Below are 72,089 nucleotides of genomic sequence, written 5' to 3' on the forward strand. Positions count from 1 at the left end.
GTTTACATCAGTTTACATAGGCCCACATTAGTTCTATATTGCATCTGCATTAGTTCAACTTTAGATCCACATTGGTTCTATATTATATCTTCATTAGTTCTATATTGTATCTACATTAGTTCTATATTATGTCCATATTTGTTATGCATTAATACTACATTAGTTTTGTATTAGCTCCACATTAGTTCAACATTAGGTTTAGTTTTATATTAGTTCCTCATTAGTTCAAGATTAGGTCCACACTGGCTCTATATTATATCTTCATTAGTTCTATATTGTATCTACATTAGTTCTATATTAGTTCCACATTAGTTCTACATTAGGTCCACATTAAGTCTACAGCCTTCCTGTGCTATGCCTTTGTCTCCAGAGCTGTACACTGCTGTTTCACCCACACACCCCGAATCTGTCTGGGTCCGTCAGTACGACCGTTCACACACCGCTCATCGGTCAGAGACAGATGCCTCTTCCTCCCTGGTCCTGCACACACAGGTATCGAAACACTGATGATCTATCTGATGAACGTTAAATCAAAACATTAACACTCGCTTCATGTTTTCAAACCGTAAACTCTTTGATGAAACGTTCATTGTTTTGAGAGCTCTACCGTTTTATCACAGCATGCCGTAACCGGCTTCAAACCGGAATTTAAGAAAAACTTTGTACGACATTGTGGTCTTTTCTGTCCTTTCTCTCTCTCTCTCCTTTCTGTATTAGGATGTTGATTGAACTGACTGTCAGGGTAACATGGTTGGGTTTTTTTTTTTATAATGAGAGATGTGAAGCTGAGCTCTGGGAAGCCATCACCGTCTCTGATTTACTGCACCGATCCATCACAGGGACGTCTCCGGTCAAAGGCCTCACACATACTCTTTTCTTTCTGTTCCGTTCCTTTCTTTCTTTCTTAGTCTGTCTCCCTCTCTCTCTCGCTCTCTCTCTCTCCCCTCTCTCTCTCTCTCTCCCTCTCCCCCCTCTCTCTCTCTCTCCCCTCTCTCTCGCTCTCTCTCTCTCTCCCTCTCCCCTCTCTCTCTCTCTCTCTCTCTCCACTCATAAGGATTAACTCCAACACTCCGATTGAGGTTAATGCTGTGACCAACATGCGCTGATGTAAGAACAAGGTCAGGACGGCTCGGTTTGTTTGTTTGAGCTTTGATATTTATCTCTTCCTTCACAAAGTCAGGAAGCATTTCACCCTCACAATTCATATTTAAATTGGCATATTACTGCTTTGTTTGTTTGTTTGTTTGTTTGGGGTTTTTTTTTTTTTCATCCCAACATTCATCCATTTACTGAGGCAATAAAGGATTCGACACAAGTTCTAATGAAAACATAAAGGAAGAAAGAAAGAAAGAAAGAAAGAATACTTCCAGAGAGAGTTTTCCGGAGAGGGTTTCTCTATTCAAAAGGGAAGGCAACATTAGCAAGCTGGAGAGGTAGAAAATATTAGCTTGGGAAGGCACATATCCAGAGAGCCCTGATGAGAGTGAGTGATGTCAGAAGACGCTGGCTCTTTCAGAACAAGTTACACGCCTTTATTCGGGGGTGGTTGTAGTATTAGCCAATTAGCGTGGCTTAAGAGGGACTACAATAGATATGCCACACAGTTCTCCAACCCAATTTCTCTCTCTCTCTCTCTCTCTCTCTCTGTCTCTCTCTCTCTGTGTGTGTGTGTGAATGTGTGTCCTTTAGCTCTTGTCAACAGCAAAATCTCAGCATTTCTCAGCCACTGTTGTTTGCGTCTGATTTGAAGTGTCTGTAATGTGACACAATTATAACACTCGTTTGAATCATCAGTCACAGACAGTAGTCACTCAGTGTGTGTGTGTGTGTGTTTGTGTGTTAATTCATCAGATTAGATTAATAACCAACTGCTTCGGGAGCCTTAAGAACATTGACGGGTGGGACGCGACAAAGAAGCAGAATCAAACTAGCGTCAAAAGTCACGCTTAATCTTGTCACGTTGGTTCATTCCGGGTCGCGTCCGAGCCTCTCGCTAAATTCGAACGCGGACAACGCACCAGAATTCAGCGAATATCTACAAAGGTTGTAAAACTGTAGCAGCGTGAATCTGCTGCAGTAGCCTAGTTCCACTGCTCTTGTGCTACTTCAGAGTGGAGGAATTGAAATGATGTGTTAGCGGTCATGTGCTAGCAGTCACTGCTTGGGCTTTCCAGAGACCGCTCTCACGCGGGAAGCCTTCCCAACGCAAGGCACGCGGCCAGAAACAAGTGATCAAAGTCTAGCACAGAACATGTGTGATGCCTGCAACAACAGCAGAGGAGTTCCAGCACACACACACACACACACGCACGCACAGGTTCAGAGGATCCACACTATATACAAACTTTCACTTGCAAGTATATAGAAACAAACATACACGCACGTGCACACACACACACGCACACACACACACACACACACACACTGGTACATAGACAAACACATAAAGAGACTTCAAAGATCCATATTATACAAAGACTTGTAGACACACACAAACACGCACACACAGACAAACATAGACAAACACATGCAGAAACTTCAAAGATCTGTACTATATACTTATACACACACACACACACACACACACACCCCGTCTCTGGGTTGTAAGCGAGTTGTGTGACACAGGGAAGCCAGTGAAGCAGTTTGCTTTGAGGATGAGAGAAGTACAGTATAGCAGTACCTTCTCTCATTCTCCAGCCCAGTGGCAAAGCACTGAGCATCAAAAGATCACAAAGCTCCTCAAAGAAATGTTCAAACAGCCAGGATTACATTCCTCTCCTTCCTTAAACCTGGGAGTGAATCTGCATCCCTCTTTCCAAAACCTAAAAATCATCAGAATCAACCTCAGGACTTCAATACAGTCCAGAAACCATTTTAGCTCTAAACATGTCTACGGTTGGGAGGGGTTGCTTATCTGTTTATCTCAGTTAGCAGAAAGAAATAGAAAAAGAAAATAGAATTATCAGGCATTCATTTCATTTTCTTTTTTTTTTTTTTTTATTGCTCCTCTGTGACAAACGATCTGTCACCATCATGTTCCTTCTAAACGTCTCTTTACAAAAAAGACGCAACAGCAGCGAGAATGAAATTGCTTTTGGCTGCAATTACTATTAAGAGAAAAATGAAGTGAGTTTAAGCCAGTTACTTTGTATGCACGGGTGTGTGTGTGTGTGTGTGTGTGTGTGTGTGTCTGTGTGTGTGGATATGATAGCAATAGTGCCCAGTTCTAGCCTTGGCAACAGAGAGTGGTCTGAATCTTTGATTACATGGGCTAAGGTGAGCCTTAGATGTTTGTGTGTGTGTGTGTGTGGGCTAAGGTGTCCCTTAGATGCGCTTCGTCCAAAATGAAAGACACGGTGACATTTTCCAAAAAGTGTCACGCAGCTCCTTTCACAGATGAAAAAACTTCAACTCAGTGTGAGCCAGGCCAAACAGGACAGTTTGGGTCACACTTAAAAGACACAATGTATGAAATATGCTACAATATAAAATCATTACATAATGTAAGTCTTCTTTCAACATCAGAATACTGACCTCTAAATAAAGCAATATTCTTTTCAGGTTTTTTTTTTTTTTAAATGTACTGTCATGACAGCAACATTAAAGAAAAAAAAATCTGTTTAAAACTGGTCAAATCAGACCAGTCTAAACATCTGTGAGTTTGTGTCCAAAGACAAACAGGCAACAATGGAGCTGGTTCATGTTTCTTTACCCCGTGGTGATGGATGATGGATCCATCTGTCCTAGCATCTCGTGGTAAAATGATCGTCGACCTATGAAACCCTGTACCCTTAACGCAGCTGAGTAAACGAATAAAAGAGAAAAAGGGGAGGAAACAGAGGAGAAGAAACACAGAAGCTAGACAGTGAAACTAAAACATTTATAGGATAAATTTACGAAAAAAAGAAAAGAAAAAAAACTGTCAGCCAGCGACAGGCGTGCGACGCTGTTTATGTATGTGTGCAGTCAAAAGGAAAAAAAAAAAAAAAAAGCCATGCTTTTACATCTTGCATGAGTCCATGTATATATGTATGTGCCTTTATGCATAGCAAAACATATATATATATATTTTTTTTTAAAAAAATGCTTGCGATGTGGAACCTCCTCAGGCTTCTGAGCGTATAAGCGTAAGTGAAAGAACCGGAGAGAGAGGGTGGACGGATAACAAAAACAAGGTGTGTTTGAACAATGCCAGAGTTAATGTGTAAGGACAGACCAGCAAGGCACTGCGGGGGTGGAGTGGGCCACACTGGTCCCAGCTGTACAAGGCTGCGCAGAGACACAGAGGCACAGAGAGAGACAGAGAGAGAGAGAGAGAGAGAGAGAGAGAGAGAGAGTGCAAAGCTGTCATTTGAACAATAGAGGAGGGTGAGGGGCGGACGCTGGTCTCCCACAAGCCCTCAAGTCAAATTTTGTTCTCAGACCGGCCTCGGCAGAAAAGGAGGAGGAATTGTAAAGAACAACAGGGGCATCCAAAGACTGAGCAGGAATAAAAGAGGAGGAGAGCAGACGGACGTGCGCGGTACCGCGCGTTCCCAGAGCCGTGGCGCGTCCCCTCAGACGGCGCTGAATGTACTGGAAAGATTTAACAAAGTTTGAGAGAGTTATATTGCTGCTAGCTAAAGCTTTCATGAGAAAAAAACAAAAAACGATCGCTCTTTCAGAAAGGGGGTTCGGTAGAAGTTCAGACATCAATCATCTTTCCGGTGGGATGCTCTGGCCTTTTTTTATTAGTCCGCATTCAAAGTTTCGGACTGAAGTTGCGCTTTGTCGTCCCAGCAACACATAGAAAATTGTACCTTGGTAAAGAAACTCACTCTAATCGAATGACTTTCAACATGGCCGAAATTCTCGACGTGTGGTCGACACTTTGAGAACACACCGGCCAGTATAACACATCACCGACGCAGGGGGTGTACAGCAACACGTGTAAACAAAAACACACTCTGGGAATCATTCTACACATGTCCATACCTCCACTAAGATCTGAAAAAGAATCGCCATCTGTAAGACGGGCGCCGTGTATCGGGCCTCGAAAATACATCAGGCAGCAAGTAACCCTAAACGGAGATTCTCAACTCCAGCCTTGTGGACTCTCAAGTCGGCGCGTTTTTCTGCCCTAGCCGTGCGCAATCACAACTAATTGAACGGATCTGCTAATTATTGAGCTCTTGGCTTTTGGAACTGGATGTACTGGGGTGTCTGGGATGTCCACTGGGCGACTGGGTGAATCAGCAGGACTGAAGTCGAGAAATACCGACCTTAAGGTTCGTGAAGGCGACTTTAGATTTAAGAGTGTGGTTTTAACACCTCTGGCCCTTTGATCTGAGAGATTCTGCATAACGAGCGAACGCGCCCGAGTCCGTTTTTTTCTCGTAAGCGCTACGTTGTAACTACCTCTGCGGGACTTCAAACAGAAAGACGGGATCCGGGGCGTCGGACCAGCTGCCGGTGAGAGTTAGCTGGCGATATCGGTCCAGTTGGGATCACCTTTAAAATAACCGTGGCCACCGAGCGAAACCCAGAGACGGCGTTGGGGACGGCGACGCCTGTCTGTGAGGGGAACCGTTGCAATGGTGACATTCATATTTCAGATTAGGACTACAGGCCGGCAACTTCAGGGAGGGGGTGGGAACGCGTCGTGAGAGAGGAGGAAGTTCTTTTGTTCTTCTCCCGTGTTGTATCTTTAAGTGCCATCAAAGAGAAAACTAAGCTGGTGAGAAAGGAGGACACATCTGTGCGGAATGAAAGAATAAGGCTAAGAAAAAAAAAAAAAAAAAGACTCCAAATCAAAACTTAATCAATTTTCAGACAGCCAAGACAGATTGTCCGTTTCCATAACGCAAATTAATGCACTCTGAGTGCTTTCAAATGAGCGCTTTACTGCTCTACAGGGGGGGAGTAAAGGCCAAAGGCAGCCAAAATGGTGAGTGTTCCTGGAAAGATAGACCAACAGCTATAACAGACCAGAAGCATAGAGAGCTAAAGTCATTCCCCGACACAGCTAAAACTAGAGTTCAAATAGGACTGACTAAGGGGTAGATCACAAGTGTTTTGCTTTAAGCTAACGAGCGGGCAGGAGATACGCCCACGTAAAAAGAGGGCAGGTGGAGATTTAAGGGGCGTGGTACTATAGCACGAGGCCGTCGCGAATCCGTCCACAGTCACTTCAACTGTGATCGAGGACACGGCAAACAAAAAGAAGCCATGAACCGCTCCATCTCACCGGGATCAATAATAACTATGCAACGTTAGCCGCTAGCACGAGGCGAGCTGAATAGGAATTGTTGAAATTGCTTCATAGGAGATGGCAGATGGGTGTTTTTTTTACATGCCCTGCAGCTACTTGGTGGGGGGGGGGGGGGGGGGGGGGGGGGTGCAGGGTCTGCAGGAACGGGAACAAAAAGCTTTACTTTAGCCCTGTGGGAGCCCTGTGCTGTGTGCATTTCACATTTGTTCTCAGCAAGGCTGCAAAACTTTTAATGCAGCTGATAAGGGATTTATCAAAGACAGTTTAGCCTCTTAATTAAACGCCATGACAACCACTTCAGTGTCAACAACAACAACAACAACAACAACAAAAAGTGCAGTGTTGAGTTGCTTTGCTGATTAAACAAGTGGATAGTTATGACATTGACACAAAAGTAAGACAACAAGTAATGCATACCATTCAACTGTATTTACACACACACACACACACACACACAAAAAAACTCCTAGATAAAACTCAGTCTACAAAGCACATTGAGCAAGTTGCAGTATTCCAAATCTCTCGCCTATCTCTATTTCTGGATGTGTTAATTAGGAGCCAGGTCCAGGGCAGAGTCTCATGTAATTGGCTTGTCACTTTGATTGACAGGTTTAAGGAAGTTGCTGAATGACACAGCCTTGCCCTTCAGTGGTCTGTGTTCAGTGTTTAAGATTAAAAAATATACGTACATTGGACTAGACATAAAGTATTGCAGGGTTTGTTTCACGGATTTTTACTGACTCTTCCAATCAAGACACTTCGTGTATCACCAGAAACAATAGGATTTATGGTTCATAAACCTGCCCACGTGATCCATAATACTGCATTACACAGTGGAAATGGGTAAAATCGATACAGCTGAAGCTGAGGTAAATTATTGATCCATAAATATTGCACACTACATGCAGAAAAAGAAAAAAAAAAGTTTCTCCTATTCAAAGCTGCAAATGCACCTTCGCAGATTAACCTACTGCCTCCCTTCCACAAAAGGGTTACCAGTTCACCAACCAAGTCTTTCCCCTGAAGCTAAGAGACTCCATGGCGACCGAGAAGCCAAACAGTCTTTTCAGGCTCCAAACAGTCTTCCCATGCACTGTTTGGACCAATGAGGAAGGAGTTTAATCTCCATGGACACATGGGCACAAACTCAAAGGTTATACAGGACTAAGAGCAACGCCGGACAAATATTTATCTCCAGTGTACACCTGCGACATTCTCAATAAGTGTTCTGCATAACTTTGAATTGATTGTTATCAATAACTTAATAAATGCAGAACAAACAAAGTGTCTCAGGGCTGCATTAGTAAAAAGCTTTTGTGATATATGAACATAGATATATTTATGTATATATACATTCAGATTTACTGATTATTGCACTGTTTATCGGGTCTATTCAACCTTATGACCAACATCAAAAATCTCTGTGCTCTGTAATGACTCTTTCACCTGCTGCAAACTGTACCACACATGCTGTAAACACTCCCATTGTCAAGGCACAGCTTAATATTTACTCCGTGTGTGTGTGTGTGTGTGTGTGTGTGTGTGTGTTTCTGGCTTACTTCCATGCCAATCAGGGCTCCAAATTCTAAATACAGCTTGAATTGTGTCCCTTGACCCCCTTTCAGATTCCAATCCTAGCTCCAGTTACCAAAATAGCATGCTGTAAAACTACACACTCAGTCCCTCCCGTAGATGTTATGGTGCCGTCTTCACACTGAGGGACACTAGTCACTTTTAGATTTCAGAGGGTGGGGATGGTGCTAAGAGAATCTCTTACACGCACGTATACACACCCGAACCGCACATTCCCTTACTGACAAATAGGCTAAATCCCGTTCTATTTTAACACATAACGGTTATGAAACGTAGTGTGCAGTTCGCTCGGACGTTCATACTTCTATTGTCTCTACTTTAAAATCTAATGTCCATGAGTGTAACGAGGTGCAATGGAAATTAAAACCAAGCATTTAGGAGTAATGTTATCTACCGTTATTTACTATACAGCCTACTTTCCTTACGGCAGAAATTGACTCGTTATTTTGTTTCGGCAAATAGACGGACAATAAATTGACATATATTTACGTTTCTAGGAATACAAACAGTGTGTCTACCCTGCAAATGCCATTCGAGTGGACAACTGTTAACTGTCCACGATTTACATACGATTATTCAGCAAAAGCGCTGCGAGCATGCAAAGACGAATGAAGTCACAGTACAGATATACAAACAACCTTAAACACAACCACGCAAACATTCATTTATCAAACTACATGGGAATATTTTACACGCTTAAGAAGTGTGCCGTATGTTTTCCATGCGCGCTTGAAATATGGGCTGTTATCCGGTGCATCGCCTTGTTATTTATTTAAATGGACTCAAAACAGAAAAAAACGCGTATCGGTAACTCCACAACTGTGAACTACGATGACACTTTTTCGAAATAGCGCTTCTTGTGTATTCACACACCAGTCTGAAGTAGCTAGAAGTAGCGGTAAACTGGTTATATTTGAGACAAGCATTTAATACTTGTTCTAAAAATTAGATATTTAAACTTATTTGGAGAAAGCGTCACACATTTTTATTGTTAAAAGAAACAAAGCGATGGCACTAAAATAACAGATAACAGTCTATCACAGCCGGCTCGTCAGTCGAGAGTAATAATTACGACGGACAAAGAATAACGGAACACGGGAGATTATATGACGGTAGGCGCGCCGACAATGGAAGGTGGTCGCTATCTCTAGACAGGATGACGCTGAGATTACAATTTGGATAACCTATAGTCTTAATTCAGGCGCAATTTCTAAGATTTCGTCATTCAGCAGCGGGAGTAAGAGAACACCATAATGTGATAGTAACGCAAAGACTGCTTTTCACTCTGAACCGATATTTCCATTCTACCCAAAACCGGTGTTTCACACACACTGGCTAGTTAGCTCGCAAGCTAAATCTATTCAAACCAATGTGAATGAGAGGCAGTGACTGCTGTGCTTGGCTGTATTCACTGGGATTGAATAACGGTTTGTATGCATGTATGGAGGAAGATACTTATCCATACAAAACAACGCGTGAATTTAGCGCGCTAAACAACACCAACTATTTATTTTGCTTATGTTTTTCCGACGAAGTGCGTTAATTTCCAGGCTCTAATGTGGACACGCGTACGGATCCACGAACCTCGCCTTCCTGACAGTCCCTATAGCAGTATTGGTTAGCACGCCAAGTGCCTCCTCCCTTACCTTCTCTGATAACAGTCCTGTAATTCCAAAAAAGAAAGACTTCTGTGATGTAATTTTTCACTGTTTATTTCCACAAGCGATGTTTCCCTGGCAATGCCCAATCCGCCTGCTTTCCCTTTTCTCAGTGATGAACCAGGATGATTCCACGCGTTGCTGTGGGTATCTAGGAAATGCTGGTCTCTCCAATGCCGCTCCCTGCCAAATAGTGACCCCTCCCACTGAATTTCTAGCCACAGAGCAGACAGGTGCTGAGTATGCGCGCACACTACGCAGCTATACGCGGTGAACGGGAGTTTCTTTGCAATATACTGAGCCGTGTGGTACCGAACTGTCAAATCGAAGGAGTCCGTTGAACTTCGCATGCGCAGTGCGCTCCAAGAGGGTGAAACCTAGTATAACACAGACGAGCATTTTTACAGCATCTCTTTTGCCAAATAGTGATTCCAGACCTTTAGAAATGGGACAAGGATGGTGCGCTTGCTCAGCGTTTAATCTAAGCAGCGGGAGGACGTCTGGTGATGACTGCGTGTTTGCCCCTTAAAGAATAACGTCGAAGAAAACCCGGTTGTCACTTGTGGTTTGGGAAGCGCGTGACAAAATAAGACCAAAACAACACACATCGGTACCAGGACTTGAATTTTGCGTGTTTTAACGCGGGCCTGACAGATCTGTTTTGTAAATTAGGACGATTTTTATTTGTATAGTTGTTTAAAACGCAAATTCCCGTGCCTTTTATTTTCTTGCTATGTAGACTGCGAGGATGACCAAACATTCAACAGCTTGGCATTGATTCGCATTGTGCCTGCGATTGGTTTGCTCTAGCTCAACAAAACTTTTAGATGGGATAGAAAATGAGATAAATAGTGCACCGGCACCGCGACAGGAAAATGGCTTGAAACACCCTGGGACACGATTTGCCTGCCACTGCACTGCTACGCGTCGCGTTTGTAGCATATTGTAGCATGGTACTTTTTTCTATGGAGTTCTCATTTACCTGTCGTACGGACGTTTAGGGCGTCTTTTAAGACAAATATCTTAATAAAATGAGGTAATTTCTCTGCCTAACTGGCACAGCCTTAGGTTAATTTGGGGGGGGAAATAACCTCTCATTCAGCGTATTGTACTTATTTTTATGCCGGTTTGCTTGTAGCTATAAATTATCTTGTTTGACACGGCATAATCTGTCAAATTTTGTGCTAAATATTTAATTATGTGACTAATTTGACAGAGCAACGAATGTTTCCATGGAAATACTCATTGCTTTTTGGCATTTACATTAGCGTTCAGAAGTTTGGAATCACTCAGAGATGTTCATTTTTCATCAGAAATTAGTACTTTTATTCACCGAGGTGGCATTAAAGTGACTTAAATAGCCTATATAGCCAAGACATAATGTTGCCAATGGCTATTGCTGCTGGAAATGACTGATTTATAAATAATTATTCAAATAAATCTGTAAAGCCCCAGTTTTGCCAGCCATAATTTCAGTGTCCTAATGATAAACTCTGTTAGTTCATCCGTAATCATGTATTCATCATGTTTAAATGCTAACTGGTTATTAGAGATGCCTTTGTTATTGTGTCAGCACACCTGAGACCCACTATTCTGTTCAATAAAGCAGGTAAGTAAATTGTCTTTCTTTAGGTTGCAAGGTACTAGTATACCTAAGGTTCTATTCTTGTTTAAGAATGGCGAAAACAAAACAGTTTTCTCAAGAATCGTGCGCATTGCTCCTAGTGCGTGTGTGTGTGTGTGTGTGTGTGTGTGTGCGTGGCAGAGGCGGACCTTCACGTGGGCTGGGGTGTGCCCAGGCCCACCCAAATTGACAGTTGGCCCACCTTTTCAAATTCATGAAAATTATTGGGGTTTTTTTTTATATAATACATTTTTTAAAGTTTAATTTTCACTAATTTCCATGAATGTGAATTATTTTGTCTTTGGAATCATTAGAATCATGTATTAATAATAATAATAATGATAATAATAATAATAATAATAATAATAATATTCAGAACTTCCTCTCTTACGTTTGTTGACTGACGTTAGGTTACATTACATTATGTTAACCTGAACTCATGCCAATAGTTCTGTCTGAGTTTCACGTAGTAGCTGCTTGGCAATTGTTAAGTGCAACTATGGCTAAACAGGCATCGTTGACCCGTTTTCTTAAAAAAAAAAAAAACATCTGGAGGAAGATAAGGCCAATACAGTTTCCTTTTTTTAGTTGGTAGTCTGCTCCTCAGGTAGGATACCGCAACAACGACAATAGTTGTTGTATTATTGTTGTGGTCACCACATTGTAAATATCTAAATCTGTTGAAGAAGTTGTGTGGTGATGGGATTTATTTGGGCCCACCTAGACTTTTCCAGGCCTACCCATCAGCCACTCTCTCTATCCGCTACTGGTGTGTGTGGGATGGGTTAAATGCAGGGGTTGAATTTCACTGCTCACTTTTCCTAGTGGTTGTGTGTGTGTGTGTGTGTGTGTGTGTGTGTGACAAATAAAGAACTTAACTTGAGAGTGCTTGACGCCTTCTGTCCAGCATGGTGGAGGAAATGTAATGGTATGGGACTTCTTCTGTGTTGGGTACAGTGGGAGATCCATACAGAGTGCAAGGAATAACGAACCAGAAAGGTTACCGCTCTGTTTTACAGCATGATGCCGTCCCCCGAGGTCAGTGCTTGACTGACGCAAATTTCGTCCTGCGCCGGGACAACGATCCAAAGCACGCCTGTCTATGCCCGTGCAAAAAACATATTTAGCGAAGAAACCAGAAGGCGGGGTAGTGCCTCCGACGGACTGGCCTTCACGGGCGCCGAATGCGAACCCTTTTGAGCTCTTGTTGGAGGAGCTTCACCGTGTGGTCGGAGAAGAATGCCCTACAAGCCAGCCGCATCTCTGAGGAGAGCTACAGAAGGAGTGGGTCGAAATCCCCCCCCCCAATTATCTTCAGAAACTGACAGCTAGAGTGCCAAAGGTCTACAAAGCTGTAATTGCTGCAAATGGAGGATTCTTTGATGAATGTACATTTTGATGAATAGGACAGTCATATGAAATAAAAAGAATGTTACTGCACTATCAATCTATTAACTATCATTTCTGATCAGTTTAATGCTATCGTGCTGAACAAAAGTATCAGTTTCGATTAAAAAAAACCTGAACGTTTCTAGGTGATTTCAAACTTTTGAAAGCTAATGTGTGTATACATATATGGTTCTGAAAACACATAAATATTCCAGTCATGTACTGTTCAAAAAGAATGCTTTTCAATTTGAAAAATGGTTCCCCAGCTGCAAGGTAGAGATATCAAAAAGCATAATGCAAAATATCAATTAGATATTTAACAAAATGTTTAATTTTTAGTCTTAAAACTGCAGCCTGTTCTGTGTTTTATCCAGTCACACCTCACAAGCCTTGTTATTTTTATTTCTCTCAGTACACACATCAAGGGAGGGGGGGGGGGGGGGGTATAGATGTATTTTGTGCAAAACTAATTTCCTTCTGTATGTCACTGCATGGTCTTTCTTCCCAAAAGTTAAGTTGTTTGTGTTTACACAAGGTTTATGTTCTAAAATGAATTCAATCTGAGGTCTCCACATATCTTTGTGTCAAGCCTTCCATGTTCCCACGGTCTCCTAGCAACCAAAGTCAGATGCACACAGCAACTTGTTTGGAACTGTCACTGGACAGGTGCATGCATCCCTGAAAATGTCACATTCTTAACTAGACACACAAATCAGCGTTACCAGCTTCCTAATATAGCAACACCAAAGTAACACGCACACTCTCACACACACACACACACACACACTCCCTACCTCCCTATTCCCCTAGATTCACAGTTTATGTGGGCCATTGTTTTCAGCCTGCTGTTTGCCATTCAGTGCCATGCAGCTGTCGGTGCTACATAAAAAGCAATAGTGTTTTTTTTTTTCTTTTTGTCCTTCCCACAGAAGCTAATTGTCACATCAATACCACATTGTAGGATATGTCCCATTACCCATCCAAACTGATGGATGATTGTGAGATAAAAACACTGGATGATGTTGTCATTAGATAAAGTTGTCTTTGTAAACACAATAAAAGCATATTCTACACATATATACACATATATATATATATATTTGGGATTAACGACCAGGTCAGCAGACACATCTAACACATGTAAGATGTATGATGATATACAATTTTTTGATCACGTTGTTGCCAGGGGAGACATATGGCAGCTTACCTCATTTTTTATGAGTTTTATAATGAAATTTTTTATAGTCTCATGATGAAAACCCATGAAATTAACCATCTCTGCTCTATTTCTTTCCCTTTTTTTTCTCTCGTTCCTCACCTTTGCCAAAAGATTGGCAAGATATTATTGACATTATGAGTGATGTTTTTAGTGTTTGCAAAAATGAACAGATCCGTTTTTATGGGTTGTGTGTGTGTGTGTCTGTCTGTCTGTCTGTCTGTGTATCAGTACTCTCAAACAATGTCTGTTCCTCTGTTATTTTGGCAGTAGAATTTGAATTTTTGGATTTTAACTTACCATTAAAGCACACACACACACACACACACACTTACTACTTCTTATCATTCTCTGATGTTGGTTACCCCTAGTGCGCTAGGAATCAATACCAAGAGGCATTTGAAAACGAAATCTGTTTAACAGAAATATACACACACATCGGTGCTCTAATACATTGTCATGAATTCTCACCAAATCCAGATATGGTTCTTTTACCAACGGTTACCACACCCCTACGTCCGCTAAATTTCTACAGGCAAGGTTCCCCGAGTTTACCAGACTGCATCAATTATGATAAGACCCCGTAGCATTAAAACATAAGGGGGAACTTGTAAGTCACTCTGAGAGCACTGTTTGTTTGTTTGTTTGTTTGTTTTTAATTTGCCCAGTTCTTCATTGATTAATATCCATCACAGTAAATCTATTCATTTAAAGTCTACCTGAAATGTAATGAAAGTTTATGTCAGAGCTCTTCTCCTGATAACATCCATCATATAACAAAAGTGTGGCCTCTTAGGGGCGTGCGTTTACTGAACTGATGCCAAATTCGGCTGAAAGTTCTTAAGTCGGAGAGGACTAGAACAAGTAAGCATTTACTAAAAGCTTGCGTTGTGCTTTGCATGGAAATTCAATCTCGGGTATGTCTGAGACTACAGGTTACGACTGAAAGTCGTCGCGTTTCGCCGAGAGGCACCGGTGTTGTCAGTGTAAACCTCGCCATCAGAACACGGGATAAATCAATTAAGTTTGAATTTCCGTAATCTTACGTAAACGAAAATCACGCAGTAATCCATAGCGCCGCACACGATGTTTATTTGTCCTTTTAACCCTCCCCTTGTGTAATTTTATCACTTTGTTCAAATTTGCAATCTTTCCTTCCTTGTAAATCTGTATTAATCAAAGTTCTGTCCGAACTTTGATGCTGTGATGGGAGATTTACAAATTTTAAAATTAAAAAGTGGATAAGGTTGAAGTGTGCTTCAAGAAACAAAATAATGAAACAGCATAAACTATACGTTTCTGCCATTGAATTCTAATGCTTTTTTTTTTTTTTTTTTTTTGCGCATGCAAATCGGGGTTTTAATGAGTTTTGACGCTCGGTTTCAAACTGCTCCAGTAACAGATGCATTACTTCATGAATCCCACTCTTAGAATCTCTAATATCGGGAACTTGGAAGTATCGTCACGTTCTTAAATAGATTTTTTTAAAAAAACAAACAGCGAGGGTCATGCGCGCACTACAAATGATTTAATTAAAACGAGGATGAAAAATTAGGAGTAATCCACTTTCTGTCATCCTCTGTCTCTCTCTCTCTCTCTCTCTCTCTCTCTCTGATATGAGGCAAATTGTGGTTACACACAGCTGTCTGAGACCCGGGGCATGATAGTCGTTCAGCTCAAGCTGTTTGTTAAGGGTTTTCTCATTTGTCTGTGGAAGGCAGAGCTCTCTGGGATTAAGATTCTCCGAATGAGTCCCGGTCCCACCCTGCCCCTCTCAGCCTGGCCATCTGCTACTCCCGCTCATTTCATCTGGAACAAATCAGCTACTGAGAATAAATCTATCTGGGACTGTGTGTGTGTGTGTGTGTGTGTGTGGGTGTGTGCGCGTGCGTGCGCTTTACCCAATGCTTATTAAAATTTTAATCAAACAAGCGTTCCATATTGTCACAAAAAAAAATGACTGATCTATCCAAGAACATTATTATTTTTGGGGAATTTGTTGGTCTGCCGGCGTCCGTACATCCATTTATGTATTCAAAACACCCTACAAAATACAGTGCAAACATTCAAAAACAGAAGCATAAGTATTCATGTATTATGCAGCCATATTGTGTGCCAAAAAAAAAAAAAAAAAGTAAAAAAAACATCTTGAAGCCACGTAAGAGATATTTTGTACTAACCCATTAAAAATCCAGTTGTGTTAGCTACAGCAGCCCTGATAGTTGTAAATATGGATATATATATATATATATATTTTTGTGGACCCAAACAACAACAACAACAAAAACAAAAAGGTTTGCCTGGACCGAGCTTGAAACTCCAGACCTATTACAATACAGAAAAGCAGTGCTGGCCCCATTTTGACTGGCTCTCTTTAAAGCTCCATCTGTCTGTAGCACACGATCGGCACGCAGCGTGAGGCCCAGCTGGACTTTCAGCCCATACTGCGAGCAGTGAGATCATCAGGGCGGAGTCACGTGATGGGAAAACCGTAAAAAAAAACATCCGTACAATCCCACAACACCCCTTGTCTGGCTATCGCTGATACACATCATCAACATCAGTAATGTATAACAGAGACTGTGGAAAAATTTGGGGATGGGGTGTGGAGATGAAGGCGAGGTGGGGGGGGGGGGGGGGGGGGGGGGGGGGGGGGGGGCAATGCAACGCGTCGAGCGCCGCTACACGTGTCCTCTGGTCTCAGTTTCAAATGAAACACAAAAGAGAAAAAAAAAAGCCAGTAAATGGACTGTGAGGGTCTTCATAACCTTCATCATTTATCCTGAATGGAGGCATCACCATTATGCTTTTAACTCTATTGCTCTCTCTCTTTCTCTCTCTCTCTCACTCTCTCGCTCTCTCTCTCTCTCTCTTCCCCTCATCAGCACTGCTGTACCTTTGAGTCACTGTTGTTCTCCATCAGTGACAAGATAATTCACCGGTTTCAGTCAAGTAGGAAAATATTGCAAGTAGTGAATATGGTATCTCATTCCATTTATTTATTTATTTTCACTGTTTCTCGCTGTATATATATATATATATGAGATGGTTAGAGAAATCTGGATGCGCTTTGGCACGAGGGCGTCGGTTCGGTGTCCGCGGGGAGACGCGTTCGTGCTTTGGGGAAGGCTCCAGTTTCATATTAGGTCTGGTCTATTTCAGGCGCTAAGGAGGGAGAGGAGTTGGATTAGTGGTGCTTAATTTGATTTTGGCCCCCTTTTTTTTTCTTTTCTTTTTTTTCCTTCTCTAACCGGCAATGTTCAATAATACCCAGCTGTTCAACGTAAGCTCTGAAAAACGTATCTTTCTCATCTCCCCCCCCCCCCCCCCCCAGTTCTCTTGCTAAGTGTGTGTGCATATGTGTGTGAGTGTATTTTGTGCACATTACTGGCCAAAGAAAGACAACATGAGTTCTTTGAGTGATTGTTTTGAAAATGTGCGGTGCTGAGTCAGTTATAATGAGCCTTAATGGATCTGTTAGCCATATGTCTCATCTGTATTACTATGTTGTACTTTTGCCCTCTACAAACTTAATGCTCTCCACAATCATTACAGGCACAATATTCAAAATAGGGAGAGATGAAAAATCAATAAACATATTTTTCTTTGTTGTTTTTTTTGTCCCCCTTTCAGTTTCCGTTTCTGTCACCTCTAAACAACCAAATGACGATTCATTTGATTGTTTTGATGCTAAAAGATCCTATCTTGACAAATACAGTGCAATCGGTTCAACTCAAAAAAAAAGGAGATTCTTATATCACAGGTTCTATGTAAATTGGACCGTCACGGTGAAAACAAACAAACAAACAAACAAAAACACCTCTTCTTTCGATATAAGATAATGAGCTAACTGAAGAGGTAGTAGATTCACTAGCTTGGTTCAGCATTTTAATGTGCATGTGTGTGTGTGTGGGTATGTGTGTGTGTGCGTGTGCTTGTGTGTATGTGTGTGTGTGTGTGTGCTTCAGTGCATATATCAGAGGTAAGCAAGAGCTACATGATGCAATGCAATATTTATGTTGCTGAACACAGGGAAGATGCGATTGCAGTCCGCTGGGGTTTCACTCAGTAACAGGATTTTTTAATGTGTGTGAAAACATGTTTGCTAACTTCTTACATTCATTCTCAGCCTCTGATCCCGAAAGTCCATCTCACAGTCTTTGATGTTACGCTTTCAGCACCTGAAGGTCTAAAAGCTAGAAGATGAGTTGTCTCTACTTTCCAACTCAAATCAGCAAAATCAATCATATCCAATTTTTTTCAAACATGTACTGATTAAACACATATGTACAGGAATGGAATATCCATTATACATTTTGAGTGAAAGATTACTTTAATCTGTACTGGTATGGGCTGCAGAATACCAGTGGACTGGAGGTTTGTTTGTCCTCTGACCTGTATTCCCAGTAACTAGATTCCCAGTAACAGCAGGGGAGTTCGTAATCAGCCTTAATGTCTGGAAGAACAACACAGCTAATCCCAACCAATTAATCATGGGTACATTTTGGATATAAACTCCACTAATCAAATAAGTCCATCCAGTCTTCCAAATAGGGCATAATTACAGAGCAGTACAAGACAGAGGATGGGCAAAATTGTCGAAAGGCTAAATAGTATCAATATCTGCTAAGCACTGGGCTGCTATTTACATTTAGAATAACTTAAGGAATTTTTAGAATCCAATTATACAAGTCCTAAACTCTACCCAATAGGATATGAAACCGTTTTTTGAGAAGGAAAGTCCAATGTTGAAGAAGGTGGAAAAACACTCCAGATCCCCTCATCTCCAGAGCCTCCTAGAACTACTCAGTGACGGTTGAGGGAGGTCATGGATTACATTTGACTTCATTGTGTCCGCCCTCGAATTCATTTTAACGGCGTAGGGCGCATGGGTGGGGGGGTGGGGTGGGGGTAGGCATTATCATCTTGGTGTATGGGAACATCTTGAGGAAACGGTATGTAAACCATACACGATAACTCCCACGAGACGGCTGCCTATGTCCTGACGCGTCCGTTGCTGTCTTTTTTTTTTTTGTTTAACAGTTTGTAAACAGGAAATGTGGGTTTAAGGTATCTTTTAGCTTTCCCAAAGTATAATCACACCTGGTTGAAGTAAAAACACAAACAAACCTAAAACGATGACTAGTCAGGTCATACGGCTCCACCTCCACCGCTCTTTATTATGCGTGTATTCGGATTTGTGGAAATTTTTTCTGGAAGACTTTTTTTTATGGTTTTTTATGGTTGTCATCAACCATCGAGTTAAGTGTCTGTCTGTGTGTGTCATGATGAGCCTGGTCTTGTTAGTATTGTTCCTATCTTCTCATGTACTTCTTTACTTTACTTTAAATTCTACTGGCTCATTGCTTGATACCCTTCATCCTGCAGCAAACAACATGTAGCAGCAGCCTTTGAGACAGACACATCTGAAACTCTGCTACTGTGTATTTTACCTCTTGTAGAAATGTCGGGTTGTGTGAGAAAATTCATTGTATTACATTTAGGATTAAGAGATCTCTTCGTGGCTAAAACGTATTGATAACTAGTATTCAGTTGAATGTGACACACGTATAGCTGTTTTTGGCTTTTTTTGGTAATTGTAATTCAGTTGTTGCAAGGTGTGTGTCCGCTTACCACCCCTTGCAAAATCCACCCCTAATTTTTTTCCACAACCATGTGGAACTTCCTTGGGGGGAAAAAAAAAAAACTTATAACGATGAAAAAAAATGTAGCCAAGTTCCTTTATATCAAAAACTAATCATATTGGTTTTGGACAGCTGTGTGTAGCTGTGTGGTAGAACCCTTCAGCAGGGGAAAGATTTTAGCCGTCATTAGCGCAGGCTCCATCACACTGTGCTCCGTGACAAGCTAATTGTTCTGCCTCAGTATTCTTCACTTTCGTACGTCCCTCCCATCAACATCTAAACGCTCTCCGACTACCGACGTCCCTCTATTGCGAGCGAGCGCTAACTCCAAGTCCGTGATTATAAAAATCACTCTAGCGGTCTCTTATTATACTCCTGCTTTACAAGCCCATCGTCTGACACAACAGGGTGATAATCAAGGCACTAATGACTCACCATTTCACATTCTCACAGGAGCTTCAGTTATTTGAGGAACTTTCTAGAAAAACAAAAAAAAATTTGCATATAAAAATGGTTTGTGGAGCCCCCCTTCCCCCTCCCCCCTCCACTTCTGTGCGCTTCGGAATAGAATATGAAAGTGTATGAAAGCCTGGAGACGTGTCTGTCTAGATTGATGGTGTGGTGTATTTTATTATATAGCTTATAAAACTTTATTCTCGTAGATAGATTTCTTCAGGCTGATGGCATTCAGGCAACTAAGTGCAAAACATAATTAATCAGAAGTTCGCAACGTGGAAAAAGTCTCCTGATCAAGAAGTCCTCCGGCTCTGTATACGTACATGAGTGTGTGTGTGTGTGCGTTTGTGTGTGTGTGTGTGTGTGTGTGTGTCTGTGTCCGTACAATGCTTTGGAAGATCCCTGAAGATAAAAACAACCCCCGCTTTGGAAGTCTGGTCACAAGCCTTTGCATCTGAATCATAAATTAAATAACATTCATGATTTAATAGATAAGGAATGAATCATTTAGATCAGTGTCACTTTGAAATATGGCAAAGCATAGCCAAGGCTGTTTTTTTTACGCCGACATCTTCAGAATAAAGCAAAAGGACTTTGGACCTCCTGCGTCCCAGCCCAAAACCAAATTAATGTACTCCCTTCTCCCGCTCGCTTTCCCAGAAGGAGTCCAGATGATTAGGGTAGCTCAAAAATGAGGCTCTGGCATAGCTGGTGCTAATATTTGGTTAATTTACAAACTCTCAGGGTGATTGTCTCCTCTTGAATTTAAATGTAACCTTATTTTAACTCGGCAAAGCCCGAAAGGGGCCGTGCTCTGCTCGGAACCGACACCGATCAAACGCTGGGCTCGCTATTAGATGAGTCGATGTACTACACACACCACCCTTACTGAGCGAAGGCCAACCCCACAGAAGCCCCCACCCCCCCAAATAGATTCGGTCGTATATTGTGCATGTAAGACTGACAAAGCGGTATGGGGGGGGGGCGGGAGACATACTCCTGATACCTATGAATAGTTCTTGTACTACCTTGTTTCATTGACTCTGATGCTTTAGAGGTAAATTCCCAACGATTACATGCTCCAAAGCACTCACAAGTTAGCGAGCCAGCTTTTTGTCTTTCTTTCTCCACTTTCAAAAATTCAATGTTTGCTTGTCTCTCCAACTGTGGAGTGTACTTATTACAGATTAAAACTGAGGCAGGAGATGTCACTGTGTGTCCTACAAGGACCAAGAGAGAGAGAGAGAGAGAGAGAGAGAGAAAACAGAGGAGAGAATGGCATCTTTCATTTCAAGTACTCTCCCGTAACCCTCACAAGAGGAGGAATGAGTTATGCTGTCTGTCATGCGACATTTTATTGGACTGGCCAGTGCTTTATGATGTTGTTGTGAGATGACTGTTGATCAGAGGGCAGATAGGCAATGCAAGATGACTTTGGGAATAAGCAATAACACAGGAGTATACCCCACGAGTTCACAAACCTGTGAAGCCCTACGGTTATTTTATATGATTTCATTCATTTCTCTTTTAAAATCAACCGACGTGTGTCTCTGAGCGTGTGAGGAGTGTGCATACCTGTTTTCCCATGTGAAACAGCACAAATGTAATCCTGTGTTCGAAGAGAGAGCAAAAGCACTTTATCTTTATTCATTTTACGAGTGTATACGGTCCATTTGTATTCCTTCAGTACCCACTGACATTCTCAATCGGTGCAGTAATCGATTGCGTTATTTTTATATACGTTCTACATCCAAGTTTTTTGCTTCTGGATGGCTGTTTTTACCTTTTCTCGATGAATGTCACAGTGGTAAGGATCTTCTCAGTTTCTCATTTTAAAGATGACTGTAACCGCACAAGCAATAACACTCCGGCCCTAAGGATCCGAATGTCCCAAAAGCATCTATCTCAAAGAGAAGGGAATGAAAAGAAAAAAAAAAGGCGGCATTAAACTTTGCCCATCTCGCTTTATTTCCATGCGTCTTCATCTAAAACAGCTTGAGCCTATTTGTGGTGTCGTCCTATATCTTCCGTACAAAAAAAAAAAAGCCCAAGAGAATTTCATACTGAGGTTTGCCCATCCATTTTGCTTTTAGCACCTTGCTCTCGCTCTCTCTCTCTCTCTCTCTCTCTCGCTCTCGCCACCACTTTATTGGAGGTACAAGTCGATGAGAAATTTCCCATACCCCCTGTATTATGGGAGATGTGCAGTCTAGAGATCATAGCGAATGAACGTTAAGACATGTAGGTTAAATTTCGCTAAAGTAGGGTAAAATTAAAATGAACTGAATGTGACATCTTAAATTTGTCACGCAAACATTTCAAATGAGAACATGTGTAGAAGGAAAACCCAAGGAAAAGCCAGAGCCCCAGAGCAAACAGGTTCTTACATAAAACAGCTTGAAACCACGTGAAAAAACGTATTAAAATCTGGATTAAATCCCATGCATCTGACAAACACAAAAATCAGCTAAACCTTTTTCGAAATTGACCGCGGGATTTGATGGCTAATTCCGCATTGTGCTATCGCTATGGCTGCCTTGTTGGGCTGCTGCCTGAGAAAGGGTTTTGCGCTAAGGTCCGTGCTGAGGTCATTTGTCGGAGCTGGAGCTGAAGTCAAGGGCAACCTTCGCCCCAGGATGAGACAGTCACTCTCCAGTCACTCCGATTTAATCACGTTACCTCACTTCACAAAAAGCCGGCACATACTCACACACGCACATGCTTTCACACTCACTCACTCACACTCTCTCTCTCTCTCTCTCTCTCTCCTGTCACCACAAAACTCCATGTGCCAGAAATTGTATCATAAATGAGTCATAGCGTGTCACCGTCCATGAGCACTTGAAATCTACGTGCTGAAAACTCTGACATGTGCTGTAGAGTCAGACTCAAGCCTAAGAAAAATCTGGAACTCGTCAAATATGAGGTAAACAGGCAGAATAACAAGCATCACCACTGGTGTATCGGGGGTTACACGTCCGCTGTAACCGCAGCGAATAAAGGAGTGCATTGGAGAAAGCTTGCGGGTTATTTTTTATCTTTTCTTGGTAAATTTTAATTGATTATGTTGGAGCCTTCAGATCTGTGCGGTGCCCAGATGGGTCCAACTGTGAATGAGAGTTTCTTTCTTGCTTTAAGTCTGAGGTGAGTTTCAGTGGGGAAAAGGGAGCTTGATAGAGTCCGTGGTCCAAGGTCGAGTTTTTCAACACTTAAAAAATGAACCTCTCTGAAACCGAGGATGTTATTTCTTTTTATATATATACTTTTTTGTGTGTGGTTTAGTCACCTTGGACTATTCACCAAAACCAGACCTGGGTCAAATAAGTTGAATGTGAATGTCTTGGCTCCAGTGGTCCTACCTGGTTCCTGTACTTGTACTTTTTCCTCTAAAGTTACTAGAGTTCTAACAAGACTGAGTGAGTTAAAGGAACACTGAGTTAATATCATTTAAATACCTTACAGAGTTTTACTAAGAACAGCCATTTGTGTTGTTAATTACAAGAGCAAGGCCACAGGGAAAGGAGACAATACAGTGAATTGGGACAAGGCCTCATCGTTAAAACACTTCAAGACCAAGATCCGCCACAAAACCCTCGGCTGCAAAGCTTAAAACGCTGAGAGAAATTAATGTGTGGCTTTAGTTTTACCACTATAATGTATCTTTTATCGTCCAACTTTAAAAAAGGCATTTGAGACATTTGTAAAGTCTGTCTTCTGGCTGAAACCACAAACTGCAAACACGGCCCGACGAATTGGGTGAATTATAATTGTACCGTTGGTTCAGATCTTGAAACCATTACTAATTTTTTTTTTTTTTAATTTCCTACACAGCAGTGGTGAAATGCTATGAATAGATTAATAATTTCTACCGGTTTCATCATATTCTCCATGAAAAGAAAAACATCCTTATGCATTTTGAATCTTTCATTTCCAGATAGATTTTCGTGGCCGAATATACACATCAGGCCGCGGTGTGGGTTACACAAACACATGACCGGCACTCTTTAAAAGAAAAAGAGAGAGAGAAAAAAAACGGAAACCGGATTTTGAAATGTTGACCGGTATCAGAGAGCATGAAGGACATCCAACCTATTTTGAAGGTTCCGATTTAAAGTACATTTGTTGGCCATTGTTCATGAGCGCATACGCTCAGAAACAACTTCACGTGCCCCCGTTGTCACTAAGAAATTACACAGAGTTCACCGACTTGTCCGTGCGATGTCACGTGTGTTATCCGCCCACTTTCTCATAACCGCCCACGACTTTGCAGCGTCTCTATCGCCTCGGCGTAATATGTAACAACGCACGCAATGTATTGATGTGCGTGGGGGAACGTTTTTAAAAAAATAACATGGGTCTATTTTCCTTGTGTTAAAGGTCTACGGCGTATTCGTTTACGTGAAACGCTCACTGTTTATTATTCGATTCGTTCTTTTATCATACACCTGTGGATAAAATTCATAACTACACCTACTGCTCTCTCGTTATTTCATACTGCGGGGATTTTGCATACACCCTCTGTAAAGAAAGTACGGTACTTGCCGGAAGCCTGTCCTTTCTGCCAGCCCCTGCTAATTTGTTCCCAGATGTTTAATTCATTGCATGCTGAAGCTAGAAGAGAATGAGCATCTCAGCAGAACCGAATGGAGATCCTAAAACAGACGCTCACGCCTTAGCCATGCAAAGGGGAAAAAAACGGCCCATAAAATACATATTTACTATGTGCAAAGCCTGGTGATGGTTCGTGCTGCTGCAAAATAATTCATAAGTAAAGCTTTTATGAGAGGTATATTTTTGCAGTGACCAAACATTAGAGGTTTTCTGATCACGTACCATAATGTCTGATTGGAGAGGGAGCGCGTCCAGCGTTTTTTTTTGTTTTTTGTTTTTTTGTTTTTTAATGTCCTAGTGCAAAAAGCAAGAGCATTGTTACTCTGTTAAAAAAAAACTACTTTGTACATTTCCATACTATACAAAAGGGGAAAGGGTAAACAAACAAACAAATAAATAACGAAGGTCAACAAAACAAAGTTTTCATATCTGAATTGAGCTTTCAGGAGGTGGAAAGCCAATCTGATAAACTACCCAACCCCCCCCCCCTTTTTTTTTTTTTTTTTATGAACTGTCTTCGCAATGAATCATTAGGTTGTACTGAAGTTGGGCTCTTAACAACATCCTGTAGGTTCAAAATTAGCCAATGACGTGGAGTATAATTATGAAAAAACAAATCTGTTTACCTAAATAATAAATGATACAGCAGTGCATTCAACCATAATTCAATTCAATGGAGGATGAAGAGACCTCCCACAGGGAACATGATTGGACAACAGACAGGCCAGTTATAACACAGCATGGTGCTAAAAGTAAAACAAGTGAAAACAAGTCCGCCCCCCCCCCCCCCCCCCCCCCCCCCCCAAAAAAAAGACAAGAAAATTGGCTGCACACACACACACACAGTCATGTGCATACAAATTTGTTTTTGAATCCTAGTGGGGACCTCATATTGATTTCTGTTTTACTGTAAATAAAAACTGAAAACTTAACATTAACCTTTTCACTATCCACAGCCACACAGATATTTTTGCATTCTTACCACAGTATTTTAAACATGATTTTCACAAGTCAGGTCATGTGCACACCCCTAAACTAAGTACCCATGTTGTCAGATACATATTTTTGAGATATACAACAACCCAAATCATAGACACACACACACACACACCATGTACAGAGAGAGAGAGAGGGGAAAAGAGAGACTGACACTGAATCTCAGAAAGCCCTTACACACTGATTCAGGTCAAAGGTGAAGTGTTTTCTAATGTTCATAAAGGAGACAGGGAGCAAGTGTAAATGGGTGTGAAATGGACCTTGACTTCGACGTAATGGAGCAGGTGCTACACACACTTACTTTCACCATTCCTGGCTGTTCCTTACCAACAGGACCTAACATTGATTTCACATTACACACCATCGTACTCTCCACCTATAGCACAGACGCTTTATTTTTCCACCAGTGCGGCTACCGCTCATATACACGAACCCGCTGTTACCACGACATCTCAGTCGAACCAGTGAGACATTTTTTTTCGGAGTGCTACCCTGAGACAATGAAAATGTATCTTGTTTAGCCTAAGAATTGGTATTTCACACACACACACACACACACACACACACACACACAAAGGTGGAACTGAAAGGGTAAACGCTTAGGTTGAAAGGAAACTCTACCTGCTTCAACGCTAAGAAAAAGAAGCTCCCATCTCCCAGGCCTCTCCACAGAAGTTAAAATGACAGCTGGAGACAACGAATGAATACCCCTGAGAAAAGAGATGCATTTACCTCTTGATAAACGTCTGGTGTCCCAGACCTGCCATTTTTTTTCATACTCCGTGCATCGGATAAACAGAAAGGGGGACGGCAAACTTTAATTAATGATTCTTCTGTCTCTTTCATTCTGAACGCCGCAGCCTATCTAGCGAAAACAATACGGTCGGGGGGAAAAGCAGGATGGAGAAATGGAGATTCATGGAAAAGACTTGCTACGCTAAATGAATTTCCTTCGAGGGATGAAGAGCAACATTTTTCAAAAAAAGAACGGCGACAATATTCATTCGTAAAACTTCACTTGCTTCGGGGATTTCAGTGAGGCGATGAGGTAAAGGTTCTCCGAACTTTTAGGCAGGATTGATTTAGACGCCTTGAAGAGATTTTTTGAAGAGAATGGTATCCAGCAGCGTCTTATGGGAATAAATTTTTCAGAAGCGGGTTGTCTGGGAGTTTGAATTCTACAGAGGAACCCTTTATGTCTGAACAGAGCAGTCTCTACTGGACCAGAATTCGTCTGCAGGCTCAAACTAAGATTAAAAAAAAAAGGCTGTTTTTGCCATTCAGTCATAGAAGGCTGGTCAAAGATAGTGTCTGTATAGTCTAAGCAACCTAAATGGAGAAGACAGCAAGAGCTTTTAAAAGAAACTCAAATTGCCCATGATTGGTTTAACATTAGTGGGTTTCGGTAAGAATTACAGCCTCGTCGTGATTTGTGGTCAAAAATATGACAAATGTAAGTCATTTCATAATGCCGAGGAGAGAAACGACATGCTCTCCACGTTTGCTTCGTACAGTTGTCAACATTTTTACTGCCATGCATTTATATGCATTGCACAGCCTGACCGTACCATGTTATTGATATCTTCTCCAATGTCTTGTAAAAACGTATGTGTCATCTTTTACTGCTCTTCCCAAATGTAGGGTGTTTATATTCCAGGAACAACGTCTGTACGCATAAAGCCTAAAAACACAGCCTGTTCTACGAAGAAACTAATTAAATATCGTAAAACAAGCCACAATGAGAACTGGAAATCTGATAACATAGGCAAAGCCTTTCTAGAATACTAAGTTTTCATAACGCGTGTATGGATCATTAAGAGTTTGAAACAGAAAAATAAATAAATAAACAAACAAACAAACGAAACCCCAGAAAGTCGCCTGAGAGAGAGTGGACAATATTTTTTTAACTTTGTTAAGCAAGTGAAACAGTTATTCCAAATCCAAAATACAAAGCTGTTTAAAAAGGTGATGAAAGAGGCAGAATGAAAGCGATAGGACGTCACCCCTGGCTGGTTCCTACATTTGACCTTCAGCGTGACCTTCTCATAAATGATGAATGCAATTATCTCTTGATCACGGAGTCAGTGACTCACTCAAAGGTTTGATTTATTTTATCTGACGGCCATTAATGTGAGGGGAAGGTAGCATTATTCAAAATGACAAATTTACAACTTGCTTTCTGTCTAGCCGGCTTAGCGTGAGCAAAAAAAAACAAACAAAAAAAAAAAAACCCACGACAGTCTAGCTAAGCAAATGAGAATAGATTTCCACTTGCTGATAACGGATGGTATTGTTTTACATCGTTATCTGGAAAAAATGTAAGAAAGATTGATAGTGAAATGTGGCTTTGTCTCTAACTATAATAACTGAGATAAATTGTGTCCACCGGGACAGACAAACTAGTTGTTTTACATTAATATTAAAACTTATATTTGCTTAAAGCCTTGTTGGTAGTCCTCTCCAGTCAGGATATGAAACATTAGCTGGAATTGGATCAAGTTCTTGTTTCACAGGTGCAAACAAAAACCATAGGGTTCAAAAACCATACTCACCAGCTGTATTCTTAATGCATAAAACGATTTACACAAACAGGATATGGATTAATTATACATAACTGTTATGGCAGGTGAACGTAGGCACCAAAGCCATCCATTTCTAAAAAGAAAGCAAGGCAAACTTCCATCGTCCCTGGTGGTGTGTTTAAACCATTATGGTCAAACACATACTCTATCTTTTCCTCAGAGACACACGTCCTCTAACATAATGACGTCCAGATATTCTACCCCTACCTCTATCAACATTCTTCGCTTTTTTTGAAACTGACATCCCACAGTGAAAGAGCCCTCACCCCACCCCCCGCCAACCCCCTCCCTTTCCTTATTACCTCACTTGCATTGACTCTTGTTGGCACAGAACTGGGGTCATTATCTCCACTGGAGAAAAAGCCGGGGCGCGCGCGTTGCTTGTCAGTCAGTGAGGTAATAAAACTGAGAACTCAACACGCACAGTCAATTAGGACCCAAATGAGCAACAGGAAACGGCCAGCTGACCCGGGCCGACCAGAAAGCAACCGGCAACCTGTCACTCAGTGATATGACACAGTGAAACAGCTTGCTCTTATGCCGCGCCTCCCACAAATCAATGCAGCCCGAATCAATGAGGCATATCATTTTTCACTCTCTGGTACTCTCTTAGCCTTTCAGGCTCTAGCTTACCTTTTCGTCCTCCACATCTTTCTTTTCTCTCTCTCTCTTTCTTTTTTTTCTCTCTCTCTCCTTCTGAGAGTAACGACGCCCCTATTTAAACAGCTGCAGCCTCTCAGCAATAATACATGTTCTGCTTCTTTTTTTCAATGCGTTATAAATAATTTGACACAAATGAGTACATTTGATCTATGTAGTGTGTGCGCATTTATTCAGAGTTTAATTTTCCTACTTTTTTAACCAAAAAAAAAAAACCTGTGATTCCAGCTGAATCTTTTGTTAGAGCGTAACCATTGTTCCCTATTGTGAAGTGTGAACATCTATTGTCCCGCACACCATACTGAGGCAGAACCACGTTGTGCCTGACAATTGTCTTGCAGATTGAGTGACAGGTTGTTCATACCCCCCTCCCCCCTCCACCAACATGCACACACACACACTGCACACCCTCACAAAAAAAGGTTTGAAAATGTGAAAAACAAACGCGACATTATAAGATATTATCTCGCAGCTTGAGAGGAGCGGGAAAGATCCGTTTCAGTGACGACTCTCGATAAAAATGAGCTTGTCCTCGTGTCTACTTGTCAGTCAACCCCCCCACGGAGAGTCATTTTTCAATTCGGTCTGTCACACGGATGCAGCTTCTACACTCTAGACCCCCGTCTGAACCCTAAATGAAACGCTCCCGGTGGCAGATAAATAAGATTCTGCATCTGGCCCGGTCCGGTGCGGCCTACGTTCTGGTTGTCTCTGCTCTTTTTCACTTTCTCGGTCTGCGTTGCGTTCCAGCTGGCGAGACAGTCAACCTTCCGCGGTCGTAAATCTGCCGCGCGGCGCGTTATTAGGCTCTACTGAAACAGACGACCGCGGAACTACTCCGCTCGTTTGATTTAATGTTATAGCAGTGAAGTGAAGTGTGTATCGCGCTCTTCCATTAACGCCGCGGAGATAGCGTTGAGGGAGAGCTCCGCTGAGCGAAGGTGAAGGAAGGCCGTGCCGGGGGAACGGCGATGGAAGGTCCTTGAAAGAAGGTGCCCCTCGAAACTCGCGTTTAATTGGTCGGTAGTTGTAAATGCTTTCTTCACTGTTTAAGTTTATTAAACTTCAATGATGTGGCAGATTATGTGCTGACCATATTACGTAATGATTCTTTATGATGCAGAGAACTTGTGGAGTGCACAAGAAATGATCAAGGCTCGTTTCCTAACGTGCTGTTACCTAAAATGTCAAAGTTCATTTCAAAGTAGGCTTACAAGTTTGAGAACATATACAGAATGAATCCTGATCTTTCATTTCAGTCTGAAAATCCCCTTTCACGACAATGATAACTTAACATGAATGTGGAGGCAATTGGAAAGAGAGATAGGTTTCTGCTCCACAGGGTAGAGAGCTGATACTGATGAGGGTGTTGAAGGACATCATTTCAAATAACCCCATTTACTCTGGTTAGTGTTGATTGTGTCAGCAAAGACCTCTCATCAGAGTGGATGACAAAACTACTCTCAGAGTTAAATTCAGTGTCCCACTCACCACATGCCAAGCAGCGGTATAAATATTCAGTGACAACAGTATATTTTTATATTGAATACATTTATATTGTTTTGTACATCAGTGTACCTGATTGCTGTCAGTCTTGTATATTGTGGGAGAGACTCCCAGGTCTGGGCCAGATAAGACCGAGTCCCTTCTCCACACTCAGAGTCCTACTTCTTCTTTTTCTTAATAATATAGTCTAAGTTTCAAAAAGCAGTCAAAGTCTTCAGGAGTCCGATGCAGTGTAAGTTTATTGCATTCAACAGTGAATCAAAATACAACAAACTGAGTCAGGTCCCAGGGAGTGACTAAAAATAATACAGAAACTCATGCACTTATATCTAAAATATTTACCTGTATGCTAAATCTAAGTAACCAATAAACGCATAATACGGTTGTATGGTAACACCCCTTACATCATCGGTATTTTGCATTGTCCAACCCATTTGCTTCCAGAAATTTCCCCAGATTTTCCCAGAATTCGTTATTCCATACGCCATTATTTCCGGAGTGTCCTTATTTGGTTAAATAAAAAATAATATTCAACCGTGTCCTCAGTTTACCTCGAGTACCCAACCGTATCCCCAATTTCACCCCAGACACTTTACCCTTAATGCAGGTGTTAATTATCAGGCGTTGGGTTAGCTCATGCGAACCGAATGCTGAAGCAGCTGTATCCCAACCATTGCTTATGTTTTCTTATCACTATCCTAGATTTTACCCTTTTATGTTGCCTTCATGTTTTGCTATTCTTGCATTTTCCCTTTTTGTTTTTGTACGCCGAGGACTTCTTCTGTTAACTTTCAACTTACAGATTACAGAGGCCTTCTCCCATCTTAGAGGCCTTCTCTCATTTCTCCAACATTCCCCCCTTTGTGACTTTTAAGTCACATCATACCTGTGATATTTGTCATACAACGCATACATAGTCCATTATAGTCCTTTACACAAAAAGTAAAATGAATTGTTATATAATGCAGCTCTGTCCCTTCTTTCTGTTGACCATAATCGTCCCGCTCCGGCAGCAAGACGCTGTCCAAGGAACTTAAGTGATCACCTAAGCGGCGACTATCACTCGGAGGATTACAATCAGCAGAAATAACACGAAGTGGAAAACATCCCCTCCCTTTTGTCTGGGAGTGGGTAAAAGCCACTCTGTGTTTCTATCCCTACCATGAAAGAACATTATTTACAACATAATCAGAGATCCTTTTTCGGCAATGGCCAGACTTGATAATCATTTATCTGTTATCCATCTACCTACATCCCTGGCTCTCTGAGCATGTACCAATTACGTCTGGCTAGTAACCTTTATCTCACATACTCATTGACTTCGGTGTCACCCTAAGATTACATATACATTAATATATGCAAACAACCAGGAGGCATCTCCGTAGTCCTTAACATTTCCTATTTTTGCCTCATTAGAAAACTTAACAGATTATCATATGTATTATGGTAGATTATTTAAGGTTTACCACACGTGTTGTCTATATGGGGACGTGACTGGTGTATTAGTTTCATGCATATATGCCATTATACTGTAAATAAATGGTTGCTGGTGATTATGATGACATCTTCTTCAACCCAGGTACTTTACGCACCGTAGAGGGTCACCACTGTGGAGAGGTTACCAGCACATACGATGCACAGTGGTGTGGGACTCCTCTCTGGTGGATCTTTCCTTTTCTCAGTCGTTGTTTGGGGATAGGGGAACTCTATTCTGTCTGGGACTTGACCGAATAGAGTCACTTCGGAGTTTTACTCCATGATGCAATACTCGGGCTCCGGGGTGCTGGACACATTGTCCATTTCAATTTTGATGTTGTTTCTTTCTTGTTCTATTATCTCTTCTCCCGGCCATGGCAGGGACATGAACTGCAAAGTCCCTTCATTCAACATGGTGCTCATTAGTGATTCCCTACTGGTTACTCTGTTCACACGGGGGCTTTCAGCTTCATCCTTCATTTCTATTACGTACTGTCCTACCACTGCTTTGGTGACCACTGATCGGATTAACGGAAACACACAACAAGCGGCACAAACCAGTATCAGTAATACTATGCCAATTATGATTCCAGCACGAGATAGTGTAGAAGTCCAGCTCCCCCACCACAGCCAGGACCACCATGTTTCAGGCTGCACATTGGTGTTTTTGACATGTTCATCCCTCAACATCCTCAGACCCTCAATAGCCAGTGAGATGCTTCCATTACTCGCCGTGTTCATTGGGATGGCTGTGCAACATTCTTCCCCAATACGCTCACATACTCCTTGTTCCTCTGCCAACATTGTGTCCAGTATCAGTCTGTTCTGGAGAGCCATGAGGGAGGTGGCATGCAGCTGTTCCTTTACTCCCTCCAATGCCTTCAATGTATAATTAATGAATCTCTGCTGGTTATAGTAGATGTAATTTAACCATTCGGCATTCCGTCCAACCTGCAGACCAGGAAACAATGCCGCCAGGGTACCAAAGGAAGATTTTGCCATTATTCGATATTCATCTGGTATTCCAATTGGAATGCCTGCCCAATTTACCTGCACCTCTGGATCCGACCACTCATCCCACACGGATCTTTTAGCTCTGGTCTGCGTTTGTTCGTGCATCACTAGTACTCTGAGTTTTCCTATCAGGACAACTGGTGCACAAATGCCTTCCCATCCTTCTTCCAGCCTAGCTTTAAGGTGGAGTTCTGCATGACAATGCCAGAACACATCAGCCAGTGGCATTGTCCCCTTGGACAGATCTGGTATTGCAACAGCGTTCCTTATCCAGGTTCCATTTGATGCCCGTCGCACACCACCAGTCATGTCATCCATGAACACCTCCTTACATATTATGGTCGGTCTTCTGGTGGTATTGCATCCGACATTGCCATATTGATCTATCTTTTGGCACTTGATCAATTTTCCCTGCTTCCCAATCTTTTCCTTCTTCTTCAAGTTTGATTGCTTTGTTGTTTTTTTCCTCTTGCCCCTAGCCTTTGACCAACCTTCTTTCCACATTTTGTCTGCCAGTTCCCCTCTTACAAGGCAGAAAGGATGTTCCATTTTTTCTGCTACTTGTACTACTGGTGGCATCAGAATCTCCTCACCGTTGGCCTCTACGAACATGCTTTTGCAATTGTTGTAGTATTGTTCCAAATATGGTATGTTTAGATCGGCCTGCCATTGGTAGAATTTTTCCATGGTCATTCTGGACTCTGGAGTCAAAAACCACAGCAGACATTGCAAATAGCATCCTTCGAAATTAGGTATCATAAGTGGATCTCCTGTGTGATCCAATCTCCTTATGGGCTGACCGACACACTGGTCTGGTGAGAAGGGAAGAGGCTGTACTACTGGAATCTTGTTTTTGTTGTGGCATATTACACAGTTTTCCTGGCTCACTTGCTTGGCAGTTTCTTCTAGCCATCCATAAAATAAATTTGTTTGCAGCCTTGGTGTCCTCATTCTACTCATTTGGCTTATTTGATTAGCCACCTGTCTCACTTCTTGTTGTGATACACTTCGCTTCTTTCTATCCCGACCTGATGTTTGTTGAAACTCAATCATGGTTCGTGCCTTTTGCTCATTCATAACTTGTCCCGTATCTGTTACTCTGCAATGATCCTTTACACATCGAATCGTCAATTTTGCTTGCCCCGTCTGATTGCAGGCTAGGTGTAATGGGAACCCTGCCAATATTGGTCCATGAGGCACTTTCGCTTCAGCATACATATGAGTGGGTTGCTTTACATAAGCCAATGTCAGTTCCCCATCCAATGGTATCTTTCCATACGCCGCAGCCACTGTCCCCATGGCTAAGGCACAATCAGTGTGTGCTATTTGGGGTCCTGATGTCCCAACTTCTGGATCCACCATTCCTGCGTCAACATTTGTTAAGCTCAGCAAATACAACAGTCTCAGCACTAGCAAATATCTTTCGGCCGGACGAAGCCTATCCAACACCATCCTTATGCTGATTCTCAGCCACTCCTCCTCAATCGTCTTGCCTCTCCGTTTCTTCATTGTCTGGTGATGCAGCCGTATCTTTCTTGTCCGTGTGAACTCTCACCTTGTTCTACTTGGGACCTGTTCCCTTGGTCACCTGGCAAACTTTCTCCTATTCCCCTAATGTGCTCTTTTATTTCTTGGTGGGTACGCCCGGGTCCTTCTGCTCTGCTGCAATGGTTCAAGTGAAACCAAACAGCTTTACCCTCTACTCTGACTGCTGTGGGCGTTGCCAGTATCACCTTATATGGTCCTTCACGTCTGGGTTCGTTCCACTTCCGTTTGAACACCTTTGTATACACCCAGTCTCCTGGTTGGAGTTTCTGCAGATCCTCCGCTATCTCGTTTCCTCTTCCCTCTGTGGCCCCTTTTACCTGTTGGAAGATAACTTTGTGTATGACAGTTAAATGTCTTACATAATTAGCCAATTCTTTCTCTAGTTGCTCTAATGAAGGGCCTTGATAAGGTCCTCTAAGATAAGGTACAGGCATGGGTCGACCCGTAAGCATTTCATGTGGTGTTAGATGCGTGCTTCTGTTAGTTTGCATTCTCATGCTCATTAGTGCCAAAGGTAGTGCTTCCACCCAAATAATTTTACCATCTGCACATATTTTAGCTATTTTCGCTTTCAAACTGCCATTTGCTTTTTCCACCATGCCCTGCGATTGGGGGTGGTAAACACACCCAAATTTCTGCCGTATCCCCAAAGCCTTAGTAACCTTTGCCATCACTTCAGCCACAAAATGCGGTCCATTATCTGAACTAATCTTATCTGGGATCCCAAACCTTGGAAACACCTCTTTACACAAAAATTTTGCTACTGAACTAGCATCTGGACCTTTAGTGGGTGTTGCTTCAATCCATCTACTAAACCTATCTATCACAACTAAGACATACCTTTTGCCCTGAATCCTCTCTATCATGTCTACATAATCAATCATGAGATGTCTAAATGGGCCATCTGGTGGCGGAATATGCCCTATCGGGGCTGAAAATGCTTTTCTGTTATTATACTGTGCACACACTTCGCAATCATGTAAAACCCGATCCACCATTTCTGTTAAGTAAGGCGACCACCAAACCTTTTGGATGCGTCTAATAACTTCCCCCCTTGCGCAATGGTCTTGACCATGCGCATCATGAATTAATGTGTAGACAAGTGATGCAGGTGCCACAAAATGTCCTGCCGGACCACGCCATAGTCCTTGATTTGGGTCATCTTGTTTTCGGATTGCCCCGCGTCTCAACCACACACTTTTTTCATATACACTGGCTTGCTCTTGTGCCTGAATAAGGGATGCCACATCCCCTGCTGGACCAACCTCTTCTGCTACTATTACCCCAACAAAACTTGAACCAACTGCTGCCTGTCGTGCTAATTCATCTGCAAAGTTGTTTCCCCTTGCCACTAGAGTATCCGTTTTTTGGTGAGCTGGGCACTTAATGATAGCTATTGCTTTAGGTAAGTGCATTGCCTTCAGCAGGTGGGAGATTGCCTCACTATGCACAATTGGTGTACCATCCGCTCTTAAGAAGCCCCTCTGCTTCCAAATATTACCATAAATATGGCACACCCCATATGCGTATGCTGAGTCAGTGTAAATGTTGACTCGTTTACCTGCTGCGAATTCGCATGCAAATGTTAATGCCTTAATTTCCGCCATCTGGGCAGAACACGGCTGGTCAAGTTTCTGCACCTGTATCTGAGACAAAGAGCCATCAGTTTTGAGTTCAGCAATGCCATAACCAGCGTGATTACCTTCAGTATTTCTAAAGCATGACCCATCAACAAATAAAGTAAGGTCAGCGTCTATAGGCTGATTAAACAAGTCTTCTCGAGCCTTAAGAAAGGCCTCCGTGACCTGTACACAATCATGTGGTGTCCCCTCATCTGGTGTCACCATTCTAGATGCTGGATTAATAGTAGTACAGCGCTGTATATTTAATTCAGGTACTGACAAAATTACTTCATAACCAGTTTTCCTTGCATGATTTAATACAAAACGTGGACTGGTTAATAAAGCATGCATTTGATGGGACGTATACAATGTTACAGGATGTCCCATCGTGATAATGGAGGCTTTCTGGTACGCAAACGCTGCAGCTGCCAATCCCTGGTAACAGGGTGGCAATCCTTGCTCTACAGCATCTAACTTGACGCTATAATAAGCTATCGGCTGCTTACCTGTGGGTGTGGTCTGCATTAATACAGCACTGGCATATCCCCCTTTCTCAGCCACATACAAATGAAATGGTTTACTATAATCGGGGGAACCCAGGGCTGGAGCTGTTTGCAGCTCCCCCTTTAGGAGTTGAAAAGCAGCTTCGGCCTCAGCTGACCACTGTAATGGGGCAGCGCTATTTACTTGGCCCGCTGCTTTAATTAAGGCCCGTAATGGAGCCACCTTAAAGGCATAATCACAAATCCACTGCCTGCTGTATCCAACCATACCCAGAAAGGAGAGCATTTGCCCCACCGTCTGCGGTTGGGGTGCTTTGGTAATAGCCTCTATCTGTGAGGGTGCAATACACCTCTTATCCCCACATAACTTCCTCCCCAAATATTCCACTTCTTGTTTACATAATTGCAGTTTATCCTTACTTACCTTGTGACCCCCCTTAGCTAATGCCTGCAACACTGCTACTGTGTCTTTTTCACATTGCTCTTTGGTGAAACTACAAATTAACAAGTCATCCACGTATTGAATTAGAGTACTGTCAATGCTTACATGCTGCAAATCCTCAGAAAGCACTCTGTTAAAAACAGTTGGACTATCACAAAAACCCTGTGGCATCCTAGTATAAGTATACTGCTGACTCTGATAAGTAAATGCAAAAAGATATTGTGACTCTGGATGCAGTGGTATGCTAAAAAATGCTGAACATAAATCAATCGCTGTGTACCACTGAGTACCTGGTGGAATGTTTGACAATAATGTGTGAGGGTCTGGTACAATGGGGGTCTCTGCGTCCACAATGGCATTAATCGCCCTTAGATCATGTACTAATCTATAATCATTCGAGTGCGGTTTCTTAATAGGAAAAATTGGTGTATTACATATACTGTTAGTTTTGACCAGGACTCCTGCCTGTACCAGGCCCTCAATGGTAGGCCTAATGCCTTCTATAGCCTGTGATGTAAGTGGATATTGCCTTTTATATGGTAAGTTTATCCCTGGTTTTAGCTTTATTTTTACTGGCTTTGCAGACTTAACCAGGCCTACGTCAGTCTTGTGCTTTGTCCATAGGCCATCTGGCACCTGCTGTAACAATGTTTCCTGCTCTACTGTGAGTGACATCTGTGTTATTATTCTCTTTTCTAGCAACACCCTTTCAGCTATACTCTGATCATGTGTCTTACTTGATATTCTAATGTACTGCTTGTCTGGTGAGATGTGAATTAGTGGATTATCAGTCAGAAGCCACTCCTGCACTTGTAATGCTTTTTTAATCATTGGTCCCAGTTCATGTGATTCGTGTCCCTCAGCGATCATTAGTGTTACGTGGGGTACTGAATCCTGAACCTGAAACCATTGCTGGAACTGTGCTGGCAGTGTCACGGCTGCTGCTGCTCCTTGAGGTCCTACATATATGTCTTCGCCTGTAATGTAAGGTCGTAGTCCATTGACATCCTCATTCCAGCACTCTTCATATTCTCTATCTGTCTGTTCCCCGTCAAACTTCATGGTACAATGAAGCGGTACTCTTGGATCATTTGCCTTTTCTAATTGGGCTTGCACCCAAGGTCTCCACAGCTTCCATTGTTGACGTAATGCTGAATCTTGAGGTATTATTCGTAACCAATATGCTACTGGGTGATCCATCCGTTGTTCTTCTGCACTGGACATGGACATCATGGAGCTTACGATTTCCTCTGGAAAATCTACATGAACTCCATCTTGTGTGCACAATATTTTAGCCTTCAATGAGCACAAGATGTCCCTTCCCAAAAGGTTGGCGGGTGTGCTGGCTGAATAAAGTAATGGTGCAATGATTACTTTTCCGTTAATCATCATTGGAACGGGCTCAGTTAATGGTATAACTTGTGGTTTCCCAGAGAAGCCGACTGTTTTTACAGATGTCTTAGAGAGGGGGAGATATGAGCCTTCTTTTCCAATACATGAATGTGTTGCACCTGTATCCACCATAAATACGTGCTCCTGTTGACCAATATTTACTGGTATGGTGGGTTGTTCCGTAGGATGCTTTGAAATGGCTGGTAGTATCGGCTCCCCCACAGGCTTCTCTGGGCCCCCCTAATATGACCACTCTGCAGCAGGGCCTGTCCATGGGTTGGTTGGACATTCCCTACGTCTGTGTCCTACTTGATTACATCCCCAGCAGACTTCACTGGTTTGCTGGCCTGTTCCTGTTGGTTGCCATTGAGCTACTTGTGGTGGCCCTTGTTGTGTCTGCCAGGTCTGAGCTTGCTGTTGCCATTGCGCTACCTGAGGCGGCCCCTGTTGTGCTTGCCAGTTCTGTGTTTGTTGTTGCCCTTGTTGTGGATTTTGCTGATAATATCCATTATTTTGTGAGGCAACACCGCCTGGCGTCTGTGAGGGTCTGCCTCCTGCCGCTGCCGTCCTCTGTGGAGGCATTCGTCGTCTTCCCCGACCTCCATTAGGCCTTTGTCCATAACCTGACACAAATACCTGCACCGGAGCAGCAGGTATGGTTGTCAATGGGACCGTCGGTTGACGGACTTGTGGCAGTGACGGTTGTTGTATTTGTGGTGGTGGTTGTATCGGTGGTGGCGGCACTGGCGGTGGCGGTGCAGATGTCACCTGTGTCACCACTGGAGCTTGAATCTTTTCTTCTTTCTTTTTATTTTTTACATTCTTTACAAGCTCTCCTACCTGCAGCTGTGTCAGTTTGTTAGTCAGCTGCCTGGCTTCTTCCTCTTGTTTCCTCTGCTCCTTCCTGTATTGTTCCACATGATGAATTATGTGTTCTGAAAACACTGGCCATCTCATCTTCATCAACCCTACCACATTCTCCAGCTTCTGCTGGACTTGAGATGGCATACTCTTTTTGACCATCATTTTGAACAAACTCTCAGTAGTAGCATTTGCATTCCATGGGCTTCCTGTCTCTTCTTTCCATTTTCGCTGGAAGCTGTGTAAAAATCTTAATGGGTTTTCATCATCCTTTAGCCTCTCTTCCTCCAGCTTTGAGGGATCCATTTTTTCAGGATATTGTTTTCTCATAGCTGCCCAAATAGCTGTTCTGTAGAGATTAAAGCTCAGGTGGTCTGAGCTGTTACTTCTGGTGACCAATGGCACCTCTGCTTCTGCAAATATATCGTTAGTTATCTGCTTACCAGCTGTATACATCAACAGGGCTTTAATGTCACCTAAGGCCAACTTTGATCCTCCCGTGTTCTCTTCTAAAGCTGTTATCCATTTGCTTGCTCCTTCAGTTAGTGGGGGCAGTTTATTGGCCAATGTCTGCATATCCATAAATGACCAGGGTACATACTGTTCTCCATCTCTTTTAACAATCAGTGGATACATGTCACCTGACCTCTGTTCTTCCATTCGCTCGTCACATCGTGGCCTCATGTGTCCTCCACTGACTATCAGTCCACTTCTTAATGTCATTCCTTCCCCTAAATTCAGGCTACGGTTGTCCTGATCACGTGGACTGATCCGCTCCTCTGTCTGTTCAGTCATTTTGCGCAGCTCTTCCTGCAGCGGTGGCTGTCTCCTATTTCTTGCTTCTTCCCTCTTACAGGCCTCTTCCAAGTTCTCTATATGCACTTTTCCAGTGATAATTCTCTCTGTGAATTTTGGCCTTTTTTCGGGCGTTGATGTATTTCCCATCCCATAACTGCTTCCATGCATGTGTCTCTTTGCTATTTCTTCAGCAAACTCTGCCCCGTGTGCAGGTGCGAACTCAACATTTTCATTATCCAATAATGGCGACCTCACTTCAGACCGGGGCTCCTCTGTGTCGGTCCTTCCTGATTGCTCTTCCCCATATCCACCAGTGAGAGGCGGTGTATCTTCCCATTGACTGGCTTCCTCCTCCTCTCCACTGCTCCACTGGATGAGTTGATCTGTGCCTGCAGGGGCTTGTGTGTATCTTGGCCTGCCCTGTTGTGATATCTGAGGCTGTGTATGTGTGCCTGTGTGTGTGTGTGTGTGTGGGTGTGTGTGCGCACCCTCCCAGGTGTGAGTATGTCAGCTGAGTGTCCCTTAAATCTAACTGTTCCGGTTACGGGACCTATCTCTATCTCTCCCTCAAGCTTTCCCTCTTCCTGCGTCTGCACAGGCAACATTGGATACATTCCAGAGTGAAAGGATTTTTTCCCATCACGATAAGGTGGGGGTGTTATTGGCCATGTTGGTGCTGTGGGCCCTAACTGTATCTCTGTTGCTCTTTCTTTCTCCTCACTCACAACCTTTTTGTCCATATTTGGAACCTCTTTAACTGTGCCTAGTGTCCCTTTAACCCCTTTACCACTTTTAGCACGCATCTTTATTCCTTCACCCATAAACCATGCCAGCACCTCCCTCTCTTTGTGTCTTTTGCCAACCCTCTTATCACTAGTGTCTTGGGCCTTGTGGTGTTTTATGTTTACCTCTACTTCTAAACATTTTGACACATCAAATGTTCCCTCAATCGGCCACTGCAGTTTACCACTCGTTCTTTTATTCCACTTTTTCATGCATTTTAGAATCTGATTTTTGTGAAGTGGATGTTTCTTAATTATAATTTCTCTTGGCATAATTATTTGTTTTGCACCCAGCATTATATCCATTAATTTTCCTTTTTTCCTTTTTTTTTTTTTTTTTTTTTCTTTTTTCCCGAATACTCAGATACCCTTATATGAACCCCTATATATTTCTAATCTTGACCTACGCAACAACCTTTCTCGCAATTTTAGGTTTTGTTTTTCAGTTAACACCAAAACTAATGCTCTACCTCTCGGAGCCGTCTGGACCAGCTGCAGATCTAGTTGTATTAGTCCTTGATTCTATTTCCCACCCAACTCTATGTGGATCACTAGCTATCTACAATCTAAGATTAATCAATTAGAAATTTTCTGGTACCCCCAAAAAATTAATTTAACAGTAGGGCTACAGTGCTGTCGGGATTTTTATTTTTATTTTCAACAAAGCCTCTCTATCATCAGCTACAAAGCGCTTGCCTCCTTCAGCCTCCACTACGTCACAGCTCATTCAATGTCTGGGAACTCTGCCGGCTCCTGTCTTAAATCTTCCTCCTTAGTAAGTTGCTGTCACTTCAGACTGATAAGCTGCTCATCCTGCCTGTACACAACACCAGCTGATTCTTATATTTCACTCTTTAAACAACTCAAAAAAATTAGTATCTCCAGCGTCTTTATATCATGTTCCTTTTATATTCAATTATCCAAATAAGTGCGGCAACCCACAACAGCATGAAGGCAATCACAAACAAAGACAAAAATACTTTAGTGCCGTTATACGTATGTTGCTTTATTTTCATTAATTCTTCATCATAAACATTATACATATGTGGCCAAGGAAACAACAATGCTTAGTATTTTTCGTTATTCGCTCATCCGTTTATTCTTTGATGCATGCACATGGGCACGTGCTAGCCCGAAGACTACTTCTAGAACATTTTTCACATTCCCGTGCCCTGAGATGCCAAAAACTTACTGCATGCTTTTTACGACAGAACTTACATCTTACGCTCTTATCTGCCCTATGGATATCGTTATGTGGCACCTGACAAAATGGATCTAATACAAACCCCCTTGGATAATAATTATACAAGACTGTCAATTCCCTTTCTGCTGCCGTTCCCAACGTGCTCCAAATAAGCAAATCTCCTACATATACTTTCACTATTGTTATCCACTCATTTCTCCATTTTAATCCTATACCCACATGCTGTAATGCTGGTATTAAGCCTCTAACTGCTGCTTTCATTAAAGTGAACGTTAATTCTCCTACCCTATAACTCTCCTCCGCAGTTACCAATACGCGCAAGTCTGATTTTACAATCAGCTCTGACCTGCCTGTCCCAACCTCCTCAATCACCCACTGTCTCCACTTTCTTATCACAAATGACTCACTTTTTTCCCACTCCGTCATGTAATCTAACAACTTTCCCAGTTACTCTCTACGACTTCCTACAACTTTCCCCAACAAATACACTGGGCATATGTATGATAATGTATATCCCCACAACGCGGACACGCCGTTGCTTTAGCCGGCCCCTTGTAATTGAATAGATGATAGTGTGCGTACTCTTTCTGGCAGTGTAAACACGTAGCAATACTTAACCAAGCCTCACCCTCTCTCGGTTCCTGCACAGCTGTACTCTCTATATCAGAAGACCGTGTTTGTGGGCTGTGTGCCTCTAACAACCTCAATTCTTTCTCTGCTGTTCTTCCATGCGTACTCCAAATTACATAATCCCCAACATAGACCTTTACTATTTCTATGACTCTGTAATCTGTACTCCATTCATTATTTATATCTTGTGAAACTGGCCAGATTGCTTTTAACTTTACTCTAAATGTATACCTTTGTTTGATGATCTTAATATTAGTTACAACAATACTCTCCTCCTGATCACACCTTATTAGACATGTTTTTGTACAAAAGGTTATACATGGTACCCCCGTGCTCCCTGCTTTTTCATATATCCATTCTCTTAATTTATTCAGCACATAAGACTCGTTTTCCATTCAATCATACAATTGCCGGCACATTCACACTCACTCACTCCCACAAGGTCACCGTCCTATAAACCTCTTAGCAGCAGCTAGACTGCCGTCCCTCACGGGCCCCTTAGCAAGTCTAGTTTTAACAGACAAACACACAAATGCTGCCGTCCCGTAGGCTCCTTAGCAGCAGCTAGATTGCCGTCCCTCACGGGCCCCTTAGCAAATCTAGACTTGACAAACAAATACTGCCGTCCCGTAGGCCCCTTAGCAGCAGCTAGATTGCCGTCCCTCACGGGCCCCTTAGCAAATCTAGACTTAACAAACAAATACTCAAATGCTGCCGTCCCGTAGGCCCCTTAGCAGCAGCTAGACTGCCGTCCCTCACGGGCCCCTTAGCAAATCTAGACTTAACAAACAAATACACAAATGCTGCCGTCCCGTAGGCCCCTTAGCAGCAGCTAGACTGCCGTCCCTCACGGGCCCCTTAGCAAGTCTAGGCTTGACACACAAATGCTGCCGTCCCATAGGCCCCTTAGCAGCAGCTAGACTGCCGTCCCTCACGGGCCCCTTAGCAAGTCTAGGCTTGACACACAAATGCTGCCGTCCCATAGGCCCCTTAGCAGCAGCTAGATTGCCGTCCCTCACGGGCCCCTTAGCAAGTCTAGGCTTATATTTTAATATGTATACTCTTATGTATTCTAATAAGTATAATTTTTAACTCAAAAGCAATACTCACAGTGCTGTGTTATTATTATCAGCATACAAACAATGTCTTTGTTAGTCTCATACACATACTCATCCACACATTTCTGTCAGGGAAAACAGGGGACTCAGTTGCAGACTCACTGATGAATAAATAAAATGTTTATTGTGCCAGGCAGAAGTCCTTCAATACACTAGGCAGAAAGCGGAATCCAAAAAACAAGCAGAGGTCGTACCACAGAGCAGTCAGAGGGAGGCAAACAATCCAAAACGGCAGGCAAAGGCAAAATCCAGAGACAGGCAAGTGTTCAAAAGCAGGTACAGGGCAAGGCAGGCAGGCAGGCAGGCAGAAGAGGCAAAATCCAACAGGCAAAAAGTCAAAAAACAGGCAGAGGTCAAGAACAGAAGACAATCAGGATAACAAAAGGCTAGGACGACACACTGTGGAAGGCGGTACGAACTGACAAACAAAGGGTAGAACAGGCAGGGTTTAAATAGACAGACTAATACTACTTCAACGAGACACAGGTGAGCACAATAAGTGAGGGGCGGGGCCAGGGCACATGGAAGACCAAAATAAACAAAAGCACATGACAAAACCAAAAACAAATGACAGCTGTCACCAGACCTGACCAGCAGGGGCACAATAGAGAGCAGGTCACACAGGAACCCTGACAGTACCCCCCCTCCTACGGGCGCCTCCTGGCGTCCCAACTGGTGGTGTGGGATGGAGACGGTGGAACTCCTGGATGAGTGTGGGGTCAAGGATGTCCCGAGCTGGGACCCAACACCTCTCTTCGGGACCATAGCCCTCCCAGTCCACGAGGTATTGAAGTCCGCGACCCCGGCGCCGCACATCCAATAAACGGCGCACCGTGAAGGCCTCTGAGCCATCAATGAGGCGGGGGGGAGGAGGGGGCTTGGGGACAGGGCAGAGGGGGCTGCGGATGAAGGGCTTAACTTGTGAGACATGAAATGTGGGGTGGATACGACGGAGAGTGGAGGGCAGTCTCAGCCTCACAGCGACAGGACTGATCACCTTGGCGATGGGGAAGGGACCAATGAAACGAGGGGCCAACTTGCGGGAATCCACCCTCAGGGGAATGTCACGGGCGGAAAGCCACACGCGCTGACCTTGCCGATAGCGTGGAGCCGTGCTGCGATGACGATCAGCATGTAGTTTTATCCTGGCTGTGGAACGAAGCAGGGCCCTCCGAGCGCGCCTCCAGGTCCGTAGACATCTCCGGATGAATGCTTGTGCTGAAGGGACTCCGACCTCCTCCTCCTGGGCAGGGAACAGAGGGGGCTGATAGCCCAGGCAACACTGAAAAGGGGACAGACCAGAGGAGGAAGAGGGTAGGGAGTTAATAGCATATTCAACCCAGGGAAGTTGTTGGCTCCAGGAAGAGGGTTCTTGGGAGGACAGGCAGCGGAGCATCACTTCCAGTTGTTGGTTGGCCCGTTCAGTCTGGCCATTAGTCTGTGGGTGAAAACCAGAGGAGAGATGGACCTTTGCTCCAAGCAACTTACAAAAAGCCTTCCAGAAGTGAGAGGTGAACTGTGGTCCTCTGTCCGATACTACTTCCGTGGGTAAACCATGAAGCCTGAAAACATGATGAATGAGGAGGAGGGCAGTCTCCTTAGCAGAGGGTAGCTTGGGAAGAGGGACCAGATGCACAGATTTAGAAAAACGGTCCACGATAGTTAATATGGTGGTGTTACCATTAGATTGAGGCAATCCAGTCACAAAGTCCAGTGCTATGTGGGACCAGGGTCTCTTGGGAACTGTCAGAGGCTGTAGTAGGCCTGAAGGGGGTCGGTTGGAGGACTTGTTTTGGGCGCAGACTGGGCAGGCTGAGACAAAGCTGTGAACATCGTCCCTCATGGAAGGCCACCAGAACATCCGACTGATGAAGGCAGCCGTACGTCGGATCCCAGGATGACAGGAAAGTCTTGATGAGTGTCCCCACTGGAGAACCTGGGAGCGGACAGATTGAGGAACATACGAAAGGTTAGGAGGACAAGAGCTGGGTCCAGACTCACCCTGCTGTGCAGATCGGACCACCGACTCGATATCCCATCGAGCAGCTGCGACCAGACATCGCTTGGGGAGAATTGTAGTGACCTCCGGGGTGTCCTCAGATGCCTGAAACTGACGAGAGAGGGCATCTGGTTTGCTGTTCTTGGAACCAGGGCGATAAGACAGGGTAAAGTTAAACCGAGCAAAAAAGAGAGACCAGCGAGCCTGACGGGAATTGAGACGTCTTGCAGACCTGATATATTCAAGGTTCTTATGATCAGTCCAAACCAAGAAAGGAGAACTTGCCCCCTCGAGCCAGTGCCTCCATTCCTCCAGAGCAAGTTTGACAGCCAGTAACTCCCGGTCTCCGATGTCATAATTACTTTCCGTGGGGGTTAATCTGTGGGAGTAGAAGGCACAGGGGTGTAGCTTACCATCCACAGCAGAAAACTGAGACAAAACGGCACCCACTCCCACGTCAGATGCGTCAGTCTCAACAATAAATTGGCGGGCAGGATCAGGCTGGATGAGGATGGGAGCCGAGGTGAACCGCCTCTTCAACTCAGAGAATGCCCTCTCGGCAGTTGGGCTCCAACAAAATCTCAGTTTGGATGAAGTCAGGGAGGTGAGGGGGGCTGCCAGGGTACTGAAATTGCGAATGAAGCGGCGATAAAAATTGGCAAACCCTAAGAACCGTTGCAAGTCGCGACGGGAAGTGGGCTGGGGCCAATTCTCTACCGCCTTTATCTTTTGCTGATCCATTTGAATCCCTCCTGCCGTGATCACATAGCCCAGGAACGAGATGGTGCTCTTGTGGAATTCGCACTTCTCCGCCTTCACAAATAACTGATTCTCCAAGAGACGCTGGAGCACCCGTCGGACATGTTGGATGTGTTCAGGGAGTGATCTGGAAAATATTAAGATGTCATCCAGGTAGACAAAGACAAACAGATTTAGCATATCTCTAAGGATGTCATTAACAAAGGATTGGAAGACGGCAGGGGCATTAGTGAGACCAAATGGCATAACCAAATACTCATAGTGGCCTGATGGTGTATTGAAGGCAGTCTTCCACTCATCTCCCTCCCTTATGCGGACTAAATGGTAGGCGTTACGGAGATCAAGCTTGGAGAAGACTGTGGCACCTTGCAGCAGCTCAAGAGCGGATGACATCAGGGGTAGCGGGTAGCGGTTCTTCACAGTGATATCATTGAGGCCTCTGTAATCAATGCAGGGACGGAGAGACCCATCCTTCTTGCCGACAAAGAAGAACCCCGCCCCAGCTGGGGAAGAAGAAGGGCGAATTATGCCAGCTGCTAGGGAGTCCTGTATGTACCTGTTCATGGCTTCCGTCTCTGGTGGCGACAGGGAGTACAAGCGGCCTCTGGGTGGTGAAGTCCCTGGAAGGAGCTCTATGACGCAATCATATGGACGGTGAGGCGGCAGAGAAGTGGCTCGTGCTTTGCTAAATACCATGCTGAGATCCCGATATTCAGGGGGAACTGAGGACAGGTCAGGGTGCTCCTCTGGAGACGAGGGAACCGGGGTTGAAGGAGCCTGAGCAGCACGGAGGCAGTGATTCGAACAGAAGGAGCTCCATTCTAAAACCTTATTGTGGGACCAGTCAATGTGGGGATTGTGCTGAGCTAGCCAGGGATGGCCTAAAACAGATGCCTGGGGTGAATCAATCAAATGAAAAACAATGTTCTCCCAGTGATTGCCAGAGATGAGAAGCCTCACCGGAGCTGTTGTGTGAGTGATCCGAGCAAGCCTTACTCCCGTTAGTGCGTTGGCCTCCACAGGGAACTGCAGCGGAGTGGAAGGGATGCCAAGTTGGGCGGCCAGACCTGCATTCATAAAGTTCCCCTCTGCCCCAGAGTCGATGAGTACTGAAATAATGTGTCTATGGCCGTCAGTGACAAGGTAAGCTGGTAAAAGAGTACGTGTGGTAGAGGGCCGGGAAAGCGGAGTATTGCTCACCTGTAGTCCTGTGTTCAAAGGTGAGCGTTTAGCTTTTACTGGACAGGTGGACACAAAGTGGCCGGGCCGGCCACAGTACAAGCAGGAATTGGTGCTGATCCTCCTTTGTCTCTCTGAGACGGACAGACGGGCATGGTCGACCTGCATGGGTTCTGGGGTGACAGTCGATGGTGACGGATGACTTGGCGCAGACGACCCTGATTCAGGCTGGCGAGTGAACATATGAAACCTGGAGGGACCCCGTGCTCCTTCAGTAATCCACTCCTGACGACGTTGCTTCATGCGGTTGTCGATTCGTATGGCCAAATCTATCAGATGCTGAAAGCCAGTTGGTAGCTCACAGGTGGCTAGCTCGTCCTTAATGGCCTCGGACAAACCGTTCAGAAAGGCATCATATTGGGCCTCTGTATTCCAGTCGGTCGTGGTGGCAAGAGTGCGGAACTGGATAGCATAATCTGAAACTGAGCGGACTCCCTGCCGGATTCTCAGCAATTCTCTGGCGGCCTCTCTCCCATGCTGGGAACGATCAAAGACCCTCCTCATCTCATCACAAAATGCCTGGTAGCTGTCACAGAATGGAGCCCGAGTCTCCCACACTGCCGTTCCCCACTCTCTTGCTCGACCAGACAGCAAAGTGATGACATATGCAATACGGGCTCGATCAGTGGGGAAGGTGGTGGGCTGGAGCTCGAAAACCAGAGAGCACTGAGAGAGGAAGGACCTGCAGGTTCCTGGTTCGCCGTTGTATGACTCAGGTGGTGGCAGACGGGGCTCTCGGGCCAGCTGAGCTGGAGGGGTTTGCTGGGGGGCGGATGACGTTACTGGTGGTGAATGGCTAGGTTTCAGTGCCAGCTGGATCTGTTGTAACTGGGAAGTGATACTGGTCAGGGTGGCAGAGAAGGCCTCCATTGTCTGGTTAACGTTGGCAAAATGGCCCTCATGTCTTCCCAACATTGCACCCTGTCGAGAGAGAGCCTCTCGAAGCTGGCTGGAGTCTGCTGAGTCCATTAAGGTCAGTTCGTGTTGTCAGGGAAAACAGGGGACTCAGTTGCAGACTCACTGATGAATAAATAAAATGTTTATTGTGCCAGGCAGAAGTCCTTCAATACACTAGGCAGAAAGCGGAATCCAAAAAACAAGCAGAGGTCGTACCACAGAGCAGTCAGAGGGAGGCAAACAATCCAAAACGGCAGGCAAAGGCAAAATCCAGAGACAGGCAAGTGTTCAAAAGCAGGTACAGGGCAAGGCAGGCAGGCAGGCAGAAGAGGCAAAATCCAACAGGCAAAAAGTCAAAAAACAGGCAGAGGTCAAGAACAGAAGACAATCAGGATAACAAAAGGCTAGGACGACACACTGTGGAAGGCGGTACGAACTGACAAACAAAGGGTAGAACAGGCAGGGTTTAAATAGACAGACTAATACTACTTCAACGAGACACAGGTGAGCACAATAAGTGAGGGGCGGGGCCAGGGCACATGGAAGACCAAAATAAACAAAAGCACATGACAAAACCAAAAACAAATGACAGCTGTCACCAGACCTGACCAGCAGGGGCACAATAGAGAGCAGGTCACACAGGAACCCTGACACATTTCACTGCATCAGACTCTTTTTTTTTTTTTTTTTTTCCAATTTAGGTTCTTTAGAGGAGGGGCTAGTTCATGCCTTGGCCTGGGCGAACCCACTGCCTTTGATTTCGACAATTAAAATGCAGATTTCTATTAAAAAGGCTCTGCTTACCTTTGTTATGTGGCCACTGTCGATTCAAAGAGCAGGCCCGTCCAAGCGGTCGGCTTCCCCGTGCCCCTCCTGGCTGGCTCGCCAATTAATGTGGGAGAGACTCCCAGGTCTGGGCCAGATAAGACCGAGTCCCTTCTCCACACTCAGAGTCCTACTTCTTCTTTTTCTTAATAATATAGTCTAAGTTTCAAAAAGCAGTCAAAGTCTTCAGGAGTCCGATGCAGTGTAAGTTTATTGCATTCAACAGTGAATCAAAATACAACAAACTGAGTCAGGTCCCAGGGAGTGACTAAAAATAATACAGAAACTCATGCACTTATATCTAAAATATTTACCTGTATGCTAAATCTAAGTAACCAATAAACGCATAATACGGTTGTATGGTAACACCCCTTACATCATCGGTATTTTGCATTGTCCAACCCATTTGCTTCCAGAAATTTCCCCAGATTTTCCCAGAATTCGTTATTCCATACGCCATTATTTCCGGAGTGTCCTTATTTGGTTAAATAAAAAATAATATTCAACCGTGTCCTCAGTTTACCTCGAGTACCCAACCGTATCCCCAATTTCACCCCAGACACTTTACCCTTAATGCAGGTGTTAATTATCAGGCGTTGGGTTAGCTCATGCGAACCGAATGCTGAAGCAGCTGTATCCCAACCATTGCTTATGTTTTCTTATCACTATCCTAGATTTTACCCTTTTATGTTGCCTTCATGTTTTGCTATTCTTGCATTTTCCCTTTTTGTTTTTGTACGCCGAGGACTTCTTCTGTTAACTTTCAACTTACAGATTACAGAGGCCTTCTCCCATCTTAGAGGCCTTCTCTCATTTCTCCAACAATATCAGTGGAAATTTTCATAAGTACATAGGTGGTCAGAAGCAATTTTAACGTTTGCTAGGTTAATGTGATACACCCAGCTGGAGTCAACTTCCTGCAGCTTCTTCCTTTGAATGTGAGTACCAGTTTAACTACAATTGTGCAAAACACGCAGAACTGTGTCCCGTCTCAATTTTCAGCTGTGACGAGCCACCTGTCTCGTCTCACCGAACTGCGGAGAGAGCGCGCACGCACACACACACACACACACACACACACAGGCTCTACTGCTGACTGTAGGCATTCCCCTCACTGTGTGCCTGCTCCCCGCATGGGCCATATGCTACGCTTCGCTTCCACGTCACAGCGTACAAGACTCCCAATTATAATTTTCACACACCTCACTGAATTTCATTACAACTGAAGAACGATCCATTGTCTCGTTCACAGTTTTCTGTTCATCTAGGGCAAATTCTGAAAGAGTCCTGAAAATTGAAACCCGACCCAACATTTTGGATAACAGATAAATCACATCAGAGCAATTATAATCTATATACGGACCTCGTTCTGGCCGGGCGTGACTAAAATAACAACTCGTAACAATTCGCTTCGTCTGGACTAAAGGGTCGTAAGTTTACTTTCCTTGACCTGTGCAGTGAACTAGAGTCATCAAACTCAGCCTCAAGGTGTCCTCGCACAAAAATCTAAGAGTCCGTCAAGCTTGTAAAAAGCACCAGAGCAAGAAACAACACAACCTACGCAGGCACAACTCCCCAGGTCAATAAAATCCATTTGGTTCCTCAATTATTCACTTTATCTCTGCGGTCGAGCTGAGATATCTGAGATGCCGGTCAACGGGAGAGGCAGGGCGGTGGTTTTGGCAGCTTGAGCGGAATGATCTTTTCTAGAGAGCCAACAGTTTGCTGGGAAAAACACGAGTCGAATTGTGTCTTTTTGATCTTTGCATATTGGCAGTTCAGTTATAGTGCAGAACAGAAACAGGACGCAGGGGTAAGAAACGTGAGGCTCGTAGACACGGCAAATATTGAGAAAAAGACAGAATGCAAAACAAATGCTAGTAATGCTGTTAAGGACATTACACTCACAAATACACACGCAAGAGAGAGCAAGAGAGAGAGAGAGAGGAGGAGGAATTACAATGACAGCACCAAATATAATTGCTCTTTTAAAGTTGATAGTTCCAAACAGAATGTGATTCATAGAGACACACACAACATGACCCCCTGCCTCTCTCTCTCTCTCTCTCTCTCTCTCACACACACAGACAGACAGACAGACACACACACACACACACACACAGGTGAGTCATCTGACTGCCCCTGTCTCCAGTGAGGGGAGCAGTGGTGAGAGAATGGCTTAAGTGAGCTGCCCGGTGATGAAGAACATCTGTAGAAAAAGCCATTTGGAAGAGCGGTGAAGGCCTTCCAGTCCAAAATGAGTTTTGCTGACAACATTGTTCTTGTAGAGAACGCTGGCATAGACATCACTTTAAAAACAAAACAAAAAAAAAAAAAAGAAAGAAAGATAAAAAAAAAAAGTGATTTAAACTCCACGCGAACTGCTTCAGTAACTGTAAAGCTGCACAGATCACAACTGCCCCCTTTCTGAGAAAGCCCAACACTGCCTAGCCTGTCTTCAGGAGGAAGCTACAGCACACACCTATGTAAGAATGTACAACGTACTTCACAAAAGAAATGGTGAACATGTGCTGTAAATTCAAAATGCAGCACACACACAACACATAGACATTCATACTTGAAAAAACACAACACGAAATATTCAATATTCAAGTCTCAACATTCACTCCATCTGCAGCATTGTAGTAACCTGAAGGTAAAATCTAGTCCCATTAAATTGTGTGCCTTTCACGCGCGGGAATCGAGACCGTTTTGCTGAGCTTTGGGTTCGTTTGAATGCGATCGGTACTTGTGAGCTCTGCACTTTTATATGGTCCAGTGGATGGGACATTTAATTTAGTGTGTGTGTTATTTTTACTGCTTACCTTGTATTTCTGGGTACACTGCGCATATGGCTTCTCAACAGTCTCATTTTTGAAAACTGTGCTTTAAGCTACGAGAGAGCAAGATTACCTGGAGAGGATGAAAAAAAAAAGAAGAAGAAGAAAGAAACAGTTTTCTAAGTATTGAGGGGAAACGCTCAATTAAAATTCTGGAAACGTGCCGACACGGCTTGGCGCTGTCAGGGCGGAACAGAGGTAGGCATTTGTGGACGTGTTTCTTTTAATTAGCCGTTTGATTTCTGATAAGGTCACTATGAAACCATTAAATGGCTTTCCGCGGACCTACAGGGAAGAAAAAAGAAAAAAAAAGAAAAAAAAAACAGGAGGCAGGCTTTGGAATCCGTACACACGCGCTCACTCGTTTACAGGGCCGTCATTAACGTATCCAGAGTTTTCACGTGAACAAGCTCCTCACCATTGATCAGTCAATTATCCCGCAGGAACGTAAACTGACGGTTTTAATATTTGCTCTTCGTAATCAAATTGCTTACATTCATAAGTGTCACTTTTTAAAAAAAAAACAAAAAAAAAAAACAAACAAACAAAAAACCCCAAAAAAGTCCTACCGGACGAGTTAATAAAATGATCCGTTTCATAAAACCGCAGAATTAGAGGTTATTTTTGAGTACGGATGACTTTACGCTTTGTTTGTCTGTGTGCTCTTCTGTAAACTGTCTCAGGCCCTGGATCACTTAGGCTGCAGTAATGAGACTCAAAAGGCTTAAGCAGACAGAGAGGAATCCATTGTTCATCCATCACGACCAATGGCCTGTGAAGTGGTTCTGGGAGCTGCAGTGAAATGTCTAGTGCAATTTTCAGTAGGAAATGACTAAACTAATCAAATAGGCCACTCTCTCTTCAGTACAGCATAATGAACTATTAAAAAAATATCCATTACATCTAATATACTGATTAAGCGTTTGTGTGTGCGTGTGTGTGTGTGTGTGTGTGTGTGTGTGGGTGCGCACGTGTGTGTCGAAGTGCCAAGACAAGCTCGGTTTATGCCCAAAAATTAAAACAACTCTGAGCCATTCTAATTAAATTACACATAATTCAATTATCACAATCATCCAGGTGTTACAGTAAACTAAAGAAAGGGATCGTCTCTAAAAATCACTCTTTTTTTAAAATTGATGAAGGTCATTTGCTGAAACCAGTCAACTTGAAAGGCATTATATCAGCAAGTTGTTGTTGTTTTTTTTTTTTACCATTTTACCTTTATCAAATATCATCCATAAGTTTTTTTTTCTTCATTTGACCTCATATTTTCATGACATTTTAACAGAGAGTTACAGGCAAGGAAAAGTCAGAAGGGTTTTTGCTTGCTTGCAGAGTTGCGTAACACGAAAAGACCGAGCTTCATGAGTTTCATAATGAACGTTGACTCAACCGCTGATATTATCCTGAGTGTCTCAATACAAAACTAAATATCACCATTTTTTTTATGAACACCATATAAGTGACATTAATATTCTGTACTGAACCGACCTCAGGAGAGACACAAAGAGTTTGTATTCAACAAAGGCAAAAAGCATAAAGATAAAAAGCTGAAAACCGAATGAAACAGTGAGCATTCAGCCGAGAGTATAGATGTAGATAAACCTCTTTATTTTCAAACTCTAAAAACATTCGGGTAACTAGGTTATCAGTTCAAGCCTGTAGCCTTGTTAGGGCGCAAGATTCCCGTGTAAGGACCGTGTAAGAACCAATTTAAGATTATTCCAAAACATAAACCTCACTTTTCTTGAGAATAGTATGTTGGAAAGAGGGGGGGGGGGGGGGGGGGGGGGTCTCAGAATCTGTGTACAATAAACGGACCACCTAGGGAGATCAAAAACAGGATAAAAAAAAAAGTCAAGCCATCCTAGGCAGCTAGACAGTTTCTGCATTGAGAATCTAGACAGCTGCTATTGCAAATACACCCCCCCCTCTCCTCCCCTCTCTGTCACAGCAACTCCCTTACTGGTTCACATAAGAACCTTTGACTAAACCCAGTTACGCATTAACCCGGGGGTCTCCGGGGGTGGTACTGTGAGAGAAAAGGGGAGGCTCTCCTACTGAAGGGGGTTCACTTTGTTTTCTAGGTAACCCTTTCCAACGCGGTGATGTTAGCTAACTTGAATAAAGTTAGTAAAATTTACACAAATGAAGACAGCAACGACTCTGAATTAAGGCATCAGGACACTGTGTTAAAGACTGCCTCAGTTCAATTCACACATGCTAAATCCACGTTAAATTAGCTTAAAAGTTAACAACCTCAAGCCTAAAAAGGTAACTGTGGTCTTTATTCAGAACAACTACTGCCTTAGCACTTGCCTACTGCTGCTTTAAATCCTACCTTGATTGACGTGTGCTTTTTTTTTTTTTAAACGTAGCCTCATTGTAAAGTCTGTTTTCCATCTGACTGATTTCTTGTGCGCGGCTCTCAATGCACCGTGGTTGTTTCCTGTTGTCTAGCTGTCAGTAGGCTAAGATGAGAAGCTAAGCTGAAGGTACACACTCTGTGTCGAATTGATTCGGCAGCATGAAACCTTCAAAAGTCTGACAGGCAAATTCAGTGTGTCACACTGAAGTGCAATCACATCTAAAAAATGTGACACGGTATACACAACACCGCCCCCCCCCCCCCCTTTATTATTTACTTCAACTGTGTTTACAGAAAACAGGAATTTAAATGTCATTTTTAAAGACACGTGAGATGCTAGCTTTTGCAAGTCAGTTTAAAGAATGACCAATTTTACACTGCAGAAGTTTATCAAAGTAGGTTGGATTTTTTTTTTCTTTTTCTTTTCTCATGGTAACAATTATATGGTTCTGTCATCAAATACGGGGATGAGTAACTTCAGACAAGAAGATGTTGAATCTCAGGTTAGTACAGGAGTGTGTGTGTGTGTGTGCGCGCGTGTGTGCATGTGTGTGACAGTTAACTACAGTCCCAGACCAAAGGGAAAGACTGTGCAGACTGGTGGGCACATCTTCACTCTTCTGGGTGTGAACTTGAGCTGCTTCAGTGAGACCATGCTGACGCTGATGAGAGAAGAGAGCTGAAAGTTTTCTCCCTGACTTTGCCAGACTTTTGGCTTTCTGCTCGACTGGACCCTGTTGGCAGCCTCCCGATAGCATCGATCCTAGGGATCCTAAGGAGCCATCTGCGGCCTCACGGAGGTCTCTCTGAGAGGCCAGCCGAGAGAGAGAGAGAGAGAGAGAGAGAGAGAGAGAGAGAGCGAGAGAGAGTGAGCGTGAGTGAGTGAGAGAGAGAGAGAGAGAGCGAGAGAGAGAGAGAGAGAGAGAGCGAGCGAGAGCGAGTGAGAGAGAGTGAGAGAGAGAGAGAGAGAGAGAGAGCATGTTCTGTGGGGTTCTGAATTATTAGCAATGTTTAAAACTTGAGAGAACACTTTGGTGAGTTAAAAAAAAAAATGCAACAGAATAGCAGCTCTGAATGTGTTACCTGAGGCTACCTGCTCTGAATCGATAATGTGTTACGTGATGCTGTTCGACCTTGGTGTGAAGGACTATCCAAAACTCCCTTAACAAAATGCATATATGTTAAATCCCTAGGAAGATTTTATAAAAACTCCCATCAAAGACTCTCAGTCTTACTTGGTAAGATTTCGTCTTTCGCCCTTCCTTAAAATATATATATATATATTTATATATATATATATATATATATATATATATGTAAAAGCAATCAAAAGGACTATTGCCTATTTAATTAGCGAGAATTTTTTATTCCTATCAGAAAAAAAAAATCTGATCAGTAGTCTATGAAGCCAATACATACTTAAGTGACAGAATGCGTAAAAAAAAAAGTCACCTAATTGAACTGTCTTATTTTTGTCATGTTCATCAGTACCATGCTAATGGCTCCATTTTGAAGAGGGTCCTTGTCATGTGATCAGAAACAGAAGCACCACACTTGTCACAAGCTTTAATCAGCTTAGTCTCGGTTTTCTACCTAAGGTTATACATTTGAATTTTCCTCAAGGTTTCTCGTGCGAGGTGTTCGAGTCTCTCAGACGCGCTGTGCCTTATCTTTTCTTCTCATTTCTCATTCAACACTGAAAAAGAAAAAAACAAACAAACAAACAAACAAACAAACAAAAGGTGAAATATACTAAAGCCATACAGAATAAATATATGCGGCTTTGTGCGGGTTACACAAAGTCATACGCTGTAGTGAGGAAGGTCATTCTTTTACAATGAGAGACGAGAATACTCAACCTCCTTTATAAAAAAAGGGAGAAAAAGTAAGGAAGTTTCTAGTGATGGAGTATTGATCGACGCGTCAGCATGAAGCTGAGAGGTCATTGAGGTCAGTTCCTCTGACAACTACCTGTCCAATAATAGCACTCATATCACGGATGATTTTTCCCCCCCCTCGCCTGACCATAGCTGTAACCGAACCATAAACTGACCTTAACTGGAAGAGTTGATTGATATATAGACAAAAGCTTTTCCCAGTTACTTATCCAGTTGAACTGTAGGCAGCTCATAACTTAACCTTAACTGTGAGATGTTTATCCACCAAATCAAAAAGCAGTATGATGCAAAATTTCTCTCTCTCTCTCTCTCTCTCTCTCTCTATATATATATATATACATATACATATATATATATATATATATATATATATATATATATATATATATATATATATATTTAAAACACCCACCATAGATAAAAGACTTTCCCAGTCGCGCATCCAGTTTAATGTTGCTCCACAGGTGGTAAGTATCTCAGCGGTCCAGCGTGGCTTAAGGCGTGTTTACGGGTGAGACCGCCCACAATCCGATCAAGCGTGACCGAGGAGTCAGGAAGTATGTGCCCAAATTACGCCCCGACTGACGATTCTTTCATCCTCTTCACTGCCGGGCATCAGCGCTGCCGAGCCACAGAATGGATCTCGGTGGGCACTAAATCAACTCTCTCCCTATAGGGAGGAAAAACACACGCTCACAGACACCAGATCTTAACATTAACCGGCTGCATTTGCTACTGCGCTGCGGTCATGCGCTCTCTGAAGTATGACGGGATAAAACTCTTGTGGGAGAGTAAACAGCCAGTGATCAAGAGTCAGAGACAGAACGTTATTAAATTATGTGAGTAAAACATAAGCGTCCAAACACTTTCCCGTATTTCACAAGTTTTTCTCCCTCTCATTTTAGACAACTATTAGTCTTAACCTAATATTGTCTCAAAGTGTTTGGTGTAGTTGATCAACATGTGATGGTATCTACTAATATGAATTCCCATAGGAAACGTTTACTAATTTGGGCATAGTGATATGTGGTTGCATGAATGAAATTTCTAAATTGATGAGTACAGATCCAGGATCATTTTTTTTTTGCCTTTAAGTCTCAGAACTGATAAAGCTTTTTTACAGAGGAGCAGTGGATCCTATATCAGCAGATACTGGGCCCAGGTTTCTAAATGTAATAAAAATCTTGGTGAAGATACAAGTAGAAACTTTCCTACCAAGCACACGGAGAATTTTCTGAATTGAGTATATTGACATAAAATCTTAAACCACACCACCCGAATAACAATTTAAAACTGTTGCGTATTAGCGTTAGAATCAAATACGACTCTCAAAGCAAAACTGTACAACGGTGTGAAGAAATCAGCGGTTAAATCTCATTACAAAGAGAACATTCACATCTGTCCGCCAGCGACTGCGAGCGAGCCTTCCTTCTCAGTTTTTTTTTTTTCCAAAAAATAAATGAGTTGCTCCTTTGCTGATAGAGGTTGGCGTCTCGTTGCCCTATAGCTGTTAATGAGAGTCCTTTACAATCACGGTCGCACGGTGACACGATTGAGTCAGCACGACAGAGACATACAATGTCCCCTCCCCAAGGACAATGTCTTCAAAGCCTTGAGGAATAAGGATTCCAGTGAACAAGAACATTAATTATAAGTACTTCACATTCAGCTAACTTGTACTTTTTTGATTTCAGTCGATGGAACATGAAGGGTAACGTAACCGTGAGGCGTGAGGTAGGAGTTGCAGATTAAAAAGAGGCGACTTTGTATGGTGCTCTGTCAGGTAAATGTAAAACTCAAATAATGTCGCATCTTGAGAAGCAAAACAGTTTAAAAAAAAAAAAAAATTTGGTGGTCTTATTCAATTCCGTTAACGTACATGTTACGTACCATGCTTCGCTTGATAAAACACAGCGGTAAAAATCTATAAATCCTCGTTTCATATTCACTCAACTTCATATAGCTACAAATCCATCTTTTCGATTAGAAAAACAAACGCGATCTACCGAAATTGCATCATCCTCCAAAACAGCCTTGAGTCGAGTCACGATGCATGTCTGCAAAAAAAAAGAAAGTCATAATTACATTTCGAGACTGTGTGCAATTATCCTAATAGTGGCTCTGCTATCCAAGCGACTGTTTAGTCCAGCGGAGCAACAATGCAGGAGAAGTGTAATCAATCTGAGGGCGTGTGTAGCGGCTGAACAAGGCCGGGTCAGCGGGTGGCCGCCGTTAGCTGTGAGAGAGGTTTCGGGAAGTACAAGAGGTCAGTTCTTCTCCCCGGGGAGGGGGGGAAAAGACAGAATAGTTCTGCTTTTCAGCACAGTAACTCTTGAGTTTGAGTGCTGTCTGTTTTCCATCTGCACACTAGACTCGCTAATGATAATGAAACCCTACGGCGTTCGCTTTTTTCTCTCTTACATTTGCTTGTAGTTAGATTGCAAATTCACTTCAGCTGTTTTTGATGATTTTTTTTTTGTTGTTGTTGTTGTTCTTTTTTATCTTAAAAATGAAGAGAACAAAATGGCCTTTTAACCAAAATGATGTCATCAATCATACAGTCAAGTTCTATTGCACAATCTAGTAACTTCACAATAATAGCACAAAAGCAGCATCTACAGGCAAATTTTATTTACCTGTAGGTGAAGGTTTCTTTAAAGTTTTGTTTCTGATTGTTTGTTTTTTACGAATAGAAACTGGACAAATGTATTCAATTATGTAAAAAAAAAAAAATACATGCCACTCAAAGCCAACAACCTCCTTTATTCCATTTAAAAATGTAAATGGTTGCATAATCTTGAGGATTTTTTTTCTTATTTGCAAAATTACAGCAGTTTGCAAAAAATGAACCTCTGATAACCCACAATATGCATTCTAAATGTATGCATACAATAACAAGCATGTTATTAACAGTGTATTACACTACTAGTTTGGCTTCTAAAAGCAAACACTAGAGGGAGCTATTCACTTCAAAGGGACAGAGAGCAGGTCTAGAGTCTCCCCACTAGGTGGCAGTAAATCCTAAAAAAAAAAAAACCCATTAAACTACCAGATTAGGTAAAGGACCCTTTTTTGACTGAAATCATTCTGGAAAATCACCAAGCAAATGACTGGAAAGTCACCAGACAGTTTTATTCTGGAAAATCACAGAAACTTGAACTCTACAAGAGCATCCAAACCTGTGCATGTGAATGCGTTAAAATCATCTGCCATGATTAAGTATATCAGCTAGGATTGTGATTACACATTGAGAGAGTTGATTATGGCATCTGTATGTGGGGTTCAGTCAAACGTAAACTGTAGGAGATGAAACCAACGCTACCCTTGAGACTGCAGGAAAGCAGCTCATACAACACTGCAGTGATAAAACACGTCATTTCTCTTAACGTCAACCTCAGAGACCCTTTCTAAAAGACTGATATACTCCGGTCTGAGAAGAAAAAAACAAAATGAGGCATGTCGATCTTGACTTGCTTTTCTCCGTTCAAAAGGGACGGCGAATAACTCGTTTTCACGTCTTTTCATTGTCTAAAACAGTAAACAGGAAGAAGTATGTGGCGTTTTACGTGTCCACGTAATGTGAAACCGAGGATGCTTCTTCAAGGTTTATCTGTGTGTTAGCCGTAATTTATAGACTGCTTCTCGCTGACTGGTAGTCAGATGAATAGTCCGGAGATATCGGAACACGTCATAAATTGACTAACGCCGAAGTCCAGGAGGGAGCAGTCGAGCTTCATTTAAAGGAGAAGTTCACCTTTGTTCACATACGAGCCTGTTTCAACCGTTACCTCCTTTGACATTATTTTCTTGTTTTGGTTTTTCAGATATGTTATGTAACCAGACTGGTGCTTAACGTTTTTCTGTTGTTTGGATTATGATTTTCAGCAAGTACGTTGATTGGCAAATTTCTCTTGCTCAGAGAAAGTATGTTTTGTCTTAAAGAAGAGGTGGGGGGGGGGGGGGTCGCTTCGTCTCGCCTGATTTGAAAAGAGAATCAGCAAGATTTATGATTCACGTAGAAAATGTTGGCAAGAAATAGGTCTATGTTTTCTTTTTCTTTTACGCCCCTTGACTTATAAAAAAAAAAAAAAAAATTACAGCCAAAACTGCTCAGAGGATAATAAATCATAATATTCTTTAAGAATGTTTATGGATATTATGGAAAATGATCGTTTTTGGTGAAAAGTACCAAAAAAGTAAATAGTACCAAACTACTTAATCTAAAGACTGGAGGTACTGCTAAACGTGGTCGGGAGACAGTTACAAAGAACATGTTGTGTCAATAGACGCGAGTTTCCTCTTTCAGAGTCTTCAATGGGCATGACTGCTGATGAGTTTCCACCAGGATGAGTGGTAGCCATCATCCCAGAAAAGCCATTAAGCGTCAGATAAGAAAAACGACTTTGTGGCGCAAACAAAAGCTTTAAGTTGATTAATAAGAGAATGAAGAACAAGAGACTGAAGTGAGCTGAAATAAATGTATTGTTCAGCTGGCCAAAGTGAAATGCGAGACTGTTTACACATATACGCTCTTCTGAGGAGATCTGAATGTGCTCTGAAACAGACTCGGTCGCATAACGGAACGAAAAAAAACGATTAAGGAGTGAAAGGTGCGACGCAACCTTACGTGCGTGTTTGACTTGAACGTGACACAATATGAAGACTGTGAACGACTGAACGAAAAACTTTGTTGTTTGACAGTCTGCAAGACGACCCAGATTCACCCAGTCAGGCCCTTTCAGACCCAATGCTCTGATTTGTATTCACATTTCCTTTTTCTGGGTGATGATAAATATGACATGCGTATTGTCTTCAGATTTTCTTTTACAAGATTAGTAAATAAATGCAAACCTACTGATAAGAGGATAAAACTAATTTTTTTTTTCTTTTTTAATCCGTGTTGGTACTGCTACAGGCCAGAAAAGTTTGTCTGAACAGAGTAAAACGTCCCCCGTACAAAAGGAGACGGATAAAGCGAAGCAGTAGACAGATAAAAATCAATATTATCTCTAAGCACCATACAGACCTTCAGAGACTAAACTAAAAAGGCACAACTCTGCTCGAAAGAAATGAGAAAATGAAGAAAATCAGAGATTCAGACCCCATGGTTTTTTTTTTTTTAAATAATCCTCTTCATCCAAAACCCAATGACGGATGGGGGGGGGGGGGGGGGGGGGTGACTGTCTCCCAACTGGAAAGGTCAATCACAGAAGACTATTACCACCTCTGCGGGTCTCTCCCAGCACAAAGAGAAAAGAGTCATATGGACCGGATAAAACACATTCTCTCACTTTTGGACTGTCTGCAGGCTTCCCGTCTCAAAAGAAATGGGTTCCATTGTTCAGAGAGCCAAGGGAGATATAGCAGAGAGGTGACAATTGTTACGGAGATAGATTCATTTGTGACTATGCCAAAAAAAAAAAAGGGAGCTGCTTTTTGGATAGCTTTTGATGTGAAAAGAAAGGAAAAATAATTGTATAAATCATAAAACAAAAGGTTTTGCTATTCTTATCAATGTGTGTGTGTGTGTGGGGGGGGGGGGGGGTTCAGTGTGTTTCGATGCTGCTACATTCCCATTGCTGTTAGCATAATGCTACAGTCAAACAAGGTGACCCCTAAAACACACAGACCTTTGCCAGTTAATAAATTACATTTTGCCTCTGCTTTCAAAACCCAGCTGTCATGCATATGAATGATGCCATAAGCATTGCTATATATATATATATATATATATATATATATATATATATATATATATATATATATATATCATTGATTTATACACAACAAATGCCAAATCCCCAAGAGAAATTCGTGGTTACAACAAAACAAAGGATAAAACATGTCACAATATTTCATACGTGAGATGTAGCCAAGAAATTTGTAAAAGGCTTTTCATAGCTGACCTATTTTTTAAATATTTACTCGTGGGGTGAAATTTTCGTGATGTTGCCAAAGATTAAGAGACGTTGATTTGCTTAGATGATTTGCAGAGATGTACCGCAACTAAATGATATATATATATATATATATATATATATATATATATATATATATATATATATATATATATATATGTGATATATTTCCAGTCCCAGCGCAAAAATAAATAAATAAGTAAATAAATAAATGAAGACATAAAAAAAATGTACAAACACAGCCAATTTAAGCAAACCTTGCAAGTGGGTAAGATTAGTCATAATCCACCTTTCAGATCAGATACAAGCAAAGCAACATCGGCTTGATCAGACGCACTGTAACAGGGCTGCATCTGGATCGTTAAACTCAAATGAGCGCTGGACAACTTCTGGCTTTGGGTGGTTTGTAAGGACAAGGTTAACCTTGGGGTGTGGGGGTGGGGCGGGGGGGGGGGGGGAGAGGGGGTGCAAGGACAAGAGATCATCGCAAATCAATAAGAACAAAAGCTGACGGAGCAAAAACAGGTCTCAGACGTTTTATCCAAGCGGAAACCACCAACCAATTAGGTTTCACGACAGCAAACAGAACCCGTACAAGCTGACTTGGCAGTGTTCTTGGAACTGTGCGAAGCCGCGTGAGGGTATTCAGAGCATCTGAAAGCAACTCACAAACAACTTACTCATCCGATAGTTCGCTTTCTGATATTTCTCTGATTCGTTGACCTGTGAGGTTGTGTTTTTTTTTTTGTTGTTTTGTTTTGGGTTTTTTTTTAACCACTTTTTTGTTTATTCCTGGTGAAGAAATGGTGAGCCATTCCATACAGGATTATAATTTGGCTGAATACATGTGTCCAGGTTCATGGGAGTAACCTCTTATTTGTCAAGCACCCCAATTTAATGCTAACGACATGACATTGTCATACATACCTGATGGCATATGTTATGCAATGGATTTCTTAGCATCTGCAGCATTTCAAAAGACCTTCATGTGTCATGAATGTCATGAATGTGTATAAACGTGAAGTAGTGATGAAAAAACAAAATTCAATATGTTTGATCTGTAACATATCATTTCTAAGAAATGAGACATGCACAGACAAACCCTGCTTCTCAGCTATATGTGTGTGATTGACAGATGCTTCACAAGACCAGATAAACTCATTAAAATGCATGAGAGAGAGAAGGAGAGTGAGAGGGAGAGTGAGAGAGAGAGAGAGAGAGAGAAGGGGGAATTTGAAAATCATTCGTCAGAAAAGATATGTAGGACAGGGTTGAGGTGCAGGGCTTGTATTTTTTTTTGGTTTGTTTTGGATTTAAAATACACACTGGAGAGATTTGCAATAATTCTAACCGATGATTGAAGACAAAAGGTTTCAGTTTTCCTCAACTGTTTGGAGGATTATGCAACACGTAATTAGGAACAAGGTTTTGTTTACCACATTCAAGATGCAACTGTGATTAAAAAAAACAAAAAAAAGAGTGAACAGCTGATATGACTATACCCTTATTACAAAAAGAAAAGAAAAAAACTATAATTTCCAGACGGATGAAACAAACATCATTTGAAAATTTTTGAACCCATTGTGATGCCTCATAGGCAAAATAATTCTTTATTCAAGAACAGAAACATCTGGGGATTTGATATATCTGAGCCTTGTCAATATCTGAATATAAACAAAAAAACAAACCCTTTGGTGCGTTCATTTAGATTAATTGAACTGGCATCATGGAACAACTTCATCCCTGCTGAATACTGTGACAGCTTCCGTAGGACGAGACCATGCTCCTCAAGTCCCCCGAACCACATGTCATTTTGTCATTTTCCCTTTGTCTAAATGACAGTCAGCTTGGTGTAACACATGTCCTGTTGCTGCCGAAGGGCTGAAAGGAACTGTATGCCTGTCAAGACCTGGTGCTTCAGAAACTGTGCAGGAGTTTTTCAAACTCTCTGAAGACAGAACCATGTAGCCTCAGAATCTCCTGCTGCGGACAGAGCGTCTGCTCATTAAATTAGCCTAATGGCGGGAATACGTTACGTGTCACGGGTTGCGTGACGCGCGGTGCTGAACGAGGTGCGATGACGCGGATGAACGATGTGCTATGAGGCGTCTGTCTGTGACGCTCGTGACAGATCTCTGACACGGCAGAGAGTTTTCTGGAATATTCTCATGCTGCGACAGGTGCTGTAACCACATTTCTGTTGCAGCTGCACTGAAATTCCTGTCGTTGTTTTTCTGGGTTTTTATCACACAACGCTCCCACCTTTACAGCAATGACACATTTTGGGTTTTGAGTGGAACGGTTGCATTGACAGTTTAATGGGTTGTGTTTTGCGGTCGCAAACGCATGTATTATGGAGTATTCTAACCAGAATTTTAAAAAAATGCCTCAATGTTAAAATAGCTACTGAGAATACTGCACTAGCTACCAAACCTCTACATTGGTAATAACGCTATCAGACCATCAACTCCCTCTCCTCTTTAGTTTATGAATTCTACTTGTTCCATGTTGATGGTCTGGGGCTTTGTGTTCGTCTGTGTATCTTCACTCTTTGCTATAATTGTACTCCTGTTGCTCTAAATGTTTATCTTCATTTTTAGCAAGTACTTCTCGTTATTTGCCGTTTATAAATAAAATCTTTTTGCTCATGCCTCCTGTTTATTGGAATCCAACTGACAGACGCAATGAAAGACTGTTTATAGTAACAGAGATTTTTTTTTATAGCCCTACTCAACTGTAAGCACTGAGCTCGCACCCAAAAAACAAAGGAGGTTAACTTGTTAGCTATAGTGCTAGCCAACAAAAGTGGATTTATTGTAGCAGTGAAGGTCTTAAATTTTGTACAGTGCTGCATTTGCGTGAAAACGTTGAATATATTCCGCTAGATTCCCGACCGTGTTTAGTACATTTTCTCCAGGTGGCTCTCTGTACGAGCTAAGTGCGTCTTGTCACGATGTATGCAAAGCCTGTGAATTCTTTGACAGATATTACCTGCGCTCCAAGACAAGTTCTCTAAACAAAGAGTGTCAAGGAACTAGGCTTCCAGACTGACAAATTGTCAGGGAAGGAGAGCACTAACCAAAAAAAAGGTGTCAAGACACTTCAAACTAACAAAAAAAAAAAAAAAAATCCAGTCATTTATCTGTTCTTAGGCGACTTTTAACATGCTAGGTAAATGTAGGCTAGCCACGGGTACATATTATCGAGGCGAGAGGAGCCGTCTCTGACGAATCAAAGAGGCAGAGATTAAAAGTGCGAGCGCACGTTTTCCTCAGGCATCGATCTGTTGAGCAGATGTGTCAGAGTAGCATGACAAAGGGCACGATGACGACAAGAATACATCACAGAATAGAGATGAGGGGCAATTAAAGTCTCTCCGTGTCCCGTCGGACTGAATCACTCTCGTGTCTTCGCAAACATGACAAGAGAGAACAGGATGTGTCTCAACCCCTTTAACTCTGGATCTTACATTTCTTTTCTCTCTCTCTTTTTTTTTTTTTTTATTTTCGGCGACTTGAACAATGCCACTGCGGTGATTAATTCTCAGAACGTTCTAGTGCAATCACTTGTTTTCGCTCTGCTCTGTAACAAAGACTCTCTCTGTCTCTCTCTCTCTCGCTCTCTCTCTCTCTCACCCTCTCTCTAACACACACACAGGAGCATCTGTCAATGTGTGACTCATCTCACTTTGAGCAACCTGGAATTCATCGACAAGAAACCCCTAGAAAACCTGAGAGGAAAGAGGAAGGAGAAAAGGAGGAGAAACAGATTGAATTCGACATCCACAAGAGAAAGAGTTTCACAGGTATAGACAATCTGTCGACCAGAACAAATGGTTTAGATGTACTCTTGACCCTCAAAGGCTGATTCATGCTAACAGTACAACGCTTTGTTCAATCCCAAAGTCGACTAGCGTGGGACTCTTGTGGTGGCATATTAAATATCAAATACATAAATGGATATAAAACAGTGTTACAAGACATTACACTGTGGTAGAACATAACACTGCCTGGGGAATCAACATTGTGCAATGCATCCCTAATTTTTCATTTGCCTGTCGAACATGTAAATCTAAACGGCCGCTGGGTATTAGCCAGTCACTTTGGGTAATGATTAATAGCTGATCATGTGATATTTCCAACTTATTTCGAAACAAATTAACCGGACTCTAACCTCCAAATTTTGTAGTTCATAAAAGCCTCTGCTTTTGTACTTGATAAATGAATGTGACACTTTCTTCTCAGATAAAACCAGTTTTTAATCCGTGACATCGGTCCTATTAAGTAAGTAATTTAAATGTATATGTACACATAAGGTGCAACACAACACAATATTGCTGAAATACGAATTGTTCTTCACACCACATTGTTGAAAGCTCGCTACATTTTAATGGAGTTTACGATGAATGAACTCTTTTTTTTTTTTTTTAATAAACGGATATTTCTAGGCCTAAAGTCCTGAAGTACATATACAGGTTTGGCCCCTCTGGGAATAATTCTGAATCTCAGATTTACCTTAAAACTGTTTGTGGTCTGTTATTTTAATGTAACCAAGGTTGCTTGTATCAGAAAATGACAAGTTGGAGCATATTAATATTTTATTGTATGAAATCAAAGCATTGAGCTACACTTTTCTGAGGGTGAAAGAGAAAGAACGAGAGAGAGAGAGACCTAAAAGAATTACTCAATACCTCAGATTGGGACTGAAAAATCAACCAGTCCAAAAATAGAAACCATCACCAGTTCAGCTGGATGTGTGTGTGTGTGTGTGTGTGTATGTTTTGTTAACTTGTACATTATAAATAACCACCAATTCATCGGTGGAGCCAACAACAGCTCGCTAAATTGACCCTCATTCTTGAAAACAGTTACAAATCTGGTACAAATCCTCTTTTGGTATCAATAATTTTCCTCTATAATTTAAACTCCTATGCTTGACTCCAGATTTTCTTCTCTACGTTTGAAGAATGTCTCTTTTTTTTATGCACAAAAGAGTATCTTTCCAAGATGTCTTTCATTTAGCTTGTCTCTCGTCGGTTCGTTGGATTACTCCACTGGACAAGAGCTGAAACTCAACGCTTATAATAACAAAGATTAAGATGTAAGAGGAGCTGGATATGTGGACTGGAGAAACTCAGTCATAAACATATTGATGCTTTACCACAAAAAATCTATCCTGAGGCACTGGAGAACTGGGCCCTAGCAGATGATGCTCTACACCCCCCTCTATTGGTTAATAGCGGAACTACTTTGCCTCAATGATAATAATTCTGGGGTTCCTGGAGGACCAAAGTAATTAGAGATGATTTTTTTTTCTACGTGTGGCATGAGGATCAGAGACTACAGTATTCCACTTATTTGAAAACAAGTAGGACCCGGGGCGTTGAGACTTGCGTGCTTAAATTCAAGTTTGTGCTGAGACGACCACAAATTTCTCGACGTAATTATCAGAAACTCCGAGATGGAAAATTACTTCAGTTGAATAACAAAAGAAGAAGAAGAAGAAGAAGAAGAAGATGAAAGGCCTTAATTTCTTTAATCGTGTCCAGTCGAGAGCCTTGGGAGACAGAATTCATTCTTTAATCCATCTATCCTTTTGTTCTCCTCTCACCCGCACATCAGCTGACAATTTCTTTCCTTCCTTTCATTCTTTCTTTCTTTTTTTTTTTTTCTATTCATCTCTCAGACACAGTTTGACCCTGTGCATTTATCACTGTCTGTCTGTGTCAAATCGAGAGGGCTGTTTCAAACGACCCAGCTCCCTGCTCTGACACAAAGGCGTGGCCATGTAAACCTCCCTGTCCACGAATACATCTCTCCAACAGCTCACCTCTCAGATTCACGAGTCTCAAACATTTTAAAAGGTCAGGCAGCAAAACCTTTGCAAACGTTTTCAAAAATATTACCGTATTATTTTCAACTTTGAATCGTTAGCATGGAGAGTTACATAAAGTACAGTATTTTTTTTTTAACCGGGAAAGAAAGATCTTGAATGAAGTGGAAAGCCAGCAGCTAGAATTCTAAAATATGGACAATTCTGTAAGCAATGCGCTGCATTGGCTGTGTGTTGTGTTCCTTATAAGAGGAATAAAATTTGGCTTTACTAGTAATTTACATGTTAGTTGTCACCTTGAATCACTGATGAACTAAATCAATTCAGTTTAGTCCCAACTCACATCTGTCTCTTATATACACTCAGTTTTTATCCAAATTCCGTCTGTCCAACACATAGCAGCCATGCAGACTAGCACTCAACCATCAAGATATCTGAAAGAGATTCATCAGCTATTTTTAAAACAGTAGCCATATGCTAACTCTGATGATAGAAACTTGTTCCATTTCAAATACAGTGGCTCAGGGTTCGTGGTAGCTCAGTGGTTAGCACTGTTGCCTCACAGCAAGAAGGCCCCTGGGTTTGAATCCTGGCTGTCCCAGGTTCTTGCTGTGTGGAGTTTGCAAGTTCTCCCTGTGTTTGTGTGGGTTTCCTTCCACCACAAAGGATTAGCACTGGCAAAACGACCTGGAGTTGGTCCCAGCACGCAGGCAGTGGTGGCTGTCCACTGCTCCCAGCTCATTGTGTGTGTATGCTCACTGGTATTGGTATGGGTTAAATGCAGAGGCTCCATTTCACTGCTCAGTGTGTGTGTGTGACAAATAAAGTACTTCTTCCTCTTCTTCTAAATATATAAAGAGCCACAATATGTATTTTAATATGATATGATCTTTCTCTCAGTCCACTTGGTGTATGCAAAAATCTGCAAAAGTATATGTAAACGTCCACTTGGTGTATGCAAAGTCATTGTAACCAAAACCTTAGTGCACAATGTTAGTTTAGTCTTCTGTCACAAATACACAGAGATGCAGGACACTTGTGCACGGCAAGCTTTAATCCAAAATGTAATCCAGATTAGAAAACATGCAGGGGCAATTGCTGAATCATTAGCTTCGCCGTGGTTTAACCGCAGGTTGGAGCAGATGCAGCTAAACCGGTCATTTTTGAGATTTAAAATGCAGTTGCATGTTAAGTTGATTGCTCTGTCAAAAGCAAGCCCAACTTTAGCTAAACTGTCTCTAAACCACATCTGATATCAGTTCTGCCCAAACATCTGCCAAAAACAAAGGAACCTCACTTAATAATAACATTTTATTATTCAACGGCTATATCATATTATTAATGCAATCATATTACATCATTTAAAAAAAATTAATATAACATTCTAAAATAATTATGGGATATCCCCTTTCACAAAGTACAAAATGGCATACAAAAGTACAAAAGTTTCTCCCCTGTCTTATAACATTATATTGTCGACATTTATTTGTTTTTTTATGAATGCTCATTGTGGTTTTACAATTGCTATTTGTTGCTAATTGCTTTAGGTCATTGAATCACTGAATTCACCACATAAGGCTCAACTGTCTCATTAACTGAAACACCTATCAATTCAGTCTGGAGAAATTAATCATTTAATTACAGCAAGAGAGCAACACTTTATTGACGAGCATAAACTATACATGAGAGAAGAGTATGGAGAACGCATGCAAAGACACCTTCCAGAAAGCAGGTGAAAACTCAGAGTTAGTTAACTCAGAATGAGTGGTAAACCTCCTAATAGAAGAGCCCTATGGCTTCATTCTCCTAGCAAAACAAAGCCATAGGGCTCTTCTATTAAGAGGTTTACCACTCATTCTGAGTTAACTTACTCTGAGTTTTCACTAGACCTGCTTTGTGGAACACCCCACGGGACCACGCTCCGATGAAAAGCTGCGTGGGACAAGACTACGGCATAACTTCTGTGCCACGTTTACAAGCAGACGGCAGAGTAGCACAGTAAAGTTAAAGGGAGTCAGATGACTGGAGGGGGTTAAAACAGGGCTGAACAGAAACTCAGAAAGAAAGAGACGACGCCCAGAATACTGAACCGGGTCTACGAACAGGAGTAACATGGCTCGCTTCACTAAACAGAAACGACAGCAGGAACTGGGGGTAAACAAGGACTATATATATACAAGAGAGTGGACGAGAACATGAATGAGGAAAAGGTTTAATAGATTGTTCGATAATGAGCTGTTTAGGCTGGTGGTTAATGAGCCAGTGAAGCTGAGCTGTGATTGGCCGAATCGGAGGGAGGTGGAGACAGATGTGTGTCATCATGGATTGCGTGTTCTCCTAGTAACATTTGCATTGTTATTCATTGTTTTTTTTGCTATTGCACGAGTTAATGAAACTGTTGCTGCTTCAAGTAACGCTACCAGCCCCAAATTATGATGATAAACATAATGTTTACACACAATCAATAAGCAAGATGAGGTTGAAAACAGTTGTATTTACACTGTGCACTATATTAGACTAAAGTGAAATGTTTCCAGCATTGTCCCTCCAGTATGAAACTAGATGATTGTTTCTCTCAGTTCAGAATTGTGTGATATGTACGTAAGACACACACACACACACACAATGTGCCAGTAAAACTTCATGTTAGGTAGGACTATTCCTATTATCTCAAGTTCCTTTCAAGAAGTTGAAGAGTGGTCCAATTATCCACCGTAGGATCACAATCCAAGTGTCCTGTCATGTTGTTTTAACACTAAAAAAAAGTTTATGTATTTTGGAGCAAACTCATTTCACAATTACTCCAAGATATAATCTACCCGACAGCTGAAAAAGACTTTCTTACATTTTTTAAAATTTATTTGCAAATATGAATGTGTGTGTGCGTGTGTGTGTGTGTGTGTGTGTGTGTGTGTGTGTGTGTGACACCAGTCCACACAGCACAGTAATCTGAGGATAATCCAGAGCGGAGGATTTGATTATTTAGCATTTTTATGACAATTTCCTGTGTCAGTATTGTTACATCTCTTATGATCCTGTGATGCTGTGACATTCGTCTTTTTTAAAAGAAGGTTTAAACGCAAGGAAGGAAAATAACACAGTGATCTGTCCTGACTTATGTAGATGGAACTAATGCAAGATTAGCCTCCTTTTATTCTTAATACGGTCATATTATTATTTTAACTATCTTTTTTGCCTTTTTTGGGGGGGGGGGGGGGGGGGGGGGCTGAGTGTGAATATTATGTAATTGTGTACAGGTTTAAATAAATACAGCAATGTGTGGGTGCATCTTACACATAACAACTGATTTTCTACATTCTTCCTACACGAAACTATTATATAAATTATTAATACATTTTTAGCTGTGTGTGTGTGTGTGTGTGTGTGTGTGTATGTGTGTTTGTATGTGTGTGTGTGTGTGTGTTTAATTTTATGCAGGCACCAGTGTGTCAGAGGATACTTCATAGACTGATCTCAGTGAGTCATCAATGGAATGTTCTGGAACCTGTTCCTTTGAGATGGCACACTCACTTGTACCCGGCGCGTCCAAAATCAACATGGTGCACTTGGCCCGGATCCTGTGCTTTTCCTTTACACCTTGCTCAAAGCACGTTTGAGCAGTGCGCCTTTCACGAAAACTCGTTGAGGAAGAGGAGCCATCGATTTTGAAGTTCAATTTATCCCAGGCACTGGAACAAGACCTACACATAATTATAACAGATGCACCCATTAAAACTGTCTACACACACATACAAAAAAAAAATAAAGAAATTCTTTTTTTTTCATAAATTAACCTAAAGCATGCCTGTGAGAAATAAAGAAAAACATAGCAAAGAGTTTTTCTTTTTCTTTTTTCTTTTTTTTTTTTTTACATTTAATTTAGTTTTTTTTCCAAGGCTAATTTGGCATAATGTCTTTTGATGAAGTACTTTGTATTA

Source organism: Chanos chanos, chromosome 11, assembly GCF_902362185.1.
Source record: "Chanos chanos chromosome 11, fChaCha1.1, whole genome shotgun sequence".
NCBI classification, from domain to species: Eukaryota; Metazoa; Chordata; class Actinopteri; order Gonorynchiformes; family Chanidae; genus Chanos; species Chanos chanos.